Raw genomic sequence first — 72,089 nt, forward strand, 5'->3', positions numbered from 1 at the left:
TTGTAGAGCAACATGAAAAATTCCCGGTACACCTTTCTGTTGCTCAATACGTGCTAGATAAAATTGTTTTTCCGAGCATGGAAGAAGCCCGCGAATATACGCAAAATTACCGGCGCGATTGACCGCTCGAGGCACTTTGCGTGTATTCGCGGGCTTGTTCACGCTCGGAAATAATAATAATAATAATAATAATAATAATAATAATAATAATAATAATAATAATAATAATAATAATAATAATAATAATAATAATAGGAGCAGCAGCAAAACAGCGACCCCGACAACAACAACAAAAACGACAACAAACAGACTGGTGCCTCGTCCTACCATGACACTTCTTCAAATCGCCGATTTTTTATTGCGATATCAATTATTCGGACACTGCAAGTGCATTCAACTCCGGCGGTGGCTGCGTACGGCACGGCCGCGGCGCACCCTATCTCAAAAGCGATTTGCGATGGGGACAGAGTGCACCGAGTGCTGATAGCTTCGTGTGCACTGTGTTCTCGCCGTTTAGTTCACGTTAAAACGACAGGCAGCACGACGGTTAATTCGCTCGCTGCTGCTGCAGCGCTTTCTAACTCCAGCGTTTTGACAGCGGGTGTGCGCGGTCACCGAGTAAGGTGTGTTAATATTTGCCTGAGCACGCGGGACACCATGCTTGTTAATTTAGTTAGTAAGCGAATGTTCACAAGTTTATACTGCCAATAAAGCTACTATCATTATACTATACATAGCTGTCTACTAATTTGCTATCGCAATCAATGCTTCGCCTATTGGTTGAAACTACGACTTTTTTGCTTTTTTTTTCATATATCGCAGCTTTTCTAGCCATATGTTCCACAGCTCTGGCTACGTGCAAAGTGGCTTGTGGAAATGTGACGCTTTGAGGTTAATCCGCTAAGTAAGCCTTGGAGCCGCACATTGAGGATCGGTCCCATCGATGCTTGCTGGGCAGGCTTTCCACGAGTATTTCGCATTCGGACTTCGGTGAAATGTGTGTGGTATCAGTTTTCTGCAGGAGTGGATGCATCTGGCTTCTCCGTTGTAACATCTGCCAATAGCAAGAACATGTCAGTTAGGAGAAAGGCACATAAATTCGCTCAACCAAGGCATGGGATTACCGTATTCGTGTGCGGCTGTGCAGCGCAGGAGCAAGTAGCACATCGAACTTAGAAACGCGGCAGCCACCGACGAGAAACCAAAGTAGCGGAAAGTCTGGCTCGCTCCGATCTTATCGATGCTGAGGCCGCCTACCAAGCTGCCTGCTGCCGAACCTGTTCGAGATGAAAAGGAAGTAGTAGTCGTTGTTGTCATTCATACTGATTCCTCTGGGGCCCGCAGAAATCAGTGGCACTTCAGTATAAGAGCAGGGTGCATCGCGATACCGAAAATATCATTGCCGAATCTGGATTAGTTAATCTCTGGTTAACCTCCCTGTCTTTCCTTTGCCTTTCTCTCTCTCTCATTGCCGAAGGCGTCCTGCCAATGACAAGCAATCCTAGTGAGCAAAGTCTTTTGTTAACTCCGCCAAAAACTCACAAATCTTCTAATCGGAAGTGGTCGTTCTGAATTTTCGATGCACGACTTTCCGCCGCTTATGACATAGAGCTGATGACCACATGACGGACACTGCTCAGGCGAATGACAAACCGATTCTACGTAAGCGAAGTTTTGCAAATCCCCTGCTCATGTTCACAAAAATTCTTACGTAAAAACGTTTCCTCATTGGCAGCCTTCCAGCGACCGTCACTCATGATAGCGACCACGACATCTGAAGTGGGCACGATCATGATTGCGACACCAGTCCTTCGTTTGGGTACACCACGTGCGACAGAATGAGATTTCGGGTGCCCTGGCGAAGACAGTTTTTCTATGTTGATGCAGAAACCACTTTGAGAGCGAGCTTCGAAGGCCGCGCAACAAGCATGTTTACCGTGGGCAGCAACGTCAGGCCGTATGTGAGAAGGCGTCGCAAACGTAGAAATTAGTTTACCCATCGGTGGTAAAGGTGGCAACAGTAACTTTATAACCATTGCACTATGTTAAATTGTCCGGAAAAATTAACATTCAGGTGTGTGCTGAGATGACACAGCGCGATTATTTAAAGAAAGTTACTACTGCACTTGGAAGGTTGAAATAATGGAGGTTCATTCTTACCGAGACCATCGTAGTTGGCTCCGAGGATGCAGACCATGGAGGCGGCTGTTCCAGGTCTCGCCTTCTTCTTAGCGAACACGGCCATAGCGGCGTACACCATCGGGAAAATGGCTCCCCCGACGATGTTCACGGCAAGCGAGCCCCAGACGTTCCGCAAGAACGAATAGCCAAGGGCCTTGCAGGCGAACAGAAGGAACGCGACTGAATAGGAGTAGAAGTATCCGATCTTCTTCAGTATGTACGTCGAGAGAAAGAACAGCACGGGCTCCGCGCCGAAGCACTGGACTGTCTTGGTTAGGCCTATGAGGTACGTGGGTGTTCCCAAGTCCTCCAGGAACCACGTCTCGAAAGCGTTGAGAAACCCTATCATGGATCCCACCAGGAATGTGAAAAACGTGAAGAGCAGGATCTCGGGGCTTGACAAGAGCACCCCGATGTCCTTGAAGAAGTTGACGGAGACTTCGGCGACGCGCATCCTAGGCACGGCGAGGATAAGGATCATATCCAGAAGCATGGCACCGGCGAATACATAGAAGCCCGGCCTATAATCGGTGACTGAGCTTTCCCTGCTGGCTACGTCCACCAGGTACCCTATCAGCGGCGACGTCATGCCGTAGCTAAGTGTGCCGAAAAGGCGTTGTCGACCAAACACTTCGATGTCTGAGCCCAGTGCGTTGCTCACGGCGGCGTCACCAACGTTGTTCAGTGCTGCGGCCAACGCGAAGCCGAGAATAGCAGACACGGTGTAGATCCAGAAGTTTCGGTTATTGTACAATTCAGCATCGCAAGAACACTTCATCTCACCCGTAACGGTGAGGGAGTCGTTGGATAGGAGGTTATACTTGAGAAGGTCCTTACAAGGTTCAGACGCGTTGGCCAGCACTATTTTGTTGTCGGTAGTCAGGCGAGCGCTGACCCCTTCCCACACGTGTTTCTCCGAAGACAATACACAATATATGGAATCGCTTCCCCTGGGAGAACACTGTTGCGACCCCGAAGTACCGGTGACATCGGACACTTCCAATGAGCAACTCAGATTGCCCTTGTATGTTGAGCCATCAGATATGGCGCTGGGGCAGAAGAAAGCGACACCGTAAAATAGGGTGCACAGGACTTGCAAGACGAGGATGACGGCAGTGACGTTTCGAGTTCGGTCGATGATGAAACCGCACACGGGCTTGAAAACGACGGCTGTGAGTGGCATGACGGTGAAGATGACCGCCATTGTGGCGGGGCCTATACCGTTTCGCCGTCCCACGACGGCGATGTACGGTGAGACGCCAGCCTCTCCTACAGGGAAACGAACCAGGACACGTATAAGTATAACCCGTATGGCCCGTGAAGTCGCGATGACGACATGAACACACACTGAAGATGCCATTTCTGGGAACAAATCAGAGGAACAACACGGTGGATATTGGGCATCACCTTGTCTTCAAGTGACAGCCCGGGAACACGTTCGCAGCTCAGGAATTCATATCGGTATTCGTTAGCGAAAAGCTGCAGCGGTGGCACCTGCTATGCTGCCATATTTGGCTGTCTATATAACAGCGAAGCGCTCTTTCGCGTTCGCCTTCCTGCGCTGTCTTTGGTGTTTCTGCGTGTCTCCTTTTTTCAATGCCTGATGCGGCCCTTTCTGACAGAAGCGTTGGAAAGAAATTCTCCTGAACGGTTGACATAATAAAACCCTATTATGTTCTCGCGACAGTGTCACTTCCATTCTTGCTCTTTACGCTATCGATCTGCCAGCCTATGCGACCGCTTGTGCCTTGACTAAATCATAAATTATTCACTGTGTATGAGTGTGGGTGCTGCGAACTTTCCTTCCCCTATTTTGCAACTTTCTTCCCCCTCCCTTCCTCTCTCCTCTTCCCCAGTGCAGAATAGCCAAACAGGCTCGACCTAGTTAACCTCCCTGCATCTAACTCACCATCTCTTTTTCTCTCAATTTACCCACCTGCGATGAAGAGAAAGTAGTGCAACTTGAATGGCAGCAGTTTGCGGTTCACGCAGGCCGGAAGCCAGGAGAAGGACGCCGCCGGCTGCAGTGGAGTCGTGTTTTGTTTCCTGCGTCATGACAACAAAAGTACGTTTGCCTGCACGCGCTTTCTGCTGGGTGTGCGCTCGCCGAGGTTATGAAAACAAGCCAGTGTTGCTGGCGCGGACATAATATCTGCCGAGTCCCACTGTGTTAACGAAAGGGACTTAGCCGCCGCATATGTTGTGGTTTAATCATGCAGACAAGCTCCGGTGTTGCCTCGTTTCTCTCTTGCTGTTTAGGTGGGGGGAGAGGCGGAGGGGGGGGGGGGGGAGTGTTATAAAAAAATGTTGGTAGATGCTAGTTATATATTCACGGCAACTATACTTCAAGATGTCTTCGTTTATTGGGCTCATCAGCGTCAGCACACACAGTCGTCGCATTCGACACCCTGTTGGAATGGACAATGTCGCCTGGTGACGGCTTTGCGAGCAATAGGGTTGTTACGGTAGTAATACCCTCTCATTGAAAGGCGTGTTAAAGTAAATTACGTTCTAGGTATGCAGAAGAAAAAGATAATTTCGAGCTGAGGTCGCGCGGTTTGCCGGAGTTATCAAGCTACCATTTGAGGTACTCTGCTAAACTTTGCAGAAATGTATTTACAAATAGCCGCCATGCAGCAGTCCAACCGGTTGGCAAGCTACAACTAATTTATCTGAGGAAGTTCCTTTTCTATCTTGACGCCATGGTCACGTAGAATGCGTTAGTTGTCAAGTGCAAGCAAAATCTTTTTCCCGCATCAAGGCACTGCAATATACCTCTTATGTTCTCCGCTTAAACGATGACAAGGCAGCGACGCAGGCGCTAACTGCGCAATTTACGCCGATGGTATGCTTCTCTCGAGACGGTTAGTGATAGCGATGAGCAGACCAGGCTGCACGTATACCAAGCTATGGATGCTGTGTTCGTTCATACACGGCACTTGTGAGAGCCGCGCATCGCAGTTAACAATCGGGTATGTCGCATGATTTTTTTTTTTCATATTTCACAAGCTTTCTTCAGGACGCAACAAAAAAAAAAGTTGCATAACAACTAGCGCGCCATTTGTCAGTCGTACCAGCATGTTGGCGGTTCAACGGAACACCTGTATCTAAATTTCGACTGCACTGTCGAGTACTGGCAGACTGGTGTATTCAGAATAATTACAGTGCATCAACATAAAAAAAAACAATAAACCAAATAAAAATAGTTATCAGTACAACAACTTTAAATTATTTGCACAAACTATGACAACGTCACGGAGTCTGGTTATCGCGCATGAAAAAAAAAAATAATGATATTGCGGATGGTAGTATCTGCTGAATACCGGCAGAGAAAATGACGTGCTTTTTTTTTTCAAGGTTATCGGTAAGCTGATATTCATGAATTGGAAATGTTTCCCTCTCCAACGCATCCCAATACTCCGGCTGATTTTATTCTCATGCCCCACTCCTGAATGGATACTTGTTCGCGGTAACTGTACTTTTGACTTCTTCCAGTGGTTCACTGTCTGTTGTACATACATCTTCAACATCAACACATATAATGGCTCTGGGTTGACTAATAGACCATTTTCATAATTCGCTAGTTCGCTTCTCAGCGGTTATCGTTCAAATGAACACGACGTGCTATATCTGCACGAGCTGAGGCTTGTCTCCTGCGCACGCTTTCATTACGAGAGCCAGGTGTACATTTCCCATATCATAATACAAGTAAACTGCGCTTGTACAGGCAGTTTGCAAGAATGACCACGCCGCCATTAGTTGGGCAAGCTACCTCGCAGGAAGGCTAGCTTCACAACTATGAAAACGATCTATTGTTCAAAACGCATAAGACAATGGGAACCTATATATATTACATTTGTTTCGACGGACGTCGACGAGCCTCTGGACATATCCAAACGGGTCAAGAACTAATAACTATCACTCGAAGGAAGTGTACGCTCATTCAATCTTCCACTCGTATTCATAACATTAAGGAAGCACTTCAGTCATTGCAGTGATGAAACTAAGGCTGTCCTGGTGTACGATAGAGAAACACAGAGAGAAAAAAGTACGTTGTTCTTTTAAGAGTGTGGCATGCTGTTCTAGATAAAAATATGCAAGAGGAAGAAAGCAACAGATATACGCACGCATTGTACGGACAAGCTGTACAAGGTAGTGACACTGAAACCAAGGGAACCATAACAACCAGCTACCTGTCTAGCATGCCCATCACAGAGAGAATGAAGACCAATGAAGCAAGATTACAACACAGGGACGAGCTGTTTTCACAGTAGCGACCGGCATGCCGTTACCACACCATCTTGAATGCGTTAAGCAGTTTGTGCCGACAGATTTCGCTGGTAGGTGCTTTGTTATGCGTTGCTACGATGTATAGACCACGTGATAGAGTTGTTGAAGCTACAACGAAAGCAGTGAACGTTTCTTTGTTTCTTCACGTACGCCACGTTGCTGTCCACACTGTCGTAAGTTTATGGAAGGTGCTTATAGTCGTCATTTGTATACATAGGTAGAACATTGTGCAAATAACATTTCATACTGCTCTGTTCTACAGAGGTAGTCACGCGTTGCATCGATGTATCATGTATTGTGTGATGACGAAGTAGCGGCGGAGCAGCGCCATCGTTGGCGCAATCTTTCCCAATACATGTCGTCGTGCTGCGTCTCTGTAGCTCTCTCTTCAACAGCGGTATCGCCGTGTAGCACCGAGCACCTACACGAAGCGCTTTGGCACAAAGTCCACAGGGCCACGGCCTATGTAAAAACTCGGTGCGCTACGTATAATGGGGTTTTCGTCTTACCACAATTCTCTAAAGCAGTGTATATGCCGAGAGACTTGTGAAACGTTGGCAGAACAATACAGCACCATAGGAGCGGCATCACAATGCATGTAAAATATATCTAGAAACTACACATAATCAACAAGATGTTTATGGGTATCTTACTGGCTACATCGCCTCCGTGTAGAATTCACGTTTTGACGATGCTGAAATGATACAGCTTAAAAACGCTCTCTAAAACACAACGTGCTATAAATGTAAATCCCACCAACTGTCCACTTTCATATGAAATTATACGTATGGAGTTCATAGACGGTCCTACGTATTACGTAGATGTATCTCCATTGGTTTTCTACTGACCGCCAAACTATTCGTATACGGGATTGCAACCCAGCAGCAACACTCGTTGGAATGTGAATTGGATCACAAATGCCTCCGTAATAAAATGAACGAAAGTGGCGAGGCCGAAAATTAAAAAGAAAACTAAAATAAAGGCTGCACTAACTTACCAGTCATCGGTGCGTGGTTCGTCCGCCTTCGCCACCATGTCTGTAGAATCAGCCCCCGCCGCATGGCTGTGTAGAACCATTACGAACGCGCTGCGATTGGCACTTCAAGTGCTTGTCGCTTTAAAGCGAACGCGCGCCTGCGGGCAGGCTGCAGGTAAGACAGGCACCACGTGCCCGTTGCCGCAAGCTCAGAAGCACTCGCCTCGTTTCACGGGAGGCGACGCCTGCTTTGGCTTCTCTGTCTGGCTTCTTTTCTTATACACATTCAATCCTCACAGACATCGCCCTTTCCTGCTCACTTTCTATTGCCTTTTTTTTAAACTCACTTCGTGTCCAACTTGTTTCTTGTTCTTTGGTGCGCGGTGCGCGCTGTATCCGATGACGATGCTGAAATGATTGCTCCAACTTATTCAATGTCTGCCAGCAATAGAGGAAAGAAATTAGCCTAAGCTCACAAGAAAACACGCGTTGCTTCACTTGCCACCACTACTCGCTGCTCTCGCTGGAGGAGCGGATAGCTGAAGTTTCAAAGGCACTACTTGCCGCTTCGATGTCATCCGGCACAATTGGCAGCTGCGTCGTTCCGCTGGAAGAGGCCGAAGGGCTCGTTTCCGACCAAAGAATCTCTCTCTCCAATTTATTGCACCTGCAGACATCCAACCACGTGGTCGGCAGAAACAGGAACTCTCTGGAATGTGAGTATAGTGCGCATAGCCCAGCTGAAACCAGTGTCGACTCCCACTGGTAACGCCGGTATGTTCAGCGGCTGACTTGTTACGTGTACATGATCAGGTCATGATCAGTTACATGATCAGGTACATGTCAGCGCACAAAGTCGTCCCTGCAAAGTGACTTCACGCATGCCACGGCATGAGCTTTAAAAAAAGTTCAGATTTAGCACACCCGCCGGAATCTAGGTAAAGCGAAGTGCGCATCTTAGTGTTCTGTCCCGCACCAGTTCTTTTTTCTTTTCTTTCTTTTTCTTTTGCAGCTTAGCGAATACGTGCTGACCCGGCAAGGTGCTTCTTGCGATTTGGTCCCATGGATGATGGATGCAAAGGCCATACACTCCCACAATGTGTGTTTATACTCGGTGTTTCACTTAACTTTTTTAATTTATTTTATTTATGCGAATACCTGCAGCGCTACAAAGGCATTGTAGAGCTTGAGCGGAACTTGAAAAAATATGCAAATGCGATGTAGCTGGACAGAACCAATGTAACGTTGTTTGCGACCGCTTAGAAGTACTCAGATTATTTTTTGCATTCCGCCTAATTAGATAATTATTCATGATTAATTAATGAACTTCTAAATTATTATGTTTAAATGAAGAGTGTCAATGAGCAAATTGTAGAGCAAAATGAAAAACTCCGGATACAGCTATTGTTGCTGAATAGGTGCTATATGAAAGTTTTTCCAGAGCATGAAAGAAGCCCGCGAACACACACACAGTGCCTCGAGCGGCGTGAATTTTGCGTGTATTCGCGGGCTTCTTTCGCGCTCGGAAAAAAAATTTGATGTAGCACGTATTCAGCAACAGAAAGCTGTATCGAGAGTTTTTCATTTTGGTCTAATATTTTCTCATTGACACTATTCATCTAAACATAATTTAGAAGCGCATTAATTGATCATGACTAATTATCTAATTAGGCGGAATGCAAGAAGTAACTTGAGTATTTACAAGCGACGGCAAACAACATGATCTTGGTTTGGTCCAGGGACATGGCATTTGCATATTTTTAAGATTTGGTTCAAGTTACGTGAAACATTCTGTATATGATCTGTCTTACCCACGCCACTGAAACACTGCGGAGATTTCACCACGTGACCCAGAAAGATTCTCCTGAAAAAAAAAAAAAACCTGTACATGTTGTGCCAGCTCAGGGGCTCTCTAAAGCACACGTGCATTTTAGCGGAATAGCACGTGTGATATCCGACGGCTGCCTTCGTTTTTTTTTTCTAAATATATTTCTGCAGCCCCATTCTTGGATCGCTGGCTATCTGCCACTGGCTATTTTCCCGTTCTTTGCCAATACTCCATAAAGAGTATGCGCCACTGTGAGACAGGAGGCACAGAATCCTTAAATGCAGCTAGATATACTTCTAGTATACTTCTCTGTGCGTTCGCCTTTCATCAGCATTCTTCGTTCGAAAAGCATCACACAGAGATATATGGTCGCACCTTTCGTTTATCCTTTCCCTTCCCCAAGGAAGTCGTACAAAACAAGAACGCTTCTAACGCATCATAGTTGATCTCAGTGCCGCAAGCTGTCGCTACGATCGTCGCGCTTCTTCTTTCGGGAACAAAAATTTCTCTCAGCGTACGTTGAAGAAACCCAGCTGGTCGATGTTAGTGCAGAACGCTTCGCTACAGCGTTTGTCGCGGCCGAAATGTGGCATTGAGCCGTGATGGTCAGCCAACACAGCTCTGCGCAAGCTACAATGAAGTCCTTTCATCGTCGCAAGCTGAATCTATAGTAAGTTCAATGGCACTCAACGAATGAATTAATTGAACGAATGAACAGTTGGCTGATGAGATACATCGCAGGTGGGTGGAGCCCCGCATTGCTTTTGAGAGCCTGCGTTTACTTCATGCGCTTGTAAATCTAAGTTAACGGGTGTTTTAGCGTGCAGGCTTCACAGAAATGCAGCCACCGTGTCCAGAAACCGAATCCGCCACTCCATGCCTAGAAGGTCTAGGACACATCCAGTGGCCACTGCGGCGGGTGCCATTTTAAGTTCGCCCAGGCCACCCGCGTGCATTTCGTTATGCAGGCCTGAAGACGCCGTTGCAGCACGTGCCTGCGCTTGCCCCAGCGCCCGCGTAAACTGTACGCGTGCTACCAAGGTCACGTCGAACATCACCAGGGAAGGTGAAGGCGACAAATAATATAAGACTTGGGATCGCTTCCTTATAGCGGTCGAATGGCGAGCTGTCGTTGCACCGGCTCTTGGCAAAAGCGCTGGGGATCGCACCCCTCACGTTATGTCCCATTGGGACCCTTGAGGTGTGAATTAAAAAAGAAATAAAGTAAAACTGACGCTGCCGAGAAAGAGGAAAAGTCGCGTATTACGCTCTTGCTGCGCGGCTGGCAAGTGCCTCGTGTTCCTCCTAGCAAGAAAAGCAACGGCTGGAGCTGATCTGTCCATATGTCACGGGCACGGCAGCCACTGTCTGGTCGCTCGAAAGAACACTGCCTAGAGAATTGTTTGTCTTAGCATCACTCTTCTGCCGCTGTGGGAGCTGTTTGTTAGAGTAACAGGATGGGCGCGAAGGCAATTAAAGTATCTGATGTCTAAGGCAGCAATGGCCGAGTAGGTGTAAGGATATTGGAAAGTTGATTTGCGGTCGTGCGATGCTTTTGATGTTTGCAGGATAGCCGGCCCAACTTGGCGGCCCCTTTTTCTCAGGTCTGCATAATTTATTCATCATTCCACAATTGTTGTTCGAAAGCCCTCCTTTATCCCTGCTTATGGATTTGTGAGTTTTCGCAAAACCTACTGCCCCACCTCGCTCGCACAAACGCGCGCGTGCACACCTGCATAATGAAAACAATTTAGGCTTAGATACAGACGTACCCTATGTTTATTACGGTTAAGACAGGTGCTGGAATGTGTCGGTGGGAGACCGCGTAACGACACTGCACCTGATGTTCTGGCGCGGTATGACTCCGACATTGCATGCAATAATATCATTACTTTGTCACCGCCTGCGTTTTCAGGCAGTAAAGTCCTCCAGAGGCGCGAGTTATGGAGCCATATATGGCGTGGGGAAATATTTGTTGTTGTTGTTGTTGAGAGCTCTACCCTTGCATCTGGCGAGGTCACAGTGAACGCAACAGCTGTTTCTCTCAGTCGACAGCAGAGCTGACGCCGCCGCTTCTTTCTGGCGCTCTTTGAGTGGTAAGCGCCATCACTGATACGCAAGAAAAGAAGGAAAGAAAAAAGCAATTCAATGGAAATTCATTTTTTGCAGATGCGAACAGGCACGCATGCAATGCGCATAGCTTCTTCATAGCGTAATCATACCAATTCCGTATGCCCTTACATGGCTTTCGAATGAACTTCATTCCGAGTATTGTATTGTAGAGCACGAAATTAAAGTGTATAGGTTCATCCACAAGAAAGCTTTACTGCAATTCCAGTGTCATTCTCACAAATAACAGCAGCGAAATAATCTCGGAGTCCGATTGCGCAGACCATCTGAATTAATTTATAGCGATTACCGAGGCGAAGTTCGAACGCAAGCTTGCGCGTACAAGGAACGCGCGCGCAACAGAGGCTTGCAGAGGGTAATAGAGGGTAACAGAGGGTAACAGAGGGTAACAGAGCGAGGGTGACGTGGCTTCACCTGAATGGCACTTTGACGTCTGTACTCACGCGCGAGAGCACTACTTCATGTCCTGATATATGCTGTTCACACAGAAACTCTTATGCAAGAGGTAATTATTGATCAGAATGGCATTATTTCTTTGCTGAATGAACTTAGTATTTACTGCTTCTGATCACATTGAATTTAATAACAAGATACTCAAACATTTATCGCCCAGCCTCGCCCCATTACTATCCGCTCTTTTTTCACAATAATTATTAACTAACGCCGTTCCTCATGAGTGGTGTTTTGTGAAAGTAGTACCTATTTTTAAGTCTGGCGATCGTTGTTCACCACTTAACTATTTAGGCAATTTCTTTAACTAGTACCATTTGCAAGCTCATAGAACATATAATGACCTTTCAAGTAATAAAACACCTCGAAGATCACGGAGTTATCCATCAGCACGGTTTTCGCAAGGTATAATAGTGCGAAACACAGCTCGCTGGGTTCATTCATGACATCGTTGCCTCAACAGTCCATGGCTTAGAGGTTGATGCATTTTTTTCTAAATCTTTCGGGAGGTTTCGATCGTGTTCCACACCCCAGACTTCTTTTAAAATAAACAGAGGCCAATATTCACCATGATGTAGTCGCGTGGATAAAGAACTTATTTTCTTCTAAAACGCAATACACATCTGTTCGTAACTGCAATTGTTTTATCGGCGATGTAGCTTCCGGTGTTTCTCAAGGCAGTGTTATCAATCCCTTATTGTTTCCCATTTATGCAAACGACTTAACCTCGCGTGTTTCTTCCAGTATTAGACTATTCGCCGTTGATTGCGTGATTTATCGGAACGTTTCTTGTGACGCTGACCGCCGCCTAGCTTTGCAAAACGTTCTTGACGTGCTCCATAATGAACGCAACTCCTGGCTGATAGCTTTAAAATTTTCTAACACCAAAACAATGTCTTTCACTAACCACAATTCCCGGATAAAAAGTACTTACACAATTAAAATTCAGCCAGTCGAGCTTACTAACACAAAGAAATACCTTGTACTGCACTTGCAGCCCGGCTTATCATGGCGGTATCACATTAATCATGTGCTAACATCTGCCAACCGCTCATTAGGACTGCACAAGCGCTAACTCCAACACGCACCTGCACACATTCGTAAACCTGCTCACATTTAATTCAAAAGTAGAATACGCATCCGCCATCTGGCACCCGGAGGAGGTTTACGTTATTGCTAACATAGAATACTTGAAAAATCGCACTTTGCGGTTCATTTACTCTGAATACTCATCTTTCACTAGCGTGACTTCTATTAAAATACGCACTGAATTGCCTCAGTTATACAGGGTGTTCAAGCTAATGTTAGCCAAGCTGTTCAACGAAAAAATAATAAGAAACACGGCGCAAGATATGATTTTAAGATCTATGGTGTTCGGTCGTCACACCTGTGATGACCGAACGCAGTAACTTTTACAGCGAGAGCTGCATATGACTAACCTTCCGTAGTTTCTTTTTTCGGCGTCCGGCAACAGAAACGGACTTGGCGATTTCTGACAAGCCCATGCACAGTGGGTTTCATTGTGTGCTTTGTGTGCGCGGTCCACCACGTACGGGTGCCGTGCGGCGGCTCAGATGCCAAAATTCGGAAAGAATTGGAACGCTCGCCGTGAACAGTAGCGTGACGTCAAGGTTATCGCAGTATCTAAGCAGGAGAGGTATCGGCGCTAAATACAGCTGCGTTATCGAAGGGGCGGACACATAGTGCGTGCACCCGAAGAACAACATGCGTACGAGGAGCCGGAGTGAACGAGCGGAGCGAACGGAGCGTACGAGTGCCGGAGGAAACAGCAACGAGAATGTGAACGGCGCCGGCGCGAAACGACCACCGACGAGGAACGTTCCCGCGATGCTGAACGAAAACGACAATCGCGACGAGAACAAATGACAACCATTCCACTCTGTGAAGATGGAATGCGGACAGTAGAATGTGGTGCGAAATCTGAAGACAGTTAGAGCTCTCAAACGAAAAGCAAAGTGCTTTCGCTGCCATTCCATCTTCACAGACTGGAAGGGTTGTCGTTCTTTATAATTGTATTTTGCACCATCCGTTCTATATCTTTCTTTTTTTAATTCAACAACTTGACTAACGTTAGCTGGGACACACAAAGTATATCGTTTCGCCGCAAGATTGCTTGCATTTTACTCCTTCACAAGCTTTATCATCATCCAACTATGCATTACGAAACCTACAGCCACGTTTTCATGCTGACATCACCCTTATAGAATCGAACGCGTTAGGTACAAAACATTTAACCTTCGAATGTCATATATTCCCGGCACTATCACTGAATGGATAATCTGCCGCCACACATTGCCACTTAGCCCGACTTCATAAGATTCCAGGGACTCATACGCACGTGGTACGAAGACTAACAAATGTTTAGCGATCCATCTTCAAGTTTCACGTGCATCGTGCAAAAAAAAAAAAAATTAATTATGGGGTTTTACGTGCCGAAACCACTTTCTGGTTATGAGGCACGCCGTAGAGGGGGACTACGGAAATTTAGAACACCTGGGGTTGTTTAACGTGCAACTAAATGTTTTCGGGTGTTTTCGCCCCCATCGAAATGCGGCCGCCGCGGCCGGGATTCGAACCCACGACCTCGTGCTTAGCAGCCCAACAACATTGCCACTAAGCAACTACAGCGGGGGCATCGTGTAAACGTGTGTATAGTTGTGTTCATGTGTGCAATAATTTCACGGTCACTTTGAACTTACCTGGGGGGTATTCTGTAAGAGCCCACCTAGTGGACTGTCCATTTCGGCAGCTGCTGAATGGCTGGGGCCACTCGTCTCCTCCTCACTCGTACAGCTGCATCGAATTAGCAGCCGCCGAAAGGGACAGTCCGCTAGGTGGACTCTTAAAGAATATCCTCCCCCCCCCCCCCCCCCACTGTATTACTTACGCGTTACATTTGTTCTGTTATAGGTCCTGTTGTATTATCATACTTTTACATATCTCATTATATGAGAATCAGTTCAATCAGACAATCAATTCCCTATAGTGCTTTTTCAGCAAGAGTCTTCGTTCATATCATAGCCAATGTTTTTTTTTCCGCTGTGGTGTGTAAATTATATCGTATAGTGAAATTATATTGTTCGTTGTTTAACTGCGAATTGCTCCCGATACCTTGTACTATCTTTCCTAACCTTTCGTAATCCTTTCATCACATTTTTTAAAATTTAATTATGTGTTCTGTTGACACTTTTGTAGGTCATATAATGCTACTAAATGTATAGTGTAAGTCATAGGTTGTATCCCCGGCATAGCTGCGAAATGCCCCGGCACAGCTGCGAAAATTACAATCGCACCCCGTATGCTGTATTTCGTTAAGGGCAGTTTCTAAGTGATTTTGCTTCAGTGCGGGGGGAAACCGATCTTTTCTCAGCTGCGTCCTCAATCTGGAAGTCGTAATGGTATGGAGGGACGTTTACCATGACTGGCATGTGGACTACCTACTGCCGCCTTATCGCCCTGTCGAAAAAAAGAAAAGACCCTTTACATAAGGAGCTGCAAACAGCGCCACCTCTTACTGTCTCCTCGCAACCTGTGTTAGTACACCCATCAAAACGAGTCCAGTGCACGTTACCAACATTATTCTGACACTCAAACCTCTTCTTCATGTGACGAAGCGTTCGCAGGCGTACGCCTTGCCACCAACCTCTTACTGGATTGAAGCCATCGCTGCCCCCCGATAATGTTTCACGGTGATGTCTGAGACATAAACTACTAATTAGGCTTGTTCCGTATCTAGCGCTAGAAAAGGTCAGGTCGAGGAGGTGGTGTCCCGAGTCGAAGCGTGGCATGTAGATATTGCAATAACCGTAATTTTATTTAAATGAGAACACATTCAATACGCGCCACGCGCGAGCGCACCACCACACACAAATACCAGCAGCAACACATTTTGCCAGAGCACAGAGCATAGACCGCCTCGCAAATTGTAAAAGCCGCCCATCGTTCTGCTTTCACGGGAGTGAGTGAAACTGCGGTTAACCCCCTGCATTTTGACCTTTCCACCCAATCTTGAAAATAAAAAAGCTGTTAGAATAAGTTTGCGTTGTCGTAGAGCCTTTTCTTATATTTGTACCACGTCCCCCCCCCCCCCCCCCCCCCGCCCCCAAGTACACATGTACGTCCTGGCTGGCTGGCCCCCGTTGTCGTTACTCTGTCGATGGACGAGCCAAGCCAAGTCATCGAAAACGAAGGCGAACGCAGCGCCACTTCTCTACTCACTACAAACGAAGGCCTATCAGCAAAAACGTTATAACAGAATAAAAGTGTACTGCATTTCAATACTAATAAGAGAAACCAGGAATCGCGTACATCAATTGAAGGTCACGTGACAGGCCTCTATGTATCTTCATGTTCTTGCCGAGTGGGGCGCCTGAGATCATTTCTCGCACCGTTCAGTGAAAATAAAAAAAAAATTACTTTTATAGAGAAAAACATATGGGTCGTTTAACCAGTGCGATAGACAATTTTTTGTCTATCGTTAGTTATCTCGACTCGAGTTCTGAGCGGTTGTCTGTCCCTTTAAATTTAGTTAGCTTAAATATTCGCCTAACATATTCGTTATTTGAGTTCCAACCACGCTACGTTCGAGATATTCTTGTAACAATCTCCTGAATGATGTATGTTACTTTGAAGCACACGTATACACTCTCCCCCCCCAAAAAGAAGGCCCCGTTACAAGTAAAATATAAAAATTCGAGCGCAGACAGATATACAAAAGGTCACACTTGAATTTTCGAAAACAAACTTTATTGACTGCAAAATCTCCTCGGCACTCGTACCAAAATAGGTGAGCTCGGGAAGAAAATATACATGGTGTAAAATTCTTTCTGAAACGAAAACTATAGCTACTTGTAGACACTGGTCGCTAAGTTCAGCGTTAATGGTGTAAAAATGGTGCTACTTAAGAAGTAATTATTCGCGACAATGTGCCTACGTTTCGCTAAGTGCATATGCGCAAGAAAAAAAAAAGACGCCTATAAACCTCGAAGCATAGCACAAATACGTATCTTCAAAACAGTATAAGAACACTAAAAATTGAGTTAACAAAATATCCAAACATGTGTCTGTCGTAGAAACAATACAAAAGCTGCCATTCGCAGTCAAGATGAGAACAAAAACCAGTAAAACAGTATCCAGCTCGAAAACGTAATTAACGACCCAAGTTGGGTCGTTTTCGTTTTTTATATGTAGCTCAGGAGCAAAATGAGTATAGTGGCTGACATCTCGGGTCTACCACAAATCCAACCGACAATAATGGTAAACCCACCTTTCCCGGCGACGCATTTTGAAATGCAACCATGCAATAAAGTTCTTCCATGAAAGGATAAGAAAAACCGTATGCACAACTCCCGTTTTCTTCGTAAAGCTGCAGGTATTTAAAAAAAAGCGATAGAACAAATGAGATTCTGATATCGGATCTTGTGAACCGCTTCTGACCAAGGCAAGAATTTTTTTTCTCAATATTTTTGACATCACCTCGCCTAGAACAGTAGCTGCTCTGAGAACAGTAGCTGCTCTGCAGTACAACAAGCGCGACGATTTTAACACACGACGCGAGACGAGCTCGACGCACACACTTATACCTGCGCGTGTCGTAAGCTTCATCGCATCGTATGTGTAACGATCATACAACGCCGGCTGCTTGGCCACACGAAATGCATTTGGGAAAACTAAGTCTCACCTGCTACTTTTGCCACTTTAAAACACACGTAACCTCAGTAGCCGCGCAAAAGCTGCGCGCTTTTATATGAGAAATTCGCGCTTCATGAAAACGCGCAGTGTAACACTGCGGTGGCCAACGCCAAAAGTGACAGATCGTGCGCAGCTCCGTTCTTAAGCGCACGTGGGCCCAAGCAAAGGCGACAGCCGTTTCTTAAACGAACTGTGCATTTCTTTTGCGCAGATCAGTTATGTCAAAGGATGGTTTCATTTAACTAAGCTCAGAAGCACCATTTTCCAGGAAATACGATTGGAAGAAGATACAATGAATGTCAGTATCGAACCATGAAAAGACAACTCTTGTTTCATGATGCTAACCTAAAATACCCTGAAGATGCTTAGATTAGGTGGCACAAGTTCTATGTGCGCGTAATTCTAACGAGATTAAAAAAAAAAAAAAAAAACACTTTCAGACAGTGAAGATAACCATGCCTGACTCAAGCAGCAGCTACCAACATTTCTGACGCTTTGCGCAGAGTGTTCTATCGACAACGTCGATACATGGCATCTTCACATAGTACCTCATGCCAATACTCATCAGCATCGCAAGGTCTGTCTTGAAAAAGCACGAACACGTCGCACATACACCAGCGCAGAGTTCTCGAGGATCAGGTCGACAGGTCTCCCAATTGCTAAAAAGCCGCGAGAATGGCAGGATCGAGTGTCACTGAGTAAGGGTAGGTTCTTGTGGTGTCCTCGAAGACCCGAACGTCATTATGCGGGTGATGACGGAACGGTCGGAGATCTCATTGCAGCTGTGCTCCGGGGAACCAATGTGCGCAGCAACCGGGGAATTCTCAGAAGTAAGTGCGCTCGGCGCATTCGTTCTTGGCAGCACTGTCACACAGCCGGGCATCCTGTTCCTTGGCGCCCGTCAGTTCGAGCTTCTCCGATCGGGGAGTAGCCCCTGCGGGAGGAATCTGACGTAAAGAAAATGCACGTCCTTCAACTTTCGCTCTCTGCGATTGATGAACGGGTACGTCCAGCCTCTGTGAGCCTAAATGCGAGAACAAAGTTCATGAAGACATACGGCCACGATCGGTGCTTTTAAAAGAAAACGTTAAAGTATATAGTGACAGTAGGAAGCCGACATTTTTGTTTAGGCCATCAGATTGCTTTCTTTAATCTTAAAAATTGCGTTATACACCAAGTCTAAATACACCACTGATTTGTGAGTAGGGATTTTGCGAAACACTCGTAATCAATTTAACTTAACGTAGGCTGCTTTATCCGTATATCGAATTTGTCCGCTTGACATGCATATTCCAACGGATGCAGTTTAGAGAACTGCGATATATGTTTTCGGTACATAGTTACCGATTTGTAAGCTTCGCCCTTTAATTATCTTTGTTGAAAATTACTGATTTTCGGCATTTCTTGTTTTAAACATCCGAGATCTTAAACATACATCTTGATTTGTACAGTTGCTAGAATACAACATTTTCTCGGAAATAGAACACATTTCATTCAAGTCGGTCCACCATATGGCTCAAAAGCATTTACGCGTTTTAGGCATTTGAATATATTACAGGACCGAGTGACCATCTGCGATATGGAACAGAACTGTCAGTACATCGGCGATATGAAATGCGGACTTTCTCTCCTATCAATATGTTCCTCTCCTTTTCACCTCCCCCCAGTGCAAGGTATCCAACTGGGCTCAGTCATGGTTAACCTCCCTGTCATTCATTCATCCCTTTTCCTCTCTCTTTCCCTTTCTAATCGAATAGGCTAATTGTAGTTGCCTTCGAGCTAAAGCTTCCTCTTTAGCAGAACTCGGCGTTCTTGAGCAAGGCTGCATAATTGCTCTCGTGCAGGCAACGTTTTCGTCCAGGAAGGCATGACGGGATGACTTTGTAGCGGACTAGACCTGATTAAGAATTAGGAGTCATTTAGCCTACGTCTAGGAAGATATGATCCAAATGGCACGTGAAACCGAGTTGAAACTAAAGTGAATACCGAGGAAGGCTTTCAAAAATGCGTACTTGCGCAATGCTCGTGGTTTGCTCAGTTCGCGTCTTTTGCTCTGACGTGCTTTTGCTTACTAGGTTATTTCCTGGCTCAATCCCGACATCCTGTTTGTATCACACGCAACTTCCTTTTCCTTTCACAATGCCCGACGGGACGTTGAGAACTTAAAAGAGGACAGCAATTATTTCCCACTGACGTCATTCCGAATCAGGCAGAATAAACTGAACAGAACAAGGACTTCCTTCCCATTTAAAGCAGCTGCACAAAGCGAAACGAAAAGTGTTGGTTACACGACGGTTTAGAGAGTAATATTTTCCTTACTCATGGTGTTATATAATACCGTATTTATCCGAGAAAGAAGTGTCTTCATTGTGGAAGCTTACTGCCTAGCCACCCAACTGTTAACAGGATGCTCACCTAAGCGGCCACTGCCCAGGTGCCGAAGACACAGGTAGGTCAGAGTGCACAAAATTGCGCACCCGGCAGACAAGTAGCCAAGGTAGCGGAATGTGAGCCGAGCGCCGATTTTGTCGATGCTCATTCCGCCCAGCAGGTTTCCGGCTGCGATACCTAGGAAAAAAACGAACGGTCAAGGCTTCGATTTTTATCGAGCTACGTCGCTCTGCTGCTTCGAACACTAAGCTACTCATGAAGTACATTTGAGTGACAGTAAAGTTATCCACCGGAACAATCCGAAAACACGAGTGCTCGTTTGAGCGCACTGTTGCTAAGAAAAAAAAGAAAAACGCCGAACAGTGCGATACGGAAAGGCGCACAACGTTGATCGGCCTCTTCAGCACTGTCTTGGCTGATTTCAATGACGCGAACGCTTCCAGGCTCATACCAGTACATCGCCACACAAGTGGCGTTATCCGAGGAAGTGTTACATGACAATGGTGCGCCTATTTTCATATCTACGTTTGACCAAAGCGAACAAGAATGACTAAACACTTTCATAGGCCCAATCCTACGCTCTCTAAAACGTACTAAAGGGAGGCGCAAAAGAGCACGCACACCACTCACCGAGACCTTCGAAAGTCGAGCCCAAGATGCACATCATCGAAGCAGCCGTCCCAGGTGTAGCCGCCCGCTTGGCGAACACAGTCATGGCGGAGTAGGCAAGGGGAAAGATGGTGCCGCCCGCGATATCCACGATGAGCCCGTACCAGGGATTGACAAGATACGAGTAGCCGATGAATTTGATTGAGAACGCCAGTAAAGCCGCCGAGTAGGAAAAGTAGTACCCGATGCGCTCGAGTATTGTCTTGGAGAGGAAGAAGAGTGGTACCTCCACGCACAAGCTCATCACCGTGTTGGTCAGGCCGATCATCAGCTTAGAGGCGTGCAGGTCTTCCAGGTACCATGTGCTGAAGGACCAGACGACACCCATGAGGGCGCCAACTATGAAAGTCCACACGGTGAACAGCACGATCTCGGCGTTGCAGAACAGGGTCGCGATGTCCCTGAGAAAGTTCACGGACAAGTCTGCCGTACGCAAGCGGGGCATGCAGCATATGAGTAGTACGTCCAAGGCCATGAAGGCCGCGAAGAGATAGAAGCCCGGCTTGTAGTCGGTGTGGGAAGAGTCACTGGCTTCGTCGATCATGAATCCGATCAGCGGGCTCACGACGCCCCAACTGATGGTGCCCCAGAGACGTTGGCGCCCGAAAGCGCTCACGTTGTCGCCCAGCAGCTCGCAGACGGCAGCATCCGTGACGGTGTACAGAGTTGCCGAAGACGCCCAAGCGACGACGACCGAAATGGTGTAGATCCAGAACTTGCCGTCGTACTGAGTGGCATCGGATGGACAACGCAGGGCGGCGTAAATTTCACTGGCAACGCTCTCGTTAACCGACGCATTGATGCATATGTCGGACAGGCCACTCAAGTTAACCAGGGTATACGAGGCACTGGTGACGTTCACTGAATAGTCGTCTTCAATCACTGTCAGGTTGCAGGAAAGCGGGGCGCTTTCGCGAGCCCCGGAGAGAACGCTAGAGGCCGAACTTGCGTTCGATACCATCAGCTGACTAGAGTTGCAGTTTATGTAACCGGTGAACAAACTATCGGCGTGGGCCTTGAAGCTGGGGCTGAAGAAAACAACCCCATGGGAGACGACCAAGATGGTTTGAAGGAAGGCAATTACGGCAGTGGCGTTTTGCGTCCGGTCGATGACAAATCCACACAGGGGCTTTATGATGACAGCGGCCAGTGGCGTTAGGGAGAAGATGACAGCAATCATGGCAGCGTTTATTCCTACCTGTCGCCCGATCACGGCCAGGTACGGGTACACGCATGCTTGTCCTGAGAAAAAAGAAAGCACACGAAAAGAGAAAAAATTCGTGACATCAGACGATGTACAATTCATACGCAACCGTTAGCCAACGCGATAATTTCATATTGTTTTAAACGTATCGTCGAGAACTAGGCCATAAGTGCATTCAGTAAAACCGCGATCGCCATCCAGACTATTGAGTCTCACGTAACAGAATTAATGTTGAATTCCAATGGCAGATCGCGAGCGCTCGGCCGGATCGCGTCGGATCGCGTCGCTCCGACTGAGATCGCTCTCATGTGCGCACACGATATCTGCGAAGGGAATGCGTGCGCTCCCACGGGGGCACTTAGTACAGGAAAATCAAGTGAGAGGGCGCTAGAATAGAGAAAGGAACAAGCGCTTGGAAGCGCAACCCACCACCCCACTTCACTGTCCGTGTCAGAAGAATCATCACTCGACTTGGAAATTGTAGTCCGAGTCGGAGCTGTCTAGGAGCACGAACAAAATCGCACGGCGCGAAGCGGCGTCCACGTTTCCCATGTCGTCCATAGCTACCCACGACCGGAAACAGGCGACCGTGACAGGAAGCAGAGGCGGGTGAAGGAAATACGTCACGAGGACTTCCGGTCAAATCTGCCGATTTCGGCGGAGCAAATATTTTTGCTCCACGGAGCAATCCGGGATCAGCGGCTGGTCCCAATCTGCCATTGGAACACACAGCTCACCCTCCCATTCTGCCATTGGAATAGGATTGCTCCATACAGAGCAGAAAAACTTGATCTGGATCTGCCATTGGAATTCAACGTAAGTTAAGAGGTCGAAGATGTCAGAGTTTCTCGCATGTTATTCTCTGGCAAAGACATTGTGCCTTCTGCAGTAGTTCGGTGGATATGGCGCTCTGCTGCCGAACCCGATGTCGCGGGTTCGATCCCAGCTGCGGCATCCGCGTTTGAATGGGGGCGAAATGCAACACGCTCGTGTAATCTGAGATATAAGTGTTCGTTAAATTTCTCTCAGATGGTTAAAATAAATCGGGAGCACTTTACTACGGTGTCTCAAAAGCCAACGTGAAGTTTTGGAACGTTAAACTCCACAATATTGTTACGGAGAGGGTTTATCCACAATATTTACACAGTGGCAGAGAGTGGCACCACAATAACAAAGATGGCGGAGGGGGCACAGCTCGTCCTTTCTCATCTGCTATGCAACGTCTTAGTGGGTACGCGCCATCGTTTGTGAACGAAACGAAATGTCCTCTTCGTCCGCAGGATAATTGGCTCGTAACAATATCTTTAAAAGACCTTATCAAATGCTGCTTACTCTACTAGGCGGATCATAAGTGAGGCCCCTGCGTCCTCAGCACCATGCAAGGGATAAAATGGCAGAAGCGTGCCGAGGAGCGAGGTGTTACAGATGTCTGGGCTGTCTGGAAAACAAATAATGCTAACTACAGCGAATTGGCAGGCCATAATACCTAAATGTCTTACAAACACTTTCAGAGACATTGCGAGTCTTACAGTTCCCGAACCGGTATACATAGCTAAAACGTCTAACTTATAGACCTTGTGCGCGAGTGACACTTCCCGATTCTGATGGCACCCAAAGCCAACAAGTGAGCAACAGGTTTTGCACGAGCTTCCCACGTCGGCATAGTGCTACGAAACCGGATGTCAATCACGCCGTAAGAGAACAGGGCGCCCGGGAATGCAAAGTCTACTCGCAGGGCTACAGCGATCGGTTTAACGGAAATCTAGTTGCGGCAAATGTGCTCAAAAGCATCATCTGAATTCGACTCCCGTGGAAATTACGTTGCCAGCGTAAATGTTCGTTTCTGAAGACCAACACAGTGCGTAAGACGCGCTGTTCAGTCATATCAGTCACACCCGCTCTCCTACGTTCAGCCAATGCTTCGTAGAGATTTATAAAGCATTCGTTCAGTGTTCATGGTGTGTCACAGAGTCGTTTTCAAAGCTCCCACTTGATGAGAAGGCACAAGCTCAACGGCTGTCGTGTTCACAAATGCGCCCGGCAACCACGTTTATCCTGTGCTTTTTTGCCAACGAATGAAGCCGAGGGAACACAAACTCGGGGTGAGAAAAGCGGGAATGCAGGGAGGTTAACCAGAATAGAATCCAATCTGGCTGCGCTGAGCTCGGGGAACGGGGCAAAGAAGTGCACACACACACAATTATAAAGCAGGGCAGAAGAGAAAACGAAAGAAGGATGACGTGACATACTCGCGGGGGAGCAGGACTCCGAGTTTCCGCAAAGGCCGCACAGACCGAAATTTGGGGCGGCAGCGAGTCTAGCCGGTTCTGCGCGCCCACAAAAGATAGCTCTGTAGTCGGAACTTTCAGCTAAGTCATTACGTGATCTCGCTCTAGCACGCCTACAGTCGCAAAATTTCACATTACATCAACTTCCAAGTTAGTTCGAACAGAAGTTCCAACGGAAATTCGATTAAATGGCGTAAGTGTCCTTCCTTAAAGACGAAGAGCAGCGCTGCAGTCATCGCCATGCGCACCGTTTACCGGTGTGAGTCACTTCCGTCACCGCTGCAGGCATCTATCAGAAAAGAGCGGCTTCTCCATGGGCAGTAGAGGTGCCTGTAAAACAATTTCGCAGACCAGCATGTTACCCGCTTCAGGCACATATCAGAGTCTCATAATTTAGCTCAGATTGCGTAGCGTGAATACGGGGCCGCAAAGGGGCCGCGTTATTAAGTGCCGTACATACGACACGAACGTTTATTGCAGGGCCAACGTCTATCATAAGTCAAACAAGGAAGCTGCGGATCTCCATTCATCGTTATCAGGAGCCTGGCGGTGTTCCAATAGTGCTATCTTTCAATCGCGCGGTAGCGAATTCCTGCGAAATCGAAAGCCAACCGTACGCAGAGTTGTGCGGTATGCGTTTCCAACAGAGCTGCCTTGAAAACGTATCGCGAGGACCGATTCCCTAACAGCTGTGCGTTTGTCGTACAGTCACCGATGCTACTGAAAGCGGTCGCATATCTCTAAATTCTAAGTTAACCAATGACGATTATTGGAGTTTATTGGCGCTTAGGTTAGCCAACATCAACAGCCAAAAATTTAATACCGGCACTTCGTGCCCTGCAGCAGATGGCACAGCTGTCAGGCGAAAGAAAAAAATGTGAAAAGAGTTGCGCTGAACATGCCCACAACCATGAACATTTTTTTGAAGAAATATAGGTCATTAGAAGGCTACGCTCAGCTACTTCAGCAACCTGTTCTAAAGGTGAGATAAACGAAGTAAACCGCCATCGTTCGTCATTAATTCCTGAAAGTCCTCATGAAGACCTGGAGGCCTTCTGTTGATGCACTTGTGTAATGCCATATCTTACGGCTTTCTACGAAGCAACAACAGGCGAAACGCAGCCACTTCCATATCGTTTATGCGCTATGCCATTAGAAAGGTTGTGATGGTGGTGGACTTAGCCGGGTGCTTGGTTCGGCTCAATCTAATAGGCTGACTGATGCACATAGCAAGACACGTGCTAATACGGCGTGGAAGAAGATTAGCTATTCAGGCAGCATGTACTCTCACGTACGACTCAACAGCACCCCATGCGCCTTCACAAGCCAGCGAAATCGATTTAAAGAGCTGATGCTGCGCCGCTTAGTATAGCGTCCTGAGTTGCGCAAACGTGAGCGCGTCTCTTCATCCCGCGCGACGGTCAGTGCCGTCAAGGCGACGTAATGACGACCAAGCCGTCTAACCAGGATTAGAAGCGATGGAGATGAGGTCATCGATCAAGTCGACGGATGCTAAAAATTAAAACGTTTCGGAACCTGTTTTCTTGATCACGCTAAAGTCACTTCAACAAATCGGCAACGTCTGAGTACCGCAAAACCACAACGTTTGTTCGGCACACTGAGTAAATGCTACCGTTCATGAACGGAGTGTCCATCTCCGGAATATTGAATAACAAAGAAAGAAACAGGCTCTATTAAATGTGTAGGCAAGAACACACGGGCAAGGGTAGACTTACATTCGATCTCTTCGCAAATCCCTACATAAGTCATGCCTAATGAAGCGCACAGTCACAAGATATATGACAGTAAAGACCGGAGCGCATGCCACTCGATACAGTCTGAGGACTCTGGCGAGTCAAACTACCAAGTCTTGTCCGCCTTAATCGAGGAAACCGCCGAGGCTCCGAAAAATCTCGTGGTCAGCAAGCCCATGTCAACTTACATTCTCAAGGCCAACTTGGCCTCAAAAGCAGCTGACCATCTCGGCTGACCAAGCCTGAGCACCATGCTTGAAGTGAAAAAGGTAACGATCGAAGCTCTGAGAACGATTAAAAAAATGAGACAATTCGAAATAGAAGACAAAGAGAATAATACATACGTGGTTATGTTAAGGAACGTTTAACTACCTTTGCGACGCGAAGGCCGCGCCACTTTAGGCGTGGATACCAACATACAGCCGCGTTTGTTCGTTCCGGCGTGCCCCGTGCACGAGACGACCACCTAAGCTCTCTCGCACCGTTCACGTCCGATGCCTATGGCGCGGCCGGCGCGTTTCCGGTTGACCCGCACGGCGTCGTATAGTCTAGGTGAAGACACAAGCTCAAACGAAAGAAACAACAACAACGAGAGCGCATATTATAGTTCAGCGATCTCCAAACACCCCTAAGCTAAATGTGGGCGGTCAGAAAGCTCCATAAAAGTTCCAATTTAACCCCACGTGACCAGCAACAGATCTTACGACACGAAGCCGTCCATGTTAGGCTTTCTACTGTGTACATACGCTATCCCGACACTGTGGACTTCATGTGCAGCTCCCGTTCACTTGGATCGCTTCAGCAGACCCGCAACGTCGTATGTGCCTGTGGATCTACGCTGACTAAAGTATCTCCACGAGCATCAACAGCAGCGTCAGCATTAGAAGCTCCCACATTAAGGCATCGACCACAGCGAACGACAGTGGCCTTGCATACGCAATCGAAAAGGGGGAAACTACACACAAAAGTGCGCGCCACGTACCTGCAAGGTAGAGAAAAAAGTGGGCCTTCAGCGGCAGCAGCTGCCTGTTGACGGACCTCGGTAGGCATCGGGTCCAGCAGGATTCCATCGCCGCGGTGTGCTTGTCTCTGGGAAGCGGACGAAAACCCGGTGTACTTAGCACATGCGCTCGCGACGCTAACACGAAACACAACCGAAAGGATCAAAAAGCTCCGCACCTGAGAAGGTAAGTGTGCTAGCGAGGCTCGAACTATCCCAACAGCCCATCGACCGCTCAGGCCGAAAGCCGACCACGCTCATACATATTTCGGCCGGCGCGAAAAATCTCTAGGCTTTGTTCGCCGGTCGAGCGTCTAGCGTGGGAGCTCCGACAAATGTGCTTGCGGGATCGGCGAAGCGCACGTGGTCGCTATCGCTACCGCGGCTTCCTCACGCTAATCACCGCTTGCTCGCATCGCCGCGTGGTAGCTGAAGGGCGCTAGGCGACAGCGTACAAATGCCATCGTCAAACGATTGAAAAGATGGCAAGCAAGGTATATGTAACAAGCGTGTGACGTACGGCGTATGACGTATGTGACGGCGTATGACGGCGTGTGACGTATGGCGCGTGTGACGTACGCGGAATCCGTTAGTCAGTGAAAGCTGCTGACATGCCGCTCCGCAGCCGCCTGCGCTTAACGTCCCTGCCTGTCGCATCAGAGTCGAATTTCATGAAGGTGATGACATATTATAGCGCATTTCTCATGATGCACGAAACCATGATCAACCGTTTCCGAGCGAACACTACACTATTAAACAAATGTACGCCCTTTGGGTCGTACCTTGCCACACAACGATGATCGTCATCTGTCTTGCCTGCGTTTCTTTTCTTGAAAACGCTGCGCTCGCTACTTTCCTGTCGAACATGATCTGTCATGCTGATAACGCGCATGCCGTTTGTGACTTGGAAGTACCGGGCTCGCAGCGTCAAAGAAAGGAAATGCGGACAAGACAGATGACGATTATCGTTATGTGGCAAGATACTTGTGATAAGGGTCACCGCTCGTCGAGCACCGATAGCTGTCGTCTTCTTTCTTTTTCTTATTTTTTCAATAAGCTCTTTTGTAACATGAATGGCCAGAGCAACAAGAATTTCCTGCTGTGCGCGCGTGTTGATTAAAGGAGTGCGTGCATGCACTGCACGCTGAAGAATTAAAATTAAATTCTGGAGTTTTACGCGCCAAAACCATGATCTGATTGAGAAGCACACCGCATTAGGGGACTCCGGATTAATTTTGACCGTGCACCTGGCGGTCTTTAACGTGATCTCAATGCACAGCTCATGGGTGTTCTTGCATATCGCCCCTGGGGGCGATATGCTTAAATGCATCGAAAAGTGGTTGGCGTGCACGCTGTGGAATGCAGCTACAGAAGTTAGCGGCTCGTGCCGGTGCTTTCTCGAAGCGCATCGAGTTATCGTGGCGAAAGCAAGCTAACAGACGCGCTGCGTGAAACGTGCTGATTCCAGAAAGAAATCCTGGGCCTCCGTAAACTTTCACTTGCATGCGTAGCCGGTGGAGACGAGAAGTACACCTACGTTGAGGCAGCAGCTAGAAATGAAATTTCACTAATTACGCATTGCGTGAACCGGCAGGGGTAGTACCCTGGTATCTGAACCGTACCTCGTCTCTACGTTTATAAGTTTCGATTGATTGATTCACTAACGCATAATTTGACAGACTGCTTAGTTCGTTTCCAGCGTATTCAATACTTTTTCAGCACACAACGTGCTGAACGTAAAATTCAACCGCAATGTAACTGCTTCGTGACCCAGGCCTTCAAGATGGCGTCATCGAATCCAGCAGTTATAGGATGCGTTAAAACTCCTCGATAACAAAATGTGTCCATTCTGCTAAAAAAATAGTTACAGTTTTGCAACTTGCCCCTAAATTTGAGTACAGGAGCGTTTTTGCATTCCACCCTCATCGGCCTCATCGCGATCACGGCCATCATGGCCGTGATCGCGAATCGAGCGTGCAACCTCGCTTTCAGCGGAGCGGTTTCGATCAGTGTATAGCCAGGGGGTGGCACACCGGGAGCCTACTCGACCCCCCCCCCCCTTCCCATAACCTGGAACAGATTTCTGGCTACGCGACTGGTTCTACTGCAATACTGTCGGATCCCTTTGGTGGTGATAAACTTCACTGAAAGGTTGGAGGGGGAATGGGGGGGGGGGGGGGGGGTGAGGTGGCCGAGGGATCGGGCTTAAGTAAGGCCCTGGGCCTGCCCAGTCGACCAGTACACGTCCCCGGACGTCCCCAGACCTGAGTCAGGCGGTCTAGTCAGTCTCGCTGCTGAACGGGGGATGAGAAAACGGGAGCGAGGTGCATGCCCACATTATGTGTGTGAGTGTCCCTGTTTTGAACAGAGCCTGCAGATCGCTTTCGCCGCCGGAAACTGTTTACAGATAAGTGTGGAAGATGCACTTGCTGTTTGCAATTCCTGAAATCCAGACGAAGGATGCTATTGACACTGACAAGTTCCTCGTTGTTGCGGAATTGGGTAATGCCAATCGCAGAAGCCATAGCAGCCCTCCTGGCCAATCAGAACCGACAAGGTTGCAAATTCGACAATATGGCGGAATTCGACAATGTCCAGAATAGTACCCCAGGGGACCATCACTTTCGCGAGATTTCGCGAGAATCGCTACTGGGCACATGCGCACGAGGGTTGGGCAAACGCAAGAAAGAAGCTCTGTTGGCACTCATGGGCTGAATCTCGCGAAAGTGATCGTCCGAGAACGCGCCACCTGAACGTAGTGCATGGAGAGAGCAGGAAACGCCACGCATATGGAGTAAGAGGATCTAGAGTCGCTGATCTGCCGGCCTCACCGCAAATGTCTGGACTCGTTGCCAGAAAGTGGCGGATCATTTTCTCACCTGAGAATGCGCAATGGGTACTGAGCATCCGATTTAGAACAATGAACTAAAAAGCCAGTTTTTGCACGCATATCTTGGAGCTGTAGCCGTGTTCCTGCAATCATGCCGTGAGTGCCGTGCTCTAAATACGGAATGTGGTCACCGTGCCAACCGTACCGTGTTTGCGTGATGTGCTGGCAAGTCCGCGGTGTCGAGGCAACGAAAAACGACACTTCGCGCCAAACAAATGCAGGTTTCTCCGGACCGGCGCCTCATCCTAACCAACTACCCCTATATTTGACGTTACTAATGGCAAATTCGGGTGATCGTTTCGGAGCGTTCCACAGGTATAGTCATCTTATTCGGGTGATCGAAAAAGGCCGCTCGAACTAAATTCGGTTGCTTATTTCATCAGATCGCTGAAATACGACTTGGAGCCCCCAGAAATGCTCCCGCCGACGACATCTGAGAAATTGCGAGATCCAGCAGGTTTTCGGTCGCTAAGCGCTACACAGGTTTAAAAATAATAATAATAAGAAGTACTTTGGTTTTACAGGCCAATACTACGATCTAATTATGAATTACGACGTAGTGGGCGACTCCGAATTAATTTTGACCACCTGAAATTCTTTAACGCGCTCCCAGTGCACGGTACACGGGCATTCTTGCATTTCACCCCCATAGGAATGCGACCGCCACGGCCGGGATTTGATCACTCGACTTCGTGCTTAGCAACGCATCGCCAAAGCCACTAAGCAACCATGGCGGGTGCTATGCAGCTTCCGTCAGCGCGTTCCTGTCGGTGCAGGCTAGGCTGTCTAGGCGGTTTTGTAATTGCATTGTCGGGCTTTGTGTGCCTCACGTCGACGATGGCGATGCGGCAACGCGTTCGTTAGCGGCACCATGGCGGCACCTTCAGTTCTTTTGAGTCGGGAAGCAAGCAGTGACAGAATCTTATCATAACGCCGAAAACTTGCTCTGTTGGCGTACATAGGACTGTCTTGCAAGCGACTGCCACTGTAGCGAGCGCTTTCGTAGCCCGCCACTGTTTTTTGCTGGCTTGCACCCTCCCTCGCCGTGATGCTGTAATCTACAATGCTGCGTAATGCGGCGGCGGGGTTCAGTCCGGCATCACTGAAAGTTTCCCTCGGCTCTCGTTTCCTTCCCTCTCGTTGCTCCGGAAAGTGACCCGCCGTTCGCGTGGCGCGTGCTTTCTCGGACTCAGATCTGGAGCGTCTCGCCATCCAATTTAGAGGACAGGATCGACCACCCGCATTCACCATAAGCTACCTATCTCCACGTCGTGCTCGTTTTATGCTGTCCATAATCACGAACCGTAACCAAGGGCCATGACCAGTTGCTAAGGTTTATTTGTGTGGACGGATGTGGCTTCGTGTCAGTTTCAAGTGGATGCCAAGTTGTCCTTTCACCGACGGCAAAGTGTGGAGTCTCTACTGCTCAATATCTGCTCTGGGTCGGGGTGCTGCGGAGATGACGCTGTGTGCTGGTGAACTCAAAGTGATGGTATTTCCGTCCGAAAAAGAAGGCTAACGAAAGAAGTGGGATAACGGAATGGACCACGAAGTATAACCAGAAGTTCAGAGGTAAGTGGTGCTCTAGCTAAGGTAATTCAGCGCTTTCCAAGGGATTCTGCTTAACACCAAACACGTTAACTGCCGCTGTTGCGAAAGTTTTGTGTATAACGCTAGTGGACGTGACGTGTTCCGTAGGCGATCAACTTTTAAACCTGCAACGGTATGTACTCTCTCCCTTCTGAGCAAAATTATACGCACTGCAGCGATTCCGCTTTAAAGCGAAATTTCTTCTGCGCCTGTGAATGCAACTCGAAATTAAGGACTGCAGTTCATGCTTAGCACTGCGACCTTTCCAGTGCATTCATCAGTTTTAGTTTGTGCGTCCGAATTACGAAGAAATTCAGCTTTTGGCACGAGGTTTCTGGTCGTCGATATACATTTTCTCGCGGGTGCACTTGCTTACTGTGCAGTTCACGCGTCATATTCTGCAGAGAATGAACTTCACAAATCACAATCGCAGTGTACATACGCATTCGTTGGCTCGTTTCTCCATTTGTGTGTTAAAGGACATCTCGGCAGGTTTTAGCACTGTAAGTACACAAACCCGGGCGCGTAGATCAAGCGGTGGCAAACTTGTCTGCAATATATCCTAGGGCTGCACGGCGATAAGAGCTGAAAGTTCAAACAAACGCGCCCTTCCTCTCGAGGGAGACGTGCTTTCAGCCAAGGAATCGCGGTCACACGCACAAATGCTTCTGCGTAAGACTCACTGCCTGCAACGCCGCTGATTATTGTACGTGACCTCGGCAAATCGTCCAATGCAGAACGTGCCATACCGCCAGTGAGAGTACGCCGTGCAACAATAAGTGGAAGAGGAAAAGAGTGGCGCTTGCGACGTAAACGTGACGCTGTTCCTCAGCACCGGTATGGAAAAAGGCAGTGGAAAGATGTCGGTCGCAGACTCTTGCCGAGGCAGCAGGAGAGAATGTCCGTGTTTGCAGCGGAGCTCGCCTAGCTGGCTGCAACATGGGAACGCGACATTTAAATTTCTCTTTTGTCGTCTGATAATTAACCATTTCGAAAACTTACCGCGGTAAGACAATCTCTAAACGACGCCCGACACGTTTCAGTGTATAACCAAGTATGGTTGAACATGGTTGAATGCAAATCCACTGATATGGCTTTTCTCAACCTTCGCAAGTTTGCAGGCTTCACCTCGACGAGACAATGAGCGCGGGAATCAGCCTAATAGGATGTCCGAATAAACTATGTAAAACGCACTGAGGATACCACAGCATCCCGCGTGTTCTGGGCGCGGTGTAAGATATACTCTGTAGGCGTGGCCAGCGCGCCTTACAGGAACGCCTGATATATAGTGTACCCTATTTCGAAAAGGCACCACGACATGACTCTTCGCTTATAGGTCTGTCCCTTGTGAGGCGGCATTGCTTTTTTATGCAAAAATTACCGCTGTTCTGACGTTGCTTGCTGCACGCCCTCTTTTTTGTGCAACGAATAAAATATGACATGGCTGTGTTCCTTCGTCAAACCTTCGTCATCAACGCGTGATTTATGAGCTACGAAAAAAAAAATACGTACCTTTAGCACGCTACTCAAACATATCCTGCAAATGACTATTAGGCAGCATCCAATTTTGCCACTTGCGCAGACGTCGCACCCTGCAATAGCACCACGCGCAGAAAACAACGGCGCCCCGGCCACTGAGAGGGCATGCACAAACATTCGCGCCGGTGCCGTGCGCTGTAAGCAAGCGGACTGTCTGCCAGTTGCCTCGGCGACGAGGCCATTTCGTTCTACTTTTCACTGGGACGTTGCGCCATTTTTTTTTCACCGGATGACGCTGCAATCATGAGTTTGTTTAAGGGAAGCGTGAAGGGACGTTATCGGGAAGCTCGTGTGACGGCATTCGTCGCGACATGTCCACACCTAAAGAGTACGTTTATCAGGAGTCACGAGCAGCTGGTACAGGAGATAAATTAACACCATCAAGCGCGGGAGAAAGGACGCGACATGCTATTTCAGTGGCTGCCAGTACGTACAGTACATACCGGTGTTACTGGTAATGACTTCGCAGATGAGGCGGCCCCGTTCGCCTATGAAGGCACCCATGCGGTCCCGATCCCACTACCAAGAACCGATGCTGCAAGGGGAGTCTATTTCCTGGCTCGTCGTTTCCTAGTTCCCCGAAGTGTCGCCTACATACACATGATGCTTGTTTAAAGCTGCAACTGCTGTCAGGAATTTCCCGTTCCAATGCAATGTTGTTATGCCGCCTCTGCATCGGGGTAGCTTTCACGAAAGCATACTCGTTCCACCTTGGAATCTTTACCACACCTACGTGCGACTCGTACGGCATCGAAAAAATAGCTCCTATGCGCCTTGTTCTCGTTATGACGTCCAGCGCCGCCATGCCTGTACAGCATTAAAGCAATTAGATTCCAGACCGTTTTCGGAAGCCAAGATTCTTGGACCACGGCCGTGCGCGTCGCTGCAGCTGAAAGCAACGAAGGCGTTGTAGAATTTGAAGTCGACAGGCCTCTGCGACCTTTTGTAGATACATGTGCTCCTTCGAGTGTGCGCGCGACTGGTGCTCTCTCTCTCTCTCTTTCTTCCATCCTTTCTCTCTGTTCAACCCATCAGTCCTTCCCATAGTGCGCAGGGTAGCAAACCAGACGCGCACCCAGTTAACCTCCTTGCCTTTCCTTCGCTCTCTTCAATTCTCTCCCTCTTACACCATGGTTTTGGAAGCACCCACATCCGTCGTTTTAAACTGCCCAATACATTTACCCAAACCACAATCGTGCAGGCGCGCCGTGTTAGGTCGGTCCGCAAGGACATTTTTAGTGCCTTTAGGAACGCAATTACACACGAAGCTCGCGACTCTGAAGCAACCGCCCACCCATACCGGTGCTGAAGTCGCGGAGGAGAGCGCGCCAGTCGCATTTGTTTTGTTGAGCCGTCAACGCACGGCGCGCACACTAAATGGGGCGATTCCGTACGCGGTGGCGAGTTAGGATTTGACGAAGCATTTTGATACTGCAGTATCGCATCTTTATCGAAAACTGACGATTCACGGCAATGCGGCATTGACGGCGTCGCTTCGTCGACTCTGTATACCGTGTGCATTGCTTGCCGTGTTTCAACACGCCGACGCAGATAACAAGGACTGAGGGCCGCAGTTTGTAACGGTTCTTCCCCTCCGACTCTATTCTTTCTTTTCAATCATTCGTCGCGCCGAGCGACCAATTCCGCGGCGATAAAGCCGGTGTGCGAGCCACTGACAAAGGGCAGGAAAGAATGGATAATTCTCTCAAAATGTCGGCCTCTACATTACAATTCAGAAACAAGACCCTCGTAAAAGGACGGATGAAATTTAACGATTCAGAGAACAGTTGGCGCCAATGGGAAACATAACTGGTAAAACAGCTCCAGTACGCGCAAGGTCCGGCCATCAATCATACGAAGCGGAATGGTGAGGGGGCCGGCTGCAGCGCGCGTCGCTCATTTTTTGCATAATTCCAGGGAGCGCAGCGGGAAAAGAAATCTGGAATAATGTTACGCCTAGCTTACAGAACACCCACAGCGATGAAATCTCAGTGACGCGCTAGGCGCGCGTAAAGGTTCGCTGTTCGCCCACAGTGGTGCGTCTCCATCAAGCACTAACGTAGAATCTCGACCAATCCCAATTGACAAGACCACATGACATATTGCTCTCAGCGCGGACGGTTGCGCGCTGTTAAGGGACACAGAGCATGATGCGCCCAGAAAGTGCTCTCGAGAGGACCTACCATCGCATGGGTCGAAAGCCTATACGTGCACTATACAGCTGCGACTGTATGCGAAAGTTCTTCCAATCTTGGGTAGACTGAATAATTAAACTGTCCCCACGTTACAAAGCCGGACGAAACCTATGAGATACTGCACGGGACAAAAAAATATTAATTATCCAGCAAGTGTGAAGTTTGGGAAACATTTGGAAAAAATATTTCATTTGGCCCTAAAGTTAGTCTTCATTTGCAAACCTAACGTTATTGACATTATCGTCACGTCATGACACAGCAAGATTTGCTGACGTTGTGAAACAATAAGGCTAAGCATAACGTTGTTACTCACACACACACAAAAAAAATGCAAACCAGGGTGTTGCGCACGATTATTCCGACTGCGCTCACGCGTGGAAGGCGCCACGATGGCGGGAACGGAGTGAGCATATGTATCATGGCGTCATGACACATCCGTCACCGGTGTATTGAAACCGAAACTATAGCCACTTAATAACAGATATTGCACCGAATCATTCAGGATACTCTGACGTATTCCACTATTTCTTCTAAGCCTTAGGGTGTGTTCCAAATCGTTCCGGCAAGCAAAGCTATCTATCCTGGAGTATTAAAAGGCAGCATCTTTTCTGCACAAGTCTGCGCACTGGAGCATGAACACGCATCGACATCGTTCGCCACCTGGCGTCCAATTTATCACGCAAAGGTAAACTGTAAAGTTAATGAATTTTTTTTATAAGATTCATTAAAACTAAAGAAAAATCTGTTATTTCACTCAGTTTTGTGTCTGATTTATGTTGCTCCTTAAACTGCGCCACTGAAGACGGCAAAGCCGTCCTGTGCTGTTTGACGAATCGCGCAGACCGCTTTCCCAAGCACTCGAAAAGATATTTTCCGTACCGCAGACCGAGGGGTGCTGCGCCATCCGTCGCCTCACAGTCTGCTAGAAGGACCCAAGTTGGCACCGACGAGCACTTTGCCATGACCTCTCAAGGGGTGACATCGGGTCAGAAACGCCAGTTGGCTTGTAGAAGCCTGCCTGACTGCAAGCGACGAGACACCGAGGAATCTGAGGACGAGTAAACAATCATCGGGGACCACGACGAGGCGAACCTTTCAGACCTAGATATGGACGAGGCTGGCTTCTGAATCGTGCGCCATCGTAAAGACAGGACGGTGAGCATTCCTCTGGTAATCACTGCAGCGCCAGAAAGAGCTGATTTGAGGCAAGTGAACCCTATTGTCCTATACTCTGAGATTGAAACGATTCTCGGTGGAGCCCCAGTCAAGAGCCATTTTACAGCGCAGGGAGCATTGCTCTTGGATCTGGAGACAGAAAGACAAGCTAACGGTCCTTCTAGAGGCCAATATCGGTGGACTAGCCATATCTGCCCGTGTTCCACGCAGTTGCATGAAAAACACGTGCATTGTTAGGGGAGTCCCGAAATGGTACACGGGTGAAGAGGTGCTAACCTACTTGAGACCTCAGGGAGTATTCCATGCGAGAAGAATCATCCGTCGGGTCCAAACCTCGTCATCTGAATGGGAGTCAAGGCGCACTGACTATGTCGTACACAGACGGATCGGTGTGTGCACACACAGACAGCCGCGCAGCGGCATTCTACATACCTTCCCTTGATTTGTCACGGTCTGGCTGCCTGGATCGCGCGCAGTGTAGTCTACAACAGCAGAAAGTGCCGCCATTACCGCGGCCTTGCAAAAACTACGCACTTATTCCGCACGTCACGTCACGTCGTGGTGATGACGGACTCAAAATCATCGTTACAACGATTACACCGTGACCTCCCTCGCGACAAGTTTACAAGGCAATCTCTGGCACTGATCAAAGTTTTAATGAGCAAGGGATTTAACGTAAAATTTGAGTGGATCCCATCCCACATGGTAATTGAAGAAAATAATGAAAAAGCTGACATTCTTGCACGCCGGGCACTGACATTGTGTCCCAGAAGTGAGAGCACCAAATATTTTCAAAACCCTAAGAACGCAATCCGCAATCACTTTAGGACGATCTACCAGGTTCCACACCCAGCCTGCGTGACCCATGGACTTACTCGGGAAGAAGCAACGCCGTTGTACCGCATCCGAACCGACTCCGCGTCCACCCCGGCTTGGTTATTCAAGACTGGACGATGCACTTCCCCGTTGCGTGCCTTGTGTGGTGAGATCGCCGACATCGAACATTTGGATAAGCACGCAGTTCGACATAGAAAGTAAAGCGATGGTCGACAGCCTGCAAAACAATAGTCTTTCGCATATAACCATTGAAGACGTCGTTTTCCCCGGAGGGCCTGCGGCAATCAGGAATAGGGCGCAATGACTGCTGATTGCCTTCATGCGAGACACGAAGTTCTTCCGACATTCACACAGTGACACTCACAAGAGGCTCATGCGGAACAATTCCCGGCTATAAATGCCAGACTAACCCCACCTGCTGCCACATGACCACCACCACCGCCGCTAAAAGCGTTGGCGGCAGGTGTCGAAAGCGCGAGCCAATGGAATCCCGCCGATGATCGTTGCGGCGGGTGTAACCGCACCAGCGGCGTCGCGAAATGCGACGGCACGGACGAACCTCCTCGAGCTTCCGTGTCGGGGCCGACACAGTGCGCTGGTGCAATCGCTCAGTCGCGACAGCGGAGGACGGGTGCGTCTGATTTTGCGTAGCGGGGCCGGTCACTACCGACTGCTCCGGCTGCAACTGCGCATGTGGCCGCGCGCGGCCGTATCGTCAGAGCGATCAGGGTTGAGGGCAGAGTCTACACGCGTCGGCGTCTCGCAGCTTTGTGCGAGCTGCGTGTTTTCGGCGCTCACATTGCGTTGAAACGATAGACAGCACGAAGGTCACTTCGCTCACTGCTGCCGCGTTTCCTTACGCCAGCGTTTTGACAGCCGCGGTCATCGAGTGGGATGTGTTCGTGTTTGCTGTGCGAGCTGACACCATGCCCATTAATTTAGCTAGCGAGCCAATGTTTACAAGTTGATACGACGGATAAAAGTACTACCCTCACTTCGTATTGCTGTCTGCTAATTTGCTATAGCACTCGATGCTTTTCCTTTCGGGCGAAACAGCGACTTTTTTTTTAATGAAATGTACTATCCTATAGGAACGAGCTGGAGCAGACTTGCGATTTCCACTCTTGATTGGTCAACCTCCACTTCGCCATCAGCGTCGCCACACGGGTTTAGTGTGAGGTAGCGAAACAGTTCTTGGGAGTTAGCGCGCGTGCATGGCGCGTACGGCATACGAAGGTATCGATATCGTGTGTAGGGCACGGCTCATCGACGACGTCGGATTATACATCTACGCCGGCACGTACACGCAGGCATGCAAGACGCCGGCTCTCTGGTGAAACTTCGCGTGCGCTATAAATAGGCGTGCGTACAACCGCTCGCGACGATGACGACGTAAATATTTAAAGGCGGTGGCTGAGCGAAAACCGCGGAGAACGCTAGCGCAGGGGTTTCACAGACGTGTACGGCGCTGACGTAAGGGGACGCTTCTACTGCGTCTGTATTTCAGTAAATATTTTTGTCGCTGATCGCTGCCCTTCTTCAAGCGTACGACATTTTACTAACAAGGCCTGCGACAAACGTTGGCTATATTCTTTCTATGCTTGAAAATGCAGTGCGAAAACTACAGCTAACATAAATGGAGACAGAGGGAGGGACAGAGGGACGAACGCTGACCTATATCCTTAACTGTATGCAGAAAAAAAGGAAGCGAGTGAGTGAGTGAGTGAGTGAGTGAGTGAGTGAGTGAGTGAGTGAGTGAGTGAGTGAGTGAGTGAGTGAGTGAGTGAGTGAGTGAGTGAGCGAGCGAGCGAGCGAGCGAGCGAGTTCGACAAATTACTGCTGTTTACAGCAAAGGAGGGCATAAGGTGTGATGAAAGCTGTTTTGTACGGAAGACGACGAAGTGTCTTCTTGACAGAACGCTTGTTTCTGTGCTCTCTGCATTTTTGGTGAACTCTTTGCCTTTCGGGGTGCCTTACCTCCCCGTCTTGCGACCATGGACGCGGAGCATGCCACAGGCCCTCCTGGCCAGAAGTCATCACGGCTGTCAACCGCAAGGAAGCGAGTTGGCTCCCCCAGCGACACCGAGGACACCGAGCTGTACTCTATGTCGGAAGACGACTCATCCGACGACGGCTTCATACCCGTCCGGAGTAAGAGGGCGAAGAGAAAGATCGCCAACACAGCGCCGTCACCTCCTGCGAGCACTACGGCTATGAAGTCAAGGCCTGCGCGCTGGCCACACGTCATCATCTTTATGCCGGAAGAACCGTCAAGCAACCTACGGTTGCTGAACAGGCAAGCCCTATCCATTTTTCTGGAACGTGCGGTGCCGGATCAAATTAAAGACATCAGAATAAACCCACGCAAGAATATACTCGCCATAGACGTGTACAACGCGAGTGCGCTTGGAACACTTCAAGAAATCACGGAGCTTGGCGGAATCAAAATGCGCCCCTTCATCCCGATCGACGACACATCGATAGCCGGTGTAATTTACGACATTGACATTGCCATTCCCAATGAAGATTTACCTAGCCTCATCAAGCCGGCAAACGAGGGCACGATCATTACGCAAGTGCGCCGTCTTGGGAATACGCGCTGCGTAAAAGTAATCTTCAAGGGGGATTGCATACCCTCCCACGTTAAAGTCGGACATTTTCGACATCCAGTTCGACCATTCATCCAGAAGCCGCTTCAATGCCATCAGTGCTTCAGGCTAGGACACGTAAAGGGCGTGTGTCCGAACTCGCTTCTGTGTCCCCGTTGCGCTGAACCTCATGCAGAAGTGACCTGCGGTGCCACAGTTCTGAAGTGCGCCAACTGTAGCGGCCCTCACGCAGCCTCGTCGAAAGACTGCCCCCGCATCAAGAGGGAGCGCGCGGTTCTGAAGCAAATGGCCAGAGACAATTCGGCCCACAGGGAGGCAGCCGAAGTAGTCCGGCGTCGGCGTCGACGTCGGCACCGTGGTAAGTCTTCAAAGAAGGCGCATGAGCGAAGCGATAGTACCCGCTCCACTACGGTACCACTTAGTCGCGACGCGATAGGGCCCACCACTTCCACGAGGGCATCACATAAGACTCTTTCTTTAGAGGAATGGCCTACGCTACCGAGCCGCTCCCTTGCTAAGGAACCTCAGAAGGTCACGGCGCCACCGGAGCCTTCTCCGGCCATTGATGATTCACCTAAAACAGATCAAGTCATCTCAGTGCTACGTTCCCTCATGGAGGCCATCCGAACGATTTTAGTTGAGATGGGGACACCGTCTGCTCGAAGCGCACTTAAAGTGCTGGACGCCTTAAGCCCAGTGCTTGAATCCCTCAACTAGAAAGATGGCTACCCATACCCCATCCTTCCGAAAAGAAGTCAAGGCAGCGTCCGTCATGCAGTGGAACGCCAGAGGGCTAAAATCACGAATTTCAGATTTCCGTCAGTATGTGTACACCAATGTTTTTCCACTCATCGTCATTTGTGAGCCCAACTTGTCGAAACCAATCAGACTGTCAGGGTACGAATGTTTCATGTCATCAACAAATAGTGCATGCAGCAAAATCATCATTTTTGTTCGTCGGGAACTCACCTATGTTTTGCAACCGATTGCGCCCCACGACGACAATCAGTATATATGCGTCACAGTTAAAACGAACAAACTCTTGTTTACTCTCATAGGCGTGTATATATCGCCTTCCAACAATTTCGACACTAAAAGATTAGCGGATATCTTGAGTGTTTGCCCCGCTCCATGGGTCATCATAGGAGATTTCAATGCACACCATCCAGCATGGGGAAGCACAAAGACAAATGCAAGAGGACGAAGATTATCAAGCATCGCCTACAACTATGGCCTTACTCTCTTGAACGATGGTAGCCCCACCTTTCTTCGAGGCGTGACATACGGCAGCTGCCTCGACCTTGCTTTTGTCTCCAACTCTTTCGCCAGATATGTGAAGTGGTTTCCAGATATTGAGACCCATGGGAGTGATCACATTCCCACCTATCTGAACATCAAAGGCTTGATGTCTAGATCTGGCCCACGGAATACCATTCGGACGATTCAATGGGCCAACTTCAAATCTGATATGGAAGATGCCTGCAGCGAGGGCCTGCCCTCTGGGTTTGAACAAACAATTAAAAATACGATGCGGAACGCCACTCGCATACTGACGATCTCTCACACGCGAAACGACTTCGACATAGAATTAGAGCGACTTCGCGCACTTCGTCGCCGGGCGGAACGTCGATATCGGCGTACAAGATCAATCCATGACCTTAGGGCAGCCAGGAGGATACAAAAGAAGATTCATCGTCGAATGAATAGATTAGCGTCGGAACGTTGGGCAACGTTTTGCCAAACACTCGACCCCCGCAAGCCGCTGTCTCACATTTGGAAAACGGTGCAAGGTCTGCGTTGCCTTCCGGAACAGCGTTTTCCATTCAAGGCACTCGCGCTTTTCCAAGGGCGGCAAGACATCGATGTCGCAGAAGACTTTTGTGTGCGAATGGCAGACCAAGCGACACGCCCAGATCCTCCAGCCCGAGATGACGTCCCCCATTCCCGAGATTGCCGCATGGACCTTCCTTTTACAATGGAGGAGCTCGATGCGGCACTAGCTCTCTGCAGGCGCTCATCATCTCCGGGTCCAGATGGTATATCATACCGAGCCTTGTGCTATCTCGGAGAATCCGCACGGACAGCACTATTGAGTCTCTACAACACCTCATGGCAGGAGGGAAATGTTCCTGACGAATGGAAAGTGAGCCGCCTGGTGCCAATATTGAAGCAGGGCAAATCCCCACTAGAGCTCAGCTCTTACCGCCCGATAGCGTTGGCCAGCTGTGTAGGAAAGATAATGGAACGGATGATCCTTGGCCGCCTGGAATGGTACCTTGAACACTACAAGATTTATCCGAGTTCCATGGCTGGTTTCCGACGTGACCGCTCTTCCATCGACAATGTAGTTGATCTCGTTTCATATGTCCAGCACGAAAGGTCCCGTAAACGTTTATCTGCAGCTTTATTCTTAGATGTGAAAGGGGCATACGATAACGTATTGCATGAGGCTATTCTCGACGCTCTTGTGACGGTTGGCCTAGGTGGCCGAGTATTTTTATGGATTGCAAGTTACCTATCTGCAAGATCATTCTATGTATTAACTGACGATGGCCCAACTACGCGACGCTATACCAGCAAGGGCGTTCCTCAAGGCGGTGCTCTCAGCCCGACGCTATTCAACCTCGCTCTTATTGGGCTTGCTGAACACTTGCCAACTACCACCAACATTTCAGTATACGCAGACGACATCTGTCTCTGGACTTCGGCAGTCACACGTCCTCAGATACGTGCACGGCTTCAGAGAGCGGCTACTTTGACAGCGAGCTACTTGTGTGAACAAGGTCTCAGCATATCGCCAGAAAAATGCGCCCTAGTGGCGTTTACTCGCAAACCAATGACGCCTTATGTCATCTCAATCAACGGGCGGACCATTTCCTATGTCAGAACCTACAGATTTCTAGGCGTAATTATACACCGAGACCTCTGTTGGAGCCCGCACGTGGCTTACATGAAACGACGCCTAACAGCAACCTCCCAGTTGTTTAAATACCTGACAGGAAAGACGTGGGGGATGTCAGTAGACGCAATGCTGAGGCTCTACAGAGCTCTCTTTCTCGGTTTTTTAAGATACAGTCTACCTGTACTGAACAACACCTGCAAGACAAATATTCGTATTCTGCAAGCAGCGCAAGCTCAAGCACTCAGAGTTTGTCTTGGTTTGCCGAGATGCACGTCAACTGAGGCAACTATTGCGATTGCTCGGGACCATCCAATGCAGACTCACATCACGGTGGAAACCCTGAGAACGCATATCAGACATTTGGCACGGGCCCCCTATCACCACCTTGCAACACTACCTTCAGACAGGCACCAAGCATCATTCTCAAAAACTATTGTCAAGTACAACGACAAACTTCCCTCGGGCTTCACCGCTGCATGTAAACCATCGATGCCCCCTTGGTGCCTTGTCAGCCCCACAGTCCATCTCAACGTGCCAGGAATCGGGAAAAAGTCTGAGCTGTCGTCGCCTGTGCTGAAACAACTGTCTCTGCTTCTTCTGCACGAGAGGTACGCAGACAGTGCACATATTTATACTGACGGTTCCAAAAACATCCAGTGTTCGTCCGGTGCTGCAGTCGTCCCAGAAAGAGGTATTACCATCAGCTTTAGGACTGACCACCCAACGACATCTACATCTGCGGAACTAGCTGCTCTTCGAGCTGCACTTTGTTTTGTCAATCGGGAACCACCTCGACAATGGTCAATTTTCAGCGACTCAAAGGCAGCCCTACAATCTGTACTATCAGCTCTGCGTCGCGGGCCATCTGAACAGCTCGTATTCGATATTAGATGCCTACTTCATACATCACATGAGAAAGGACATCACGTGACGTTTCAGTGGCTGCCAAGTCACTGCGGCGTCATCGGAAATGAAGACGCCGATAAAGCCGCTCGGACAGCTCTTGAAGACACACAGGAAGAGGCCATACCACTTTCACGTTCCGACGCAGCCAGCAGACTTCAAGTGCTTGCACAGGAGATCACGCTCTCTCTATGGTGCACACCAAGCAGCCAGACCAACCGCAGCGATCATCAACACGACCTGCCCTCCTTGATGCATCTCTGTATGCCAACCGGACTCCGCCGAAGTGAGGCCACCCTGCTTTATCGCTTATGGCTAGGGGTGGCCTTCACGAAATCTTACTCGTTTCGCATTGGAATGGCCGACAACGCTCTCTGCAATGCCTGTCTTTGCGAGGAGACGCTGGAACACATTCTGTGCGACTGTCCTGAATATAATGTTCAGAGACAGTCCATGGCGTCCGTTCTAGCGCACCTTGACAGTAGACCATTGTCAGTTGCAACCATTTTCACATATCGCCGACTGAAGACATCGCAGCTGAAGGCGACGAAGGGACTACTTCGGTTTATGAAGGATACGGGCTTGGACAAGCGACTGTGACAGTGATGTCACGTACCACACAAGAGTGACAGACTGTAACCAACGATGTGTGTGCCGTGTTATGTGCCCTCTATCTCTTCTCCCCATCTTTCATCCCCCCCATCCCCCTCCCATGTGTAGGGTAGCAAACCGGTTAGGCAAACCTGGTTAACCTCCCTGCCTTCCTTCTCCACTTTTTCCTTCCTTCCTTCCTTTGTTTTGTACGGTAATTAATCACTGTATTGAAAGTGGTGTCCTCCCCCCCCCCTCCCCGCAAAAAAAAATCAAATGTAGAGTGCGCACCCGTGGATTAATCGTGAGAGAATCCATACCTAGCGTAGGATTAAAAGGCTTAGAAAATAATACAAACTCATTCTCCCGTGTTTGCTGAGCCTAAAAAGATCTTTTCAGTGAAATTGGAAACAGCCAGGCGGAATTGTTAAACAATAATCTTCATGAATTTATGTCTGACCCGGATAAATTCTGGAGCCATTTAAGCGAAAGAAAAGAAGAGATAGATAAAATAAAAGTCAATAATAATTTTATTACAGAACCCAGAGTTATATGTGATAGTTTTAACAATTATTTCCAATCGGTTTTCTCAGAGTCAGGTAAGTATGAGCTTTACTAGCAGCCGAGAGGCTCGCCTCCCGCTTCCCACGTGGGAGCGGCCCGGTTCGTGAAGACTCACGATCTGCAGGACTTCGATAAAGTTTTACCATACCATACCATACTAGACGGTTTTTTTTTGCTCAGAGTACGATCTATCGATAACACGTGAGGGTGTCATGGCCATGCTGCTTAATTTAGGCGATAAAAAGTCTGTAGGCCCGGAAGGAATTCCCAATACCTTTCTAAGGCGTTACGTACAACAGTTAACACAGCAATTAACTAAAAATGCTTCCAGTCTATGTCTTCTGGTGAGGTTCCGGCCGATTGGCTTAAAGCTAGAGTCGTTCCCATACATAAAAAAGATCGTTTACTTGTCTCGAACTACATTGCCTATCTCTATTATTACTAGTTCCCGCTGTAAATTGCTCGAAAGCGTGGTCGCTAAATACATAAACAATTTTTTTGTCGCACAGAGCAGCACTGTCATGCCACCAACATGGTTTTCGTAAAGGCTTGTCCACAGTCACACAGCTCGTCACATCTGTGCATGATTTTTCGCGTATTTTGGATCTGGCGGGTCAGGTGGACGTACTACTTCTAGACTTCTGTAAGGCTTTCGAGAAAGTGCCCCATGGAAGGATATTGTTTAAACTGCAGCGAATAGGGCTACCCAGGTTCATTGCTCAGCGGATAAGTGCTTACCTGTGTAATCGAGAACAGTTTGTTGTTATAAAAAACTGTAAGGGCAGTGTGCTTCGTGTCAGCTCTGGTATTCCCCAGGGAAGCGTCCTGGGTCCGCTGTTTTTTATCATCTACGTGAATAATTTAGTCCATGTTGTACCCCAGGATGTAAGCATTGAATTATTCGCCAATGATTGTATTTAGTTTAAAGAAATATCCTCTGCATCCGATCGGAATGTATTACAGACAGCCTTTCTCGTTACCGATGAATGGTGTAGAGAGTTGGACATGGTGCTGAATTTTGAAAATACTGTTCTGGTACGCATTACGCGGAAGAAATATCCTGTCACTTTTCTCTATATTGTTCGCGATTGTCCAGTGGTTCATGTAGATAAATATAAATACTTAGGTATTAGTCTGAGCAGTAATCTTAATTGGACACCGCACATTAGAAGTATTTGTACTAAAGCGCTTCCTAAACTATGGTTTTTAATAAGGAAGATAAAAATACCCCTCTAGCATAAAACTTTATTTTATAAAGCTTTCGTTCTATTTAACTTAGGATATGTGGCAGTCATATGGGACCCTTTCACGAAAAAAACAAAGAGATATTACGCTCATTGAAAAGGTACAGCGCGGAAAGCAGTAAGATTCATATTTAGCAAGTATCGAGGTAGTGACTCACCTACTTCATTAATACAATTACATAACATTCCTTTGTTAGAAACACTAAGAAAAGTGAGTCGTTTAACATTCTTATACAAAATTATTTCGGGGAAAATCACACTAAATGTTTCATGTTGCGTTAAACCAGCCACAACAAAGAGAGAGAGAGAGAAAACATTTATTTGGACCATCGAGGTCAATGCTCTTGAGGTCGAGTGGGTGGTGTCCTCATTCCAGGACTCCACTGGCCATGGCTGATCGACGTACTTGCTGGACGAGAGCTTGTTGTTCCGCCAGGGTATCGCCGGTCAGCTGTACCTCCCACCACTCAAATGACGTGCTAGGCGTCTTTAAGTGTTGAGGTTTGCCCCCGCACCCCCACGAGATGTGAAAGAGTGTAGGGCGTATATCGCCGCACCAGGGGCAGATGCCGCGACACGCATGTGGGAACATTTTGCTGTATCTGTGTGGGTTTGGAAATGTGTTGGTCTGAATAAGTCTGAGAGCTACTGCCTCTTCAGTGCTGAGCTTTCTGTGAGGGGGAGGATAAATACTGCGGTTGAGTCACTGGGCCTCGAGTCGGTCGCAGTAGTTGGATGGCAGGGGCACGAAGGTAATGGGTCGGGATTGATGAGAAGAAAAAACTCGTAGTAAACACGATCATTCGTTAGCACCTGTATTTGCATGAACTAATGCCTAAAAATATAGTCATTTTGCCAGAGCAGTGACATACTGGAATTCGCTGCCACAGGAGCTTTCCGCAACTTGAAAATTACTTGATTAATGAATTGTGTTTTAATGTATTGAACTCTTGGTGCTGATGTTGTCGTTGTCACCATTGAATTTGTGTTTCTTTCGCCACTCCTGGTTAGACCGATATGTTGGTCCGCAGTATGTGTAAATAAATAAAATAAATAAATAAGACTTTGTCTACAACGTCATAGCAAAATATTTGCAGGCACTTTGGTGAATGTGTTTGGTATCGAAAACTCATATGTGCTGGTTTGTGGGGACTTAGCGCACATAACGTCATCTGTGGCAGTGAACATCATGATTCATGATTCCAGCAGAAACGTTATCGAGTGAGCAGCATAAGAATGTAATTTTTCTGTGTTAAATGACAGCTTTCCAACGTTCTTGCGCGGGTTTCGTTACTCAAGCTGTATAGATGTTACGCTCTGCTCATATGACCTTCTTGATGGCGTTGAATGGTCAATGGAGATAGAAACGCACGGCAGTGATCGTTTTCCGGTTCTGGTAAAATATCGTCTCATACGGAATGAAGGGACCCGACGCTACTCAGAATATACTAATTAGCAAAATTTCCCTCACTGCTTAACTAACTCATTGGGCGAAAATCCTAGCTTTCCAAGTTTTGCAGATATATTGTGTGTCTTACAATATCCGCCACAAAGCAAGTCATAGTCCCAAATGAATACGCTGCAGTTGACGAGTAATACGAATGCCTAAGTGCAATTAGAAGATGAGCAGAACGTGTTTACCGTCGCAGCGGAAAACTGGATGACTACAACATGTCAGCGAGAGTTCATCCAACTTCGCGCAGACGCTTACAGAAATTAGGTACGAGAAGATGCCGAGAATACTGCGCGTCGTTGTCTCCTTTCACTCCAGTTTCCAGAATATGATCAGTTGTCCGACCTTTTAGTGATGCACTTACCCAGAGGTATCCTTTCCGAGCCCTTGCCATAGTTCGAAACGCCCCGCAAACATCTGTTGCTGACGAATTCTGTTCAGACCAGGAATTACGATTACTTGCCTACAATTTGGAAATTCCACAGAACTAGCACAACAGAATGTTCTTGCGTGCTTTATGTAACAACACCTTCAACTTGATTGTGAGTTTGGCTTAGATGAAATGTGCTCTCACGTTATGCCGTACAAAGACAACTGCAGGCCTAGATGGCGTTACGTATAGGACGTTAAAGAACCTCGGTCCAGCAGGTAGAATGGATCTTCTGGACATATTTAATGATATCTGGATAAGAGAGACTCTTCCAGATTCGTGGAAATTGCTTCGTGTAATTCCAATACAGAAACCAGGAAAGACTCATTTTGTCTTGACTCATTCCAATTCATCAGTCTCACAAGTTCTTGTAAACTAATGGAGAACATAGTATACAGTCGACTGCAATTGTGGTGTGAACATAGAAATGTGCTTTCGAACTACATGACAGGTTTTCGACAAACACGGTGTACAATTGATGCAGTAGTAGGCATTATTACATGCGTCGAACATGAACGCATGTGTGTAAATGTGACAATCGCAGTATTCTTAGACATTTACAGAGCATTCGACATTGTGTCACATATACGTGCTTGCACGTATGTTAGAGCTTGGCCTACATGGCCGAACACTGCGATGGATATCAAAATTATTAAGCAAAATAAAAATATAAATGGAAACAATTGAAGGAGAGAGTAATTATCCCATCATAACGCAGGGCGTTCCGCAGGGCAGTGTTCTCAGTCCGTATTTATTCAACTCTGTCATGGCAGCCTTACAACAAAAACTACCGTCTAGCCGGCAGTGCTCTCTGTACGCAGATGGCATCTGCATGTGCGCCTCTGGATCTTAAATACAAGACATTCTAACAACGCTGCACGTGGGTCTTGATATTATGGATACCTTGCTAAAAGAAAGAGGCATGAGTCTGTCTTACGTAAAGACAGCCTACTTCCTTTCACTAGCCGACAGCTGAATAATTTCAAACTTACGCTTGAAGGGCAAACTTTGATATGCGTGAAGGCGCATAAATTTGTCGGCGTTATTCTTGACCGCCAGTTGCCGTGGGAGTCACATATCCGTGCAATTGAAAAGCAGACCAGTACTGTATTAAACGTACTTCGCCGACTTGCTGGTACAACATGGAGGGGGGGGGGGGGGTCAGTCTCTTCACTATTACAAGGTCATGACGCATTCATAAAACCAAAAATTGCTTATTCGGCACCTGTTCTCCATGGTTTACCACAAACTTCTGAGGAAGATCGTCAACGTTTACTGGCAAGGGGGCTGAGAGTGTGTTTTGGGGTCCCGCAGGCTACTGTTGCGTACTCCAGGGTAGCGTATCGTACTGCTGCCGAGTTGTAGCGACGCCTGCCTATCGAAGCTCGACCGACGTTACTGTTGGGTAGCGTGGCGTTGTCGGCGGGCTGCAGGCATCAGGTAGACCATGGCGACCAGGCAAGGACCAGACGATTTCTAGTGCGAAACTGGCGCGGTTTATTCAAAGGTTGGTGAAAGATGAAGAGAAGAGAATGAAGTGTTCTTAAAAAAAGTACATTTCGGAGCCCCTTAAATAGGCTCTCTACAATCGTGGGAGGGATCTTGCTTCCGTCGACGTCACGTGACCGGCACAGAGTCTGATTGGCGGGAAAGAGGGCACCTCCTCCTCCGGTTTTACTGAGCCTGCTTCAAGGAGGAGGGCATCCCGCCTCCGGTTATACCAAGGCTCAGGTCCGGGAATTGCAGACGCTTGTCCTTCTCTTTTGGGCGTTGCTGGTTCGCGGAAGTTCCCCTGTAGAGCTTGACAGTTCGAGGACAGGGTCCCTCTAAAGTCGCACACACACACACATACACACAAAAGAGGCCTGTAAACACTGCGGGGCTTCCGCCAGACCGGCAGACACTCGAGATGACCATGGCGAATTAGGAAGTCACGCTTCATTTCGACGAGGCATGGTGGGTGAAAGTCCTTTCTGCTCGAAGTGCCAACCGTAATAGAAGTCACGCTTCATTTCAACGAGGCATGGTGGGTGAAAGTCCTTTCTGCTCGAGGTGCCAACCGTAACAGGAGAAGTCACGCTTCATTTCGACGAGGCAAGGTGGGTGAAACTCCTTTCTGCACGAGGTGCTAGACGCCAGCCGTAACACTACCTCGAGATCTCTAGTAATTGCTGAAGGTCGTCACCCACCTTTTTCATTCATCCGAACGGATGAAACATGCCGACATATGTTTATCGCATCTTAACTCAATACGAGAGGCATTCATTAAACCTCGCGCTTAACGAACGAAACAGAAGCAAAATTCCCGGTGCTGTTCAAGAACATAAAACATTATTACTGAGCTTTGATGTATGCAAAGTGGATTTTAGTTACCCTCCTTGGATATTAACAAGTCCTAAAATAGAATTGTCGGTCGGTGGAATTATATCTAAGAAAGACATGTTCGTGGTAGCCGCACAGTAACTGCCACCCCCTATTCAAAATTTACTTACTATATCCGCAGTACATCTACGTGTATACAGACGGTTCGTGTCATAAAAATTTCTTCTGCTTCAGCATTCATCGTTCCACATCTGGTGCTAGAGCAAACATTTAAATAATCCCGAAGGACATCTTCCACCGTGGCAGAACTGTTCGGAATCCTGTGTGCTTTGCGTTTCATAACATCAGTAAAGAATGCGTAAAAATGGGTTATTTCTAGCCATTCACAAGGCGCCCTCGCATTGTAACAAAACAATAAGGAAAATTCTTTGAACACTTTGCTGTTGTATGAGACGCTCAAAGAACACACAAAAGCAAGCGCAATGAATCACGTAATTGCATTTCAATGGAAGCGAGGACACTGCAGTATCATTGGTAACACTACACCGGACACAGCTGCGAATCGGACGCACAGTAACGCAGAGACAATTAATCTTCATCTTTCGCGCAATGAAATCCTTTTGCTCCTGAGACAGATATCCTGCCGTCTCAGCAAAACTGCCTGGTTTGATCAGCAATCTAAGAAATCGGAGTTACACTTTATAGACCCATGTATAAACCCATCAATTTCGTCAAATCTGAGAGAAAACAAAAACATTCGAAATATTAGTGCACCGCCTGCGGCTTGGTACTGCATTTACGCGACACCTTTTATACAGGATAAAACGAGCCTCCAATTCGCAGTGTTGTTGTGGCCGTCCATTCAGACGAAGACGAAAATCACCTCCTCCTCGAGTGCACAAAATATGCTTCACCAGGAAGGGTATTGCACAAAAGTGAAAAATGGGCGAGTTGGTTTGGAAGCACGGCTAAATTCAGTGCGCGAACTACTGGGACACAAGCTAAGGCCCAAGAAAAGACGGGACACGGCGAAAAATCAAGACACGGTATTGCAAGCAAACTTGTTGCTATTAGATAAAAGACCATTCACACAAAAAAGATACTTGGTGCATAGCCAACAGCGGGCCTTCAGAAAAGGGCAATTCTTGTTTTAAAAAAGAGAGGTTTTCGACGACAAATATTTTGGAGAAATATAAAATTTCAATTTATCCTAATAAGCTAAATGAGTGATATAAATGTTGTTTTGTGTTCAAAATTGATTTACATGGTGATCGTATTTTTTACGCTATGTGTTCGGAGTTTTGCGGTGCAATTACTTGTGTTCTGTATTTTGCCTTTTCAAAATATTTGACTTTATATATGCGTATGTGTACTGAACTCATGCAGAAAACTTTGCGATTTATTTACTGTTGCACTTCGTTTTATTCATCTGATGTTCTACTAAGTGCCATATTGTGTGATATTATTTGCTCTTCTTGTGCATATTTGTTTCCTTTGCTAAATGACAAGGAGTAGCCGGTGCCACCATAAAGGCGCCAACCTCTCCTATTCATCATTTCAATAAAAAAAAAGGGGGGAGGGGAGATAAAGTGCACCACGTACTACACTCACCTAGTTGGTACTTCGAGCGAGAAAGGAACTGTTAGCGTGATCCTGACAGATATCAAGCTCTTAATTACGGGAGTAAAGCCGAAGAAAACCAACGAAACGCGTACTACAAGGTGTACAAATGGCCGCCGTCAAAAGTTCAATGTGCCGAGCAGCATAACCATCTTTATTTTCCCTTCCTTTTCCTTTAGCGCAGCGCAGCAGGCTGGAGAGATTTACATTGAAGAGCGACCCCCGTCCCCAACCTCTCTGCGTCTTCTCAAATTAACTATCATGTAAAGTCTTGCGTATATCTTGTCTTATCTTGCCCCAACGTGTTCCATCTTATCATCTGATATCCTATCGACACTCAATACACACAACATCGTGAAACAGGGGCGCGGGATTTACATCGAACAGCTACCCCCGTCCGCAACCCCTCTGCGTCTTCTCAAATTAACTATCCTATACTATTCTTGCGTATATCTTGCCTTATCTTGCCCCACCGTGTTCCATCTTATGCTCTGATATCCTATCCACACCTAGTACACACGAAATCGTGAAACAGGGGCGCGGTGTCCTCGGGCGATCACTTTCGCGAGATTTCGCGAGACTCGGCGCGAAACACGGACGAACGACAGCGCTCCCCGCGCTGTCCGAAGATCGCGAGCTTTTTGACAGCGCCGGAAACGCTGTCCGCCTCCGGTGCCGAGTCGAGCGAAAATCTCGCGAAAGTGATCGCCCGAGGATATACCGTCCCGGAGTTTCGCTTCAGCGCTTGTTCCTGCTCGTTCGCGTTCCCGTACGTCGGAAGCTAGCGCACCATTGCTCGAGTTCCTGGTGAGAATCGCGGGCCCGCTTGCCCGCCGCTTCGATTCGGCCGCGATCGATTCTCGAAGCCGCTAGAAAATAACGCTCCGTCTCGGCGAGGTCACCCGCGCACAGCGGCAGCAGGAGTGCGGACGCACGGACGAATGTTTGCGACACGCATAGCGACGCGACACACAAAGGCGCGCACGCGGCGCACAGCTGGTGCGGCTTGCGACGCGGCAGTCGATGTTGCGACAGAAACGGCACGGAGCGCTCTTTTGAATTCATCGAGGATCCCCCCGCTATGTCAGCGGGACGTCCACCATTGTAACAACGTTTCATTTCTCTTTCCTTTGCAGGTGCGTAAATAAAAAGGAACTATTGCCTGGAGGTATTGTGTGCGTTTTATGTAACAGAATTTTTATAACTCGACGGAAACATATACGTCGCACAATTATACTGCTTGAGCTAGATTATTCTACGAGGTGGACGTTATTTACGCGAGAAATCGAAATGCATAACCGACGAATTGGCGAAATGTAGCCAAAACGAGAACAAGGTGAAAGCAGGAGCCAACGTTTAGACTAGTGGACTTGTCTTCTTCAAGGCTACATATGCTTTCCTCGCCGCAGTATATTTAGGTGGGGTTTTTCTAAAGGGGAGAAGGCGTAAGGTGGGTGGTTGCGACAACGAGCGAATGTGTGTTAGCGGGGAGGGTGTCGAATTGAGAATAAAGGAGTGCTGTGCACAAGGCCAGTGGCACGGCCGTCTGTCAGCCGGCCTGTCAAGGGCGTGCACAGCAGCCCTCTATTACCTGTTTCGCTGGTGGTCGTGGCGAAACGGGTAATAGTGGGCTGCTGTGCACGCCGTTGACACGCCGGCTGGGATATCTCGACTCCTCTGGGTACTGTACAGGTCAGTATAGAATTATTCCGCTGCTTTTACTATATCTTCGAGATTACTGATGATATTATCCTGCTTATCTTTCAACGCATACATCTTGGTTTGTCTTATGCCAAGTTTCCTTCTCACTGATTTAAGGCTGCTTCCATTTTTTACGGCTTCTTCAGCCTTTCTCACGTTATAGTTTCGAATATCACTTATTTTTGCCTTGTTGATCAGTTTTGACAGTTCTGCGAATTCTATCTTATCTCTTGAGTTGGACACTTTCATTCTCTGTCGTTTCTTTATTAGGTCCTTAGTTACTTGGGAGAGACAGCCTACTGATTGCATTGGCGCCTTGCCTCCCACTTCAATTGCTGCCTCTGAAGCCAGCCTAATTACGGCTTCATTCATTACCTCTATGTCATCTTCATCTCTCTGTTCTAAGGCTGCATATTTGTTTGCAAGTACAAACTATCGCATACTATCAGAAGTAAACAACAACAAAAGTTTGCGAAACAATTCAAAATCAAGTGGTCAATACAAGTTTTGTTTTCGGATTCGCCGCGGAAGCCTCCATTATACAAACTGCGATTTTTTGCTTGTAGTCTCTCTCTCTCTCTCTCTCTCTCTCTCTCTCTCTCTCTCTCATTTAGTGTTTTTGAGTTTGGTCTTGTAGCAGTTAAGTCTTTTACGCCAAAACGTGTGATGTTTTCCTTGCAGCATTTCCTTTACATGTGTCTACGCACTGTTAAGAACGGCCAGTTGCGACAGTGGCCGCAACCTTCCTGGAGCGCCGCCGCCAACCTCTAGCCACGGCGGGACTAAGTCGACTTTGTGTCGGGAACAATACGCGCGTCCTCCACTCTCCGTCGCTTCAGCTAGGATGCGTTTGACGAAGCAGGCTTTGTGCTGAAACCGCCACCGTTACGCTCTAGCCTCGTCGCCGTTGTGACTGAATGAGTTCGACGGGCCAACTATTGTTACCGAATCCACCAACGCGGACCTGATCTGCTATGAGTGGGGGAGTTGCCGCGGGAACGTCGTCGGAGACCTCTTCCCACGCGCCGACCAAGACGCAAGGCAATGGCTACCCGAGCGCACTGCGAGGGTCCGCTCCGAGTTCTACGAAATTCGTGTGATGTCGGTTTCGAACCGAGGACCTGTGTGTGTGTGTGTGTGTAAACCGTCCCACGGAGAGGCAGCGTGTTTACGATGACTGGACGAACGTTTCCGCCACCTTGGAATCGGGGGAGGACCGAGTGTTTATAAACGGCTGTTGCGCGGATGCTCGATACACTTTCTTAAGCAGTCATGTTAGACTGAGTCACTCTCTCAAGCAGTCGTGTTAGACTGACGTACTTTCTTAAGCAGTCATGCTAGACTGATGAACTGCACGTAAATACTGTAAATAAACCCATATTCCTCGTTCTCGATGAGAAGCAGTCCTTCCCTTCATCAACGTCCTCAGCGTGGATAAGTTGGACGACGGCATGGGCCAGCTACCTTCTAATTCATGCCCGACTCCAATCTTGACAACGGATCACGAGCAATGGGATTGAGCACCCCAATCCTAACAGCACACAGAACCTTCAGCAGCTTTTCTTCTTCTTCTTCTGCTTTTTGTCTGTTTTGCATAACCATTAATTAAGCGTTATCGGAAAGGTAGTCATACAGCAGCCATTCTTTCTGTGAATACCTGTTTGTAGCCAGGCTCTTTACAATTGCAGATCGCGTGGTTAAAACTAATCTTTTGTCTCTGATAGTGAGCAGCCTTTTTTTTTTTGCGCTAGTCTGTACATGCTAGCGTACAAACGCAGCAGTAGTTTTGTGGCTTTGCACATTGCAGACTGGCACGAGGCCACGGCATCAGGAACGTCCCTTCTATGAAAGGCATGTCATATAATTTCCCTAAACACTCCCAAAGGACAAGCCTCTGACCGCCGTATGATGGGCAGCCACACAGGAAGTGTTTTAAGGTTCTTTCTATGCCACAAGTGTAAAAATTAACACTGGCACAAGAAGGACTGTCGTCGAAGCCAACGTTTCAACAATGGGATTCGTCCTCGTCAGGGCACTGCCCAATGGCGCCATGCAATGGGTCTGCACCATACTGCGGTTCGTATAACGACTTATGGGGGCCAACTACGGCGGCTTGTGACAAAATGAGCGAAACGGTGAATTATGTCCTTAATAGGCAGCTTTTATAGAAATAGCGGGCTCAACGTACACTAAAAGTAACATCAGCAGTACTTTCAGTAGTTCTATTACTCCCGACAGTCATCCGATGGCTATGGCAATGACATTTATGATGATATTACGCCCGTAAGCCACTGCGAATCCATTGTGGTATCCATGCGCCACCGACGCCTTTCCGCAGGCCGACGGAAAGACGTCTCGGCTACCCTATACATCCGGCATTCGCACTGTCGGACGGTTGCGTGTTGTGTATTTGGGTTTCTTGTATTTGCGCGCTGTCGTTGCGCTCTTTGTCTTGTCTTCTTTTCTCACGTGATCCGAATCGGTGGGATACTGCATTCCTTGCACGGGCAGACGTCGTATGCCTTACGGTGACTACTGCCAGTGCTTCTGGTGACTGTTAATTGACCGATTGACTGTCACTCGACCATCCATGACAAGCAACAACACTACTGGACTTTGTATGTAACTAGGAAGGCGGTGTCAGATTACGCCCAGCGCTGACGAATCAGGAGTCAGGCTTGCAGCGCTTCCTGATTATGGTGATGACCTCCGAAGAGTAATGAGGCTATGCAAAGGAACGAGATATCGACGGACCCATTGGCGGAGCACGTCAACCAATGCCTGTCGCGCAACAAGTGAGGCATTGTGGCGGACGCTGTTTCTGAAATGTGAAAGCAAATAAAAAATGATCGTCAACAATTAGGCTTCGTGCCTTGTGTGTGCGTGTGTGCATATGCGTGCGTGCGATTTATATACCACTTCCGGTAATGAGGCATTTGGTTGTTCGTCAGCGCTTTGTCCTGTGGTCTTTTTCAGTGTCCTTGTTGTGCTATTAAAAATTCTGTGTTTAACAGTTCCACGAAAGTTCACTGCTCGCAGAGCTAGGCTAATCGTTCTCATTTCATTGAATGAATGAATGAATGAATGAATGAATGAATGAATGAATGAATGAATGAATGAATGAATTTCACCTTAGTTTGATTCAGATGTGGTCTGATTTCAGCTTTAGCATGATTATTAAGTACCGAAACATTTGGCCTGCGCTCCATGTGCGTGTGGTCACCGCACACGACGGCGGCGACTATACAAAAGGTGTCACGACGCCGTAATCGGACGATCAGTGACGCAGACGTCAGCAGACGTCAGCCGACGTCAGCAGTGAGTGGCGTTTGCTGTGGAATCTGAGAAGGCTACCCCCGCCAACCACAGCGCCGGCGTCCTATGTCTGTTATGTCTACACTCTCCTCTCTCCCGTTTCTCACGATCTTCCGCATGGATAGTCCGCACTGTGCTGCCCGTCTGTACAGCCCTAAAGAGCATGCGCGTACTAACATTCTCCCGCGCGCGCACACACACACGCACACCCACCGCGGTTAGCTCAGTTGCTATGGGGTTCTGCTGCAGAACACGAGATGGAGGGTTCGACTCCTTACCGCATCGGCCGTCTTTGAATGAGGGCGGAATGCAAATACGCTCGTGTAGTTCGATTTAGGTACACTTTAAAGAAACCCACGAAACTTGATAGCCCAAGTATTACTTGGGCTTCAAAAAAGTGTAATCTTCTCAGCTGTAATTTCTTGCAGCTAAACCGCAGCTGTTCATTGTTGTACAAACACTTCAAGCTCTTCAGGTGGCTTTATAGCCTTGGCTTCCCCATTGTAATAATGTCAATCTACTTCTAGCAAGATGATTAGTCGTGTCCGGCATGAGCCGAAGATACTCGTCGCATTAAAGCCAAATGCCTGAAACTTACTTTACTCCAGGCATTTCTAGAACGTTGGGCTCAAAAATGGAACAATGATGGCTGCGGTGGGAACCAGCTGGCAAAACAACAAAAATAGTGATGCGGCCGGCATGGTCGATCGCTTGATTTGGCTTCGTCGAGCACCCCTATGAGAATGCCAATTTAAACAAACCTGCTCACGTCTTTGGATATGGCACATTGCATCGCTTAGCGACCCTTCGAAAAAAAGAATGTATCTAGAGTCGCTCCCCGATAGACAGCGTACCTGGCATAGCCCGGATGCGGAGTTAGTTGCTTTGAATGTTTGAAGGTCGCTCCCAACTGCAGTTTTCAAGATGTTCAAAGAGAACGTATATATTCAAGGAGTTCTGAGAGCGCTTAAATATCCTTTTCTATATCCAGGGGTTTTCAAGGACTTCAAGGAGGTGTAAGAGCCCTGAATAGGTGTGAGGGCCGGTGAGGTTGAGTGGACGTGAGTATGAACGTGGCTGCGATGCGAGCGAGTGCCGGAGATTAGAATTCGAGGCGAATGTGAGCGTGATTGGGTGCCGGTATGTGTGAATGGAAGCGACTATGAACGCTACCGGACCATCAGAGCTACAGACCGCGGGCCAAGAGCAGGGAAGCGTAGTCGAGGACGGCAGAAAACTAGGCAGTGTGATGAAATGAGAAAATTTGCAGGCGCAAGTAGGAATAAGAGCAAGGCAGGGGTAATTCAAGATCGCTGGGAGAGGCCTTCGTACTGCACTGGACGTAAGAAAGATGATGATGATGATGAACTCTAGCGAGTGTTGGTGAGCAGCAGTTAGGAACGTGAGTGAGTACCAACGAATGTTAGTGAGCATATATATATATATATATATATATATATATATATATATATATATATACGTTTCTTCAATATGGCCGTGTTCCCTATACCAGTGAAAATATAATTCTATACATGGACGCCTATGGGAGTTTAATGATGACCGGCGTGACCGGCGGTTCTCGTTCCTACAGCCGTTAGGCCACAATGTGAGGATTCACTATAATGAGGCCGGTTCTACTGTACTTGCTTTTGTCATAGCGCTACAACTTTTGTCGTGAGACGTTGCGCAAGATTTTCATATCTCGCGATCTTTTCGTTTATTGGTTAAGCACAATATGCAAATATACCCATATAGACAAGTGCTAACGGCGCTGATACATGGCAAAATACTGTTTGAATCAGCCACTAGAATTTTGTAATGTTCTTTACAAAATCCTATCTTGCAACGTACGTGGCGTGGTGCCGTGATCAAATGTGGAAACTATATGATCCGAGATATTAGAAACAGAGCCTCCGAGATACAACACCGCAGCGTAGTTATGCTCTTTTCCTGGAGATGGCAGCACCGATCCATTTAGACTTCGAAATACGAAATTCGAACGAAGTGCCAGCTGGCACGTTTCACGCGTGCCTCTCGCGAGCTTTCTTAACATGTTGAACACGTTCGCCGCGGCTGGAGTAATGCGCACTGTAAACAGGTAATTTCTCGCGTCATAATTTTCTGTTATGACGGCGGTGACGCTAAAATATTTTAACAGTCCATAGATCATGAAAACTGCCGGCGTCCATTCGAACGTGGCAAAAGGCCTAGCTAATAGCGGAGGCGCACAGTGGCACCGGCATGCTTACCTCATTAGAGGGTCTGTGCTGGACTGTACGAGTCTTCTAACAGGGATCTCCGGGCAGGCAGCAGTCAAGAACTGTTCTCAGTACAGTGTGAGCAGTTCATCAAGGCAGCAGGTACATCAAATTACGGCGACGACAAGCAGCGGAAAAGCGAGCATCCACGACGCTTCTATGCTGCATATATCGATCGCGAGCGAACGTCAGCGTCGACGTGCTGGTTCATGTAATCACGGCGCAAACTGGGCTCACTCTTACGACGAATGTGTTGCGCGTGGGTGTAGTAATGCGTGTGGAAGGTTCGTTTCGCCGTTGACGACTTCGTTGCACTGTCACAAACCGGTCATTCATTGAATCCCGTAGGTGCCGGCATCAAAATGAGCGCTACAAGTGACATCCGTTTCTTGTAGATGGCAGCACGTATTCATCTTAGATGAAGGCGGTGCGGCCGTGTGTATTTACAATTGCGAGGTGCGCTTCATTATTGCTTTCAAATAAGAGTTAAAGCGTGCGCTCGATGTTCATGACCTTTATATTCTTCGTCGCGGCTGCAATCTTAAGTTTTATCAATAGGAAATTAAGAGAAGCTCTTGGAGCTGCGGGACGAGGGTTATGCAGTAACCATGCACGGGAAAGTATATCTGAGGTCTCCCCGATAAAGTTCTAGTTCTACTCACCGCTCTGACTGTGGGACAGGAAGTGAAGGCAACGCTTTCGTTTTTTATTGTGAAGGAGGAGGAAAAGAAGTAAGGAAAGGTATGGAGGTCAAACAGACTCACGTTCGATTTGCTACCCCACGCGGGGGAAGAGGGGGTTTAAGGGATAAAAAGATAGAACTTAAGCGGAAGCTTCAGCTCGGGTGCTCCTATCTAAATACATGTAAAAGGAGAATTCATTTTTCTCCGCAACCACTGCACCCAATTTGACAAGGTTTGTTGCATTTAAAAGAAAAACTTAAAATCTAGTGACTGTTGGTTTCGGATTTTTGAGTTATGTCGTCAAGTTTTTATTAAAAATTGGCAAAAATCTAAAATATTCAGAAAACGAAACTATCTAGTTTACAACTCTGTAACTCAACAACAAAAAATGATAATACAATTCTGTGAATTGCATACAATAGTACATCTAAAGCGGACAAAATTGATATGTCACTCATGAATCTAAACAAATTTAGTAATATGGAAATACAGCTTTTGCAGAACCCTTGTAACCAACATAACAAATTCACGTATGATGTAAAATGACATGCCAAATTTGTCCGCTTTGAATGATCTATTGGATGCCGCTTACAGAACTGCGATATCTACTGTTGATGCAGAGCTATGAATTTGAAAACTTCATGCTTCTATTTTTTTCAAACTGTCGGATATTTAAAATATTTTTAAACAAAATTCAAGCCCTAAATCGAAATTCGGCTTCAAACAGTCACTAGAATTTAGCTTTCTCTCTCAAATGCAACAAATTTCATTAAAATCGGTCCAAGGGTTGTCTCAGAAAAACGTTTTTGCATTTTACATGTATTTGAATAGACGGCGTCGGAGATGGGCCCGAGCTAAAGCTTCCTCTTAAGAGGAAGCTTTAGCTCGGATTCTCCTATCTAAATACATGTAAAAGGAGAATTCGTTTTTCTCGGCAACCACTGCACCAAATTTTGCGAGGTTTGTTGCATTTAAAAGAAAAACTTGAAATCTAGTGACTGTAGGTTTCGAATCTTTTATTTAGATTGTCAACTTTTTAAAAAGAGGTTGTCAAAAATTTTTTTTTAGATACGAAGCTATCAAGTTTACAGCTCTGTAACTCAGCAATGAAAAATGATATGACAATTCTGTTAATTGTGTCTAATAGTACATCTAAAGCGGACAAAATTTATATGTAACACATGAATCTCAAAAAAGCTTTAGTAATACGGAAATACAGCTTTTGTAGAACCCTTGTACACAACGTAACATATTCACGTAAGATATAAATTGACATATCAAATTGCCCACCTAGTGGATTGTCCATTTCAGCCTCCGCTCATTGTCTGGAGGCGTACAGGTGCCTCCAGACCAGCCTATCAGCACTCCAGCAGCAGCAGCCCCCCCCCCTTTTTTTTTTTCTGGTAGTATGTAAAACGGACCGGGACGATTGAAATGGGTAACGATGATGGCATCGTGTAGTTTTATTGAATGCTTCAACAGCCAATTGGCGGGAATGATAGCCATAAAGCGCTACTGCATCAAAAGGAACACCCACCACTATGGACAATGACCGCGGACTCCTCCGCGTCGAGGCAAGAGGATTATCAAGAGGTTATCCTAGGCGAAAAAGGTTTTCTGGTGCTCCATAGTCTGGCGACTTTCGTTCGTTATAAGAAGACCAGAAAAGCATGAAGGAACGGTAGCAGCTGTAAAAACATCTCTTTTGAGGGGATGGCCTCAATTCCTGCGAGGACATGGGGTAAAAATATCGCCGCGCTCTTCTGTTCACAGCAGGGAGTCCAAACCGGCTTCCCAGATGTAAAAGAGCTGCGTGCGATACGAGGTGCCATTGAGCCACGTGAGTAGGTCATTTTAGTCTTGTGTTCGATCCTTGGCTTGGGTGGCATGGTGAAGTCTAACATATGCTGTAGCAGGAAAAGCCCGCAGTAAGTGGAGAGAGAGAGAGAGAGAGAGAGAGGGAGGGAGGGAGGGAAGACGGAAAGGCAGGGAGGTTAACCAGACTGAGTCCAGTTTGCTACCCTACACGTGGGGAGGGGAATGTGGAGTGAAAGAGAGAGGGAGAACATGTATTCGGGCTTATCGTCTTAACGGCAAATGGTACAGCTGAGGGTCGATTTGAGGCATCCATTAGCCCTGTTTAACAAAAGGGCCTTCCTGTCTACCATGTATGGCAGCGTTTGGGTCGTCTGATGATGCAAAGAACAACCGCAGCACCTAATGTAGCCACAAGACTATATGAGCAAGGCAGCGGGCTTGGCACGGAGGTCTAGGAGCGTACAGCGCTTTCCATATCGGTAGAAAGAAGTCGGACAGGTGTCTAAAGGAACCTTGCATTGGCGTTTTGGGGCATTGAAAGGGCTTGGGTGAGGACTGACATTCTGCATGCACAGCTATATACCTTTCGTAAATGTTTTTGTGAAGGAAATGCAAATCGAGTAGCAAACGTATGCTAAAAGTTTCGGCAATAGTTTTAGGGGCGAGACAGCCGCATAAGCAAGATGTCTTTAATGCTATGGAACAGAAGTGGAATTGACTTCTAGCATTCAGCATACTCCTCCAAGGAAATTCTGCAGGCCTTTGTCCAGAATTTGCAGAATACTGTACAGGAGCTTGTTGAGCTAGTTGGTACCTTAGATTACAAGTCGTGTCAATTACAAGCGCGTGTTTGGTTTTATCCCCATCAGCATTCGACCTTTGTAGACTTAGAAAAAGCATAAATGTTAATGGGAAAATTGCTGAGCTCAAGAGCCAAGATGTCACCGCCACATGCGCTTGTCGTCAGAACATCGCCGCGAAACAGTGCAGGTCCAAATTGTACCACATGATTATCACTTTCACTGCATCGCCCATCGTAGTCGAAAAGTGAGGGCAGTATTCCGTCGAGCTTTTCGTTTCAAGCGGGAAAAAATAATCATGAAAGGAAAGGAGACCGGGAACTTGTAACTGTTAACCAGCACGAAGAGTCGTTGGCGCGCGGCCCATCTTATCGATCAATGCGGCTCTCGCAGTGGCGCTGCAGACAAAACGGCCTCGAAAACACTGTCACGTACCGGCGCAGAGGGCGGATTTGTTTTTCCGCCCGACCACGTATTTTCCTGTCTTGCATATGTATGTCTTCTCGTGCGCAAAAGGAAATGCAGAAGGCTTTCGGAACAAGCGGTTATTCTTTTCATTTGTCATTTCAGATCGGCACGGAAGGATATTGATTCTATCATATATAGCGAAAGCTCAATGCAGGAACAGGGGTAACTTTCGTGGCGGAACATCGTCTGCGCAGATATAGTGCAAGATGTGAAGTACACTCGAGCGTTGCCATAGTAATATCCAACGCGGTTGTTTATCAGCCGCTGTGGGGATTGATGGCTGACTACGAGGTTGTGGTTTCGATCACGGCTACGGCGGCGCCATCCTGATGAAGGCGGAATGAAAAAATGCTTACGTGGTTCAAAAATTTATCTGAAGCCCTCCCCGATTACGGCGTCTCGTAATCCCCGTGTTGCTCTAGTGTGTTAAACATCTTCATTCAAACCAAATCACTAAGGTAACGGGTGCGTGAAGCTCAGAATTATTCAGCTAAAGCTGACAAGTTCAGGTTAACGTGGGTGTTCTCCTTCGCACTCTAAGAATCCTCTCTCTTCATTTTGTCACAGAGAACAAACCTTTCCCTACTCCCCTTGTGCAGCGCGGTTGAGGTGTCCTCTGCTGAGAGACAGTTACTGCGCTGCGCTTAAACCCCATTCTTCCTTCCCCAACCAAGAATCTCCTTCCTCCCTAGAATGCTTCCCGTGACCACCAGTTGCATTTCCGAGCAAGCTTTTAAAACAACAGACGCTATTCATTGCCTCGCTAAGACGTATGGTGTCCTCGAGGATAAGATGTCTAGATGCGACCATATTATAGAGAACTAGAATTCACAACAGACATTTTAAAACATCATACCCATGGGCGCCGCCATGTTTGGACATGCGCTAGCGCCTGCCACTGAGGATTTTCTGATCGGCGTTTGCTCGCTTGTTTATAAGGACCACGGCGGCCGCAGTCACGGCTCAGACCATCGCTATTTCCGCCACCATAGTGAGTCGGTAGACGACACATGACTTTGGCCAAATGTGCATCCGCCTCACCCCCCTTTTCATCTCCGTAGTAAAACAGGGCCAGAGAACGCAAGGGTCCAGACGAAGAAGAACGACACGTACACAGATACACAACGTACACAACGACACGTAAACAGCGCCCTGTGTATGTGTCGTTCTCCTTCGTCTGGTTCCTTGCGTTCTCTAGCGCTGTTTTACTACGGATATGAACCAACTAGTCCAAAAATACGTATTGACCCCCTTTTAAATTTTCTGGTCTTGTAGATTCGCGGTGGATAGCCGAGGGCGACATCCGCACCAGATTTGTTAACGGCGCGTTTTTACGTGCTGGCGGGTACTCCTCAATAATCATTAAACATTTCTTGTCTCTCCAGAGCAAGTGAGTGAGTAACAACTTTATTAATTGAAGTTCTGAGGGGTAACGGAGGCTAGGCTTCGTGGGCTGCCTGGCTGTACTTCTCGATGACGTCTTCAGCTCGTGTCAGGACCTGTGTCTCGATGTCTCGGTCAGTGCTGGAGAGAAAGGACTCCCATCGTTCCTTCCATTGTTCCATTACTGGGACTCAGTAATATTACTGACGCACACTTCTACTCATCTCGACTCAAACTCTCACATATGTGGACTCATCTGAACTAAGTAGGACTCGGAGCAAAAGAACAGTAACGGCTGGGAAGAAGAGGGGCTTCGTGAGTTTGTTCAAGGGGGATTCAGGACATCTGGACATCCCCTTGGATCCGCGAATGCTGGTCTCGACATTATTGCGACAAATTTTTGATCCCGACCCACGACTACGACAACACATATTGTCACTATCAACAGGTTCTGGCAAGCGGGTGCAATATATTTCTGTTTGTGCGTGGTCGGGCGCGAGGGAGAGGGGGTGATGATGTACGATGTTAAGTGTACCAATCGCATGTCTGAACAATATTTCAATGGCGTGCTGAACGGTCTTTACGTAGCGACGTACACGCGTGGTGACGTCATACATCTAATTTAGTAGATACAAGTCTTTTAATCACATTCCCTGACTCAGGCCTTGGGGAGGCACGGCTGCGGGATCACATGGACTGAGTCTCGCATTTAGTCTCATGGGCTCGAAGTTGAATAACGTGATTCGCTCTTACGCACTCAGGCGCACACACACACATCCATTACTGGGACTCAATACTATTACTGACGCACACTTCTGCTCATCTCGACTGAAACTCTCACATATGCGGACTCGATCATCTGGACTAACTAGGACTCAGATTAACGACCCCGGGAACTGTCCTCGATTCACTCAAATTCATGCCCCACTCGGACTCACTATACAGTGCTAACTCAGACTCACGGGTCTTAATATCAGTAAGCCGGCTCATTTGAGTTCGCCCACCTCTGGTGACCATGGTGTTGTACGTGCAACGAAGACTCCGCAACCGTTGCACACACAAACCGTGCGTGTGCGTGGATGGGCATGGCCACCTTACTTTTTTAGAAGATTCAATGTGCGTGAGGACGCTGTACGGTTCCTATACTAAGCACGCAGCATGCGACACGCTCTACCATGCTTAATATTTACGAGCGTGCGCCCTTCTTTACGATTATAGGAGTTCTCTTCACCTTTCGACCGAAACACGCTCCCCTACTCCCCTTCCCTTAATCCAGTCCGCTTTATTGTTGCCTTTTGCTTCTGGTCTATGTAGGTGTATTGCAAGAGGAAAAAGAAGGAAATGCAAAAGAAAGAAAGAACAGCAAAAGAAGGAAACGCTTTTATTGTCGGTGCTTATCGCGTAGCGGGTGCTGTCGGCTGTATGCAGGAGTTTCGCTGGGCGCTGAAGCCGAACGCATTTCATTAGCACCTCCCCACGGCACCCCTTTTGAGTGTGTTTGCCGCTATCAACGCATAAGAGGCCTGCCATGCGTGCGAAGCGTAGAACGTTGGTGGCGAGGCATATAGATATTAGTCAGACGAAAAAAAAAATGTGGATCCCACGCATTGAAGGAATCGCTGTAAGCGAAGGTTTCTGTGCTGTTTGCGTTGATTGACGGTAACTGGCGGGTGTTTATTACTGTATATATCATAATCATCACCCAGTATCTGGAGTAGCATGTCAGGCGAACAGCCAGGCTAACGTCTCCAGCATATCGTTAAAGATTGTTTCTCTCCCGTACATGGCACTGATGTTGAAGGCGAATGTTTTTCTTCAGCGCTTAGTGCGATACAAGAGTGGTGAGTCGATGCTAACGTTATCTTGCGTGCACCACTTGTGTTTATCTGCGTAGTGCACAGAACACGTAACGAAACGTGTTCGCTGGAGGCGTTGTTGTGCGCCATTGTTCATAGCCTGCGAGAAGGTTAGCACTGTCATTGCCTCCCACGGCGCATCGCATCGTGGCACTAGCGTTAAAGTTTATTTAAATTATCGGGCTTCATCTGCTAAACCCACAATCTGATTAGAATAAATACGGTAATGAAGGACTCCGGATTAATTTTGACCACCTAGAATTACTTAACGTGCAGCTAAATCCAAGTACGCGAGCGTTTTTGCATTTCGCCCCTGTTGAAATGTGATTGCCGTTGTCGCTATTGAACCTGTATTGTGACGACGCGACAGAAAAGTTCAAACGAGTTTCTCACGTCGCCTTTCCTCTTAGCCGCGCTCTTGCCATGTATAAATATACACGCTGTGAACTAACCCCCTGACGCGGCGGCGGCGAGCAGCGGCAGCAGCAGTAGTATTAAACAAGTAATACCCCTGTCAAGCGGGCAAGTTAAGTGCACTTACGGGGACTGCACTTCGGAACCTTCAGTGACACTTTAGGCAATGTGGTGCTAAATGGGAAAACAGAGTGCACTCGCACTAAAAAAATGGCGCCAGACTAAAACCATGTTTTTTGAAGATGTAGATTAAAATAAAAAAACTTCTAAAAAGCGATTGCTTTAGTTGTATTATAAATTAAACAAAACAATCGTAATCTATATTTACTCAACAAAAAACGAAAGTATTTTTGTCATAAGAGTGTTGCAAGTCAAGGACGGCCAAGACATAGTCTTGGCCGTCGTGTTCTAGGCTAATCGAGAACAAGATGGTGGCGTGCGACGAGGCGGCATTTGATTTTGCTAGAACATAATATCAGCGAGTCATGCTCTGATTATCTTTTTAAAAGCTCTTCAACAGCTAGAATTAACTTATGTGTCCTTTTACTGTGTATTACTTTTTGTACCGTTGAAACTGCTGGCGGCGAGGCTACGTACTCGACCAGCAAAGTGAGTTCCGTGAACGCACTCCGACCGGAGTGCACTCATCTGCGAGTACCCTCAGCTTGCGACGTTTAGATTTGGGAAAGTGCACTTAAAACCGAGTGCACTCTCCGTAAGTACACTTAACGTGCCCGCTTGACAGGGATATAAGTAAGTAAAGTAAGCAAGTAAAGTAATAACCAAGTAAGCAAGCAAGTAAAGTAAGTAAGCAAGTAAGTAAATAAAATAAATAAATAAATAAATAAATAAGTAAATAAAATAAAGTGAGTAAGCAAGTGAGCAAGTAAAAGTCAGTGAGTAAGTGAGTAGTAGTAGTAGTAGTAGTAGTAGTAGTAGTAGTAGTAGTAGTAGTAGTAGTAGTAGTAGTAGTAGTAGTAAGAAGAAGAAGAAAATTAAGACGAAGAGGCTGAAGGCGTTACAAACACCTGACATAGGCCTATTCTCCCATAAAAAAAGCATTCCCGACTAATTATACACTTTACAGCAAAAGTTGCAGCAGCATGTTAGGTAGCAAAAGTACAACAGTGCAAGCAGTGTAAAAGAATGACGATAACACAACATCACTCACTTAGTGAACAAGGGCCCTATAACGTAAAACTATTCCAATCTCCCAACGTGAAATTTGCGTAACCGCCTACGCAAGTGTCGGGCGGTCACCCGCAGGGTTGTCTGAACAGACCAATGAAACACGCTCCTCGTTCATAGGAGGTCACTTTTGTTTGCTTAAAAAACGAATAACATTGCCTGCACTGAGAGGCTTGCCTTATCTGATTGGCTGGCAAGAGGCGAGGAGCACGCTCAAGTGGAGAGGGATTCGATGGAGCTGAGCCACTGCACTGAAAGTCGATAACCGGATGAAGAAGGTGGTGCCGGCGTCTGCGATTGGTCCGCTTTCCCTTACTTAGCCTGCGGCGGCTGGTCGAAAATCGCAGCGGCATGCAACGGAAGCTTAAGAATGACGCTAAAACGGATCCTCAGCAAAGAAGAGTTGACAGAACGAGGTCGTAAACGTGCCGAAAGTGCTCGAAAACATTACGCGGTCACGCAAGAAGTTTTATTATAGGCAAATAAACCCATGCTCTCCGGCAGCTGCGAGTAGCCAGTGCCTGAGCGATCGGCGGCAGCCACCTTTTATTCATTTCGGAACGGTGCAGCCTGCGGCTATTCAGAAGAAAACTCAGTTTTGTTCGGCATATTAATGCACCTTTAACGCGTACACGTCACTTTGACGCGGTGAGCTTTTGCGGTTTTGTGATCTCGCGTGACAGGCAGGTGAAGTGGGTGCTGCCCGAAGCTTTTGACCAATAACCGAGTGCTAATGGCGAAAATGCGTCGAATCAGAAATAACTATTTTGCTTTTGTTCGGTCAAATCATGCATAATCAGTGTGTACACGTCATATCAGATGGGGAGCTATCGCGGTTTTCGTGACGTCGCGTCACAGCCAGGCGAAGTGGGGGTGGTCCAAAAAAGGTTTTGACCAATCGCGCAGGGCTGATTGCAGAATTGGAATGGAAAAGTTTGGAATAGTTTTACGTTATAGCGCCCCAGCTTATGCACACTTTCAATAGCGATATCTTGCATTTTTGCAATAAAAATTCTAGTATTCCCCAGTATGAATTCAATGTGTACGGTATTACGTATGTTAGTTTTTAAAATCCATAGTATTTTGTACGAAATATATAAACATGACATTGTATATGCCTGAAATGGTACTTTGTAGTGGGTGTAACAGACTGAGTTTCAAATGTGCGCTTGTTTTCTGTGTTCAGTATCTTTATGAAGAAAGCAGCAGTTGTAAAATATCTTCCTATTACGCTGTTGAACTGTGCAGTGCCTGAACGCCGTGTTACCTAAGCTCCGTTACCCAAACTCTGAGCGACTGCACAGCTAAACACAAGTGTTCGATGATCGAGAAGTGCTGCTCCTGACACATGTCAGCCCTAGATTGAACGGCCTTTTCAGCATTACCGATCAGGAAGCAAGTGTGCGCCACAGGTGTGCCGAGGCGGAGGCCGACTGCAATTTGTGGGGAATTCCATTCAAAGGAGAAATGCGGAATTGCTCGAGTAAGCAAGTCCACTTTTATACAGGTTTCTTTTGTTTATACTTCTTAATTTACTTAAACTATTGGTCAAGTTTACCTGTCAATTAAGCTATGAAATCTGATGCAGATAATCTTTCGCGAGAGGCTTGATGCTGTCGCCGTTGTTTTAGCAGCCGCCCATTATAGAATGCTACTGCATGCCGCCGCGGGGATTCGATTGCCTGACAGTGGGCTCGGTAGCAGAAGGCCGCAATTTATGAGCGACCACGAAGGCTTAATGTGAACGACAATTATAAGAACACTGCGGCCTTGTTTGTCTACAATTATGAGGCGTCCATTTATTTACGCTTAAGAATACTCACGTACAATCAACCGTCTTTGCTGGTGAGGTGGCGGCGCGCAGCGGTGAGTACGACTTTTAAAGCGCCCGCTAGTACAGATAGAAAACGCTCATTATTTGCGTTTCTAAAGGATGCGAGCCGTCCTTCACACGTGGCGCGAGCGTTAAGTGGGAACATGTGAGGCAGCCTTTCGGGCTGCGTTCCACGCTCGGTGGTCGACAAAGCGCACCCTTCTTTTACTTATTTATTTTTCTTCGTCGCCGGTTCTTTAATTGGGACAAATGGATTCCGCTTTGTTTGCGCAGGCCGTGGAGTTGGCACCACATTTATCACCAGGCGAGAAACAAAAGGACCCGCGGGTGGGTGACCGCTTGGCGCAACCGGACACGGGCGAGGACGTCCCGCGTTGTGGAGCGATGGCAAGTTTCCCAGAGCTGCAGAGGAGGCGTATTTGTTCGCGCGAGAATTGTTCGCAAGAGAAAGCTCCAGCCAATCCTGATGTTGGACATATCATAGCGAAGCCAGCCAGCCAATGGTGAAGGTCATTTACGAACCAAAAACTTTGCGAATTAAGCTCCGGGCTCGCACTTGTACGATACCCACCATATTCACTGCTGTTTCTGTCGACTTTTCGTCCGTAACCCCTCCAAGGTAGCACTGCAGAGGTAGGACAAGCTGCGAGGCCAAATGTTTCCCGATGTAAGGCCAATATGGCCCAATGATCTTTATAGATTGCCACAGCTTCCTGTGCTGTTAGGGCCTTTATTTGTCTGCGTCTCTTCTTCTGGCGGCATGCGTGGTATCTCCATGCAGATTTACTAGAGTCTGTCGCAGGTATCTTTTATTGTTCGTATCGCCTACACGGTATTTAGGAAGAAGTAGTAGCATCGAAAAGGAGCAACTTCCTTTGGTAATCACCATATGTCCTAACCCCGGTCGACAACGTGTGAGCTGTGGAACCATGGTTGGACCAAATCGCGCTGTTTTGCGTCATACTTAATCGTCTGTGATTAAAGATTGCTGTGGCAGCAGTTAAGGAGCTAAAAAAATAAACGTAGGCTCTGCTGTGTCTGCGGCCGTCCGTCTTTTCCGTTGCGTCTCCAGGCCATCCCTCCAGCTTCACTGTCGCCACTTCACACACACACACACACACACACACACACACACACACACACACACACACACACACACACACACACACACACACACACACACACACACACACACACACACACACACACACACACACACACACACACACACACACACACACACACACACACACACACACACACACACACACACACACACACACACACACACACACACACACACACACACACACACACACACACACACACACACACACACACACACACACACACACACACACACACACACACACACACACACACACACACACACACACACACACACACACACACACACACACACACACACACACACACACACACACACACACACACACACACACACACACCCACACACACACACACACACACACACACACACACACACACACACACACACACACACATTGAACCGATGTTGGGTTGATCTCTTTGTAAGCGATATGTTTGTAAGCGTCTCTCAGCATATCATGTTATGTAGTAGCGTACACATACACACGTATATCATGGGTGTCCCACGTAACCTTGAGCCAAAATTTCAAAATATGCAAATGTCGCGTAGGTGGACTGAACGAAGGTAATGTTGCTTGCCGTAATTTGGAGCAAGGGGGACTATTTTTTTTAACTACGCCTACTTAGAGGGTACGGCAAAAGTTCCCGCACACAAACAAAAACCCATAGACATGATTACGATGCGCTGTAAAAAAATCCTATTTATCTTAACTTAACGTTTCATGTAATATACACATATAAATCGAAATCTGCTTTTCGAAAAGTTCACCTTTTGCGCGAAAGCAAGCTTTGAGTTCCATATTCTTAGTCTCGCGGTTATTACTTGATTATTAGGGAAAAAATGAAAGTCAAAGTCCTTTTTATGAACCTGGCACCGAAACCGCAGCCCCGGTACGCCAGTGTGACGACACAAATATCAAGGCTCCTCCTCCTCTCTCTCTCTCTCTCTTTGTATCGGGGCCGTTGTGGAGAAGTAACAGTTTTTGAAGCTTAATAATTACGGTCTTTATATCTTTTCGGGTGGGGCGGAGTAGACGCAATCAAAATCCATGGCTTCGAAGCAAGCTCGTGTGGCGAGTGCGGGAAGGCGGCATCGCCACCAATTTTTCGTTTCTGCGTTTGTTCTGGCACATGGTAAACAAGTGGTTCTTTTCGGGGTGGCATTGTGCATTTAGATGAAGAATTTAATAATACGGGTGATTCGTTTTCTCTTTGGTGTCCTTTCAAGAACGACACGGGCACGAACCCTGCTAAGAAAACACGAAGATGCGAGTACACGGGACACTGAAGATACAGGGCCTCTTGCAATCGAGCGTCCGGAACAGCTCCGCACCAGGTATTTTCCAACTCTGGCGGCGAGGCGTCCATTGTGCTATATTTACATCCCACGCCGAATGCAAACACTGTACGATGGCCGTCCGCGCAGCACGTATTATATATACGCAAGCCGCGGATTTGCGATGCGCCATTCGTTTGTTCGTGGTGTTTAGCCATCAATTCTT

At 47.6% G+C, this 72,089-nt stretch overlaps 2 protein-coding genes across 7 annotated transcripts; both read right to left on the minus strand.

Moving 5' to 3' along the window:
• Positions 1–332: 332 nt before the first annotated feature.
• On the minus strand, positions 333–7,954 carry LOC126521486 (major facilitator superfamily domain-containing protein 6-like). The gene is made up of 5 exons (XM_050170199.3): positions 7,469–7,954; positions 4,118–4,227; positions 2,161–3,450; positions 1,125–1,277; positions 333–1,054 (listed from the first exon to the last, which is right to left on the minus strand). Exons 1-5 carry the CDS (start codon positions 7,546–7,548, stop codon positions 1,008–1,010), a joined length of 1,680 nt encoding a protein of 559 aa, XP_050026156.1. The 5' UTR covers positions 7,549–7,954; the 3' UTR covers positions 333–1,007.
• An 8,646-nt stretch (positions 7,955–16,600) lies between these two features.
• LOC126521487 (major facilitator superfamily domain-containing protein 6-like) lies at positions 16,601–59,361 on the minus strand. 6 transcript variants are annotated; one of them, XM_050170201.3, is made up of 5 exons: positions 59,004–59,361; positions 26,856–26,962; positions 20,589–21,869; positions 19,983–20,135; positions 16,601–18,501 (listed from the first exon to the last, which is right to left on the minus strand). In XM_050170201.3, exons 1-5 carry the CDS (start codon positions 59,006–59,008, stop codon positions 18,392–18,394), a joined length of 1,656 nt encoding a protein of 551 aa, XP_050026158.1. In that variant the 5' UTR covers positions 59,009–59,361; the 3' UTR covers positions 16,601–18,391. The 6 variants fall into 6 exon arrangements, with proteins under 6 accessions (XP_050026158.1, XP_050026161.1, XP_050026160.1 ...); XM_050170204.3 differs by having other exon boundaries at positions 16,601–18,514; XM_050170203.3 differs by lacking the exon at positions 59,004–59,361 and adding an exon at positions 37,139–37,519.
• Between the last annotated feature and the right edge of the window lie 12,728 nt (positions 59,362–72,089).

The sequence above is a fragment of the Dermacentor andersoni genome, chromosome 6 (assembly GCF_023375885.2).
Source record: "Dermacentor andersoni chromosome 6, qqDerAnde1_hic_scaffold, whole genome shotgun sequence".
NCBI classification, from domain to species: Eukaryota; Metazoa; Arthropoda; class Arachnida; order Ixodida; family Ixodidae; genus Dermacentor; species Dermacentor andersoni.

Excerpts from the sequence above, each read along its gene's own strand:
- LOC126521487 (XM_050170201.3), bottom strand. Across the intron at positions 21,870-26,855 it reads CTTTTTTCTCTACCTTGCAG|GACAAGCATGCGTGTACCCG; the intron begins GTACGTGGCGCG and ends CTTTTTTCTCAG. Across the intron at positions 20,136-20,588 it reads CTCGACTTTCGAAGGTCTCG|GTATCGCAGCCGGAAACCTG; the intron begins GTGAGTGGTGTG and ends TTTTTTTCCTAG.
- LOC126521486 (XM_050170199.3), bottom strand. The coding sequence starts at position 7,548 with ATGGTTCTACACAGCCATGCGGCGGGGGCTGATTCTACAGACATGGTG. Across the intron at positions 1,278-2,160 it reads AGCCAACTACGATGGTCTCG|GTTCGGCAGCAGGCAGCTTG; the intron begins GTAAGAATGAAC and ends CATCTCGAACAG. Across the intron at positions 1,055-1,124 it reads CACAGCCGCACACGAATACG|ATGTTACAACGGAGAAGCCA; the intron begins GTAATCCCATGC and ends TGCTATTGGCAG.